The following is a 58,690-nucleotide window of genomic DNA, read 5'->3' on the forward strand; positions in this document are numbered from 1 at the left end:
ACAGTTTTGCTTTCTTTGTTCCTTTGTCTGATTCCCGCTCTTTTATCTGTATAAATAAGACTGTTTTGGCCTTGCATGGCCGCTCACATATTCTGAATGTTATTGGCAGAGCGCTGTGCTAATAAAACAGAGTGGTCTGACAAATTGTGAGTCCTGATTCTAACTTTGACAAGTCGGAGGGTGAGAGTCTGCTTGCTCTTCCCTGCATCCTCAAGCATTTGGCCATAAAACTGTTCTGCTGTGAAATACCAGTAACCAAATCTCTCTTCAGACCCTGAAGCACAGACTGCTCACTTACAAAATTAGCATGGAGACAGTCCTGTCCCAACACCATTGTCTTCCCAACAAGCTGGCCAAACCCAGGCACTTGGTCATAGGGCTGTTTAAATCTCTTAACAACTTTGGCATACCTCACAAGACCGGACATACTTGGCAACGTCCTTGCCCATCCCCTCCCAGTGGAAGGACTTCCCCAACCGGTCCTTGGTTCTGTTCACCCCAGCATGGCCACTGGGATGATCATGGGCTAAGCTTAAGAGCTTACCCCGGTACTTAGTTGGAACCACCAACTGTTTTTGCGGCTGCCATTCTTCCCGGTGTCCACCAGAAAGAATTTCCTTGTATAAAAGTCCTTGGTCTATAACAAACCGGGATCGATTAGAAGAGCTGAGAGGCGGTGGGGTGCTCCGTGCCGCCGCCCAAGCTTTCTGAAGGCTGTCATCTGCTTCCTGCTCAGTCTGGAACTGTTCCCTTGAGGCTGGGGTCACCAGTTCTTCCTCAGACTGTGGACTTGGGCTTGGTCCCTCTGGAAGCGATGTAGGTGATGGGGTTGTTTCCGTTGCTGGTGAACCGCTCTCCGCTGGTGCACCTGAGGGTATTTCAGGCTCTGGCTGAGCCTTTTGGGTATGGCTGTCTGTTGCTTCTGCCAGTTGTGGCTCGCTGGCGCCCACTGGCTTTGAGTTTGAAGATGTGGTTGCACTTGCTGGTGCTGGTTGCTGTTCCAGTTCCGGGCCTGGGACTGGAGATGCTGTGGCTGTTTCAGTGGTAGGCATGGAATCCGGGTCCACTACCTCTGTCTGGGTCTCTGGTAACACAGACGGGGCCTCTGTGGACAGCTCAGGAACAGGAATGGGTCTGGAAGCTTGCCTGGTTTGGCTACGTGTAACCATTCCCACTCTCTTGGCCTGCCTCACCTGGTTGGCCAAGTCTTCCCCCAGTAGCATGGGGATAGGATAATTGTCATAGACTGCAAAAGTCCACATTCCTCACCAGCCTTTGTACTGGACAGGCAGTTGAGCTGTAGGCAAGTCTACAGCTTGTGACATGAAGGGGTAAATTGTAACTTTGGCCTTTGGGTTGATGAATTTGGGGTCAACGAAGGATTGGTGGATAGCTGACACTTGTGCCCCCGTGTCTCTCCACGCAGTAACCTTCTTTCCGCCCACTCTCAAATTTTCCCTTCGCTTCAAGGGTATTTGAGAGGCATCTGGGCCTGGGGATCTTTGGTGTGATGGTGGTGTAATGAATTGCACTCGCATGGTGTTCTTTGGACAGTTGGCCTTGATATGTCCCAGTTCATTACACTTAAAGCATCTTCCATCTGATGGGTCACTGGGCCGAGGTGAGTTACTGGAGACTGGTGAGGTGGAAGAATAGGGCGTCTGTGGCTTTACTTGGGTTGTATGAGGGGTCTTTGGCTGTCCTCGGTTGTAGGGTTTATGGTCGGTGTGCCCCCTGGGGTATTCGTTCCCCTTGACCGTAGCTTTCTTGCTTTCTGCCACTTCCATCCATTTGGCTCCAATCTCCCCCGCCTCAGCGAGATCTTTGGGTTTTCCATCTTGTATGTACCGTGTGATGTCTTCAGGAACACCATCCAAGAACTGCTCCATTTGTATGAGGAGGTGCAGTTCTTCCAAGGTTTGAACGTTGTGTCCTGTTATCCAGGCCTCATAGTTTTTTGCAACGTAGTAGGCGTGTTTGGGAAATGACACATCTGGTTTCCACTTTTGGGTTCTGAAGCGCCGACGGGCATGATCTGGGGTTATCCCCATTCTGTATCTGGCCTTGGTTTGAAAAAGTTTATAGTCATTCATTTGCTGCTTAGGCATTTCAGCTGCCACCTCTGCTAAAGGTCCACTGAGCTGTGACCTCAATTCTACCATGTACTGGTCTTCGGGGATGCTGTACCCAAGACAGGCTCTTTCAAAATTTTCCAAGAAGGCCTCGGTGTCATCACCTGGTTTGTAGGTGGGAAATTTCCTGTGCTGTGGAGCAATAATTGGTGCCGGGTTGTTAGGGTTGGCTGGCACATGCAGCCCAGCTTTTGCCAAGTCCAGTTCATGTTTTCTCTGTTTTTCCTTCTCTTCATTTTCTTTTTGTTGTTTTTCCATGTGTCGGCGGTGGGCCGCCTCTTCTTCTTCTTGCTTCCTTCTGTGGGCCACCTCTTTGGCTGCCTGTTCTCTTTGGTAGGCTGCCTCTCTTTCTCTCTCTCTTATTTCCATCTCTGTTTGTTTTATTTTCAGTTGTCGCCTGTGTTCAGCTTCTCTGAATTGTTCTTCGGCCTCAATTTTTGCCTTAGAAGTCATGGTTCCTGTTTTCTTGTGTTGGGGTGCCCTCCGGTGTTTATCTTCTGAACTGCAGGCTCTGTTGCCTCCTGGGGTCTGCCTAGCAACAGAGCCTTTAGCTAATCTTCAATGTTAAGTAAACCTGAAAAACCACTTTATTTTCATGTATATAGTGCTGGTAATGACTCTCAATGGGAGTGCTATTGTGTGACAAAAGACTCTTAATAGCACCTTAATGGTTTCTTGCTTAAGATGCAAGCTACAAACTGCCAGAGAGAGCAGAAAAAAAAATTCTCTCTGGTTCCCTTTTAAAACCAAACTGTTTGTCTCTGCTAAAAAGCCCTTAGCAGAGAAAAGAAAAATATAATATTCCTACTGGCTTCTGGATTTTGTCTATCCCACCGCTACCACCATGTCATAACTTAGTCCCAGATTTGGACCTTAGCGTCCAAAATATGGGGGTTAGCATGAAAACCTCCAAGCTTAGTTACCAGCTTGGACCTGGTACTTGCTGCCACCACCCAAAAAATTAGAGTGTTTTGGGGCACTCTGGTCCCCCTGAAAAACCTTCCCTGGGGACCCCAAGACCCAAATCCCTTGAGTCTCACAACAAAGGGAAATAATCCTTTTTCCCTTCCCCCCTCCAGGTGCTCCTGGAGAGATACACAGACACAAGCTCTGTGAATCCAAACAGAGTGACTCCCCCTCTCCGTTCCCAGTCCTGGAAACAAAAGCACTTTCCTCTTCACCCAGAGGGAATGCAAAATCAGGCTAGCAAATCCAACACACACAGATCTCCCCCTGATTTCTTCCTCCCACCAATTCCCTGGTGAGTACAGACTCAATTTCCCTGAAATTTCCCAGAAAAGAAAACTCCAACAGGTCTCAGAAAGAAAGCTTTATATAAAAAAGAAAGAAAAAATACATACAAATGGTCTCTCTGTATTAAGGTGACAAAATACAGGGTCAATTGCTTAAAAGAATATTGAATAAACAGCCTTATTCAAAAAGAATACAAATCAAAGCACTCCAGCACTTATATTCATGCAAATACCAAAGAAAAGAAACCATATAACTTACTATCTGATCTCTTTGTCCTTACACTTAGAAACAGAAGATTAGAAAGCAGAAACTACTTCTCCAAAGCTCAGAGAAAGCAGGCAGACAGACAAAAGACTCAGACACAAACTTCCCTCCACCCAGAGTTGAAAAAATCCGGTTTCCTGATTGGTCCTCTGGTCAGGTGCTTCAGGTGAAAGAGACATTAACCCTTAGCTATCTGTTTATGACAAGGCTGGACTCTGTTTTACAGACATACCACACAAATTCAAATAGTCGGAGGGTGAGAGTCTGCTTGCTCTTCCCTGCATCCTCAAGCATTTGGCCATAAAACTGTTCTGCTTTGAAATACCAGTAACCAAATCTCTCTTCAGACCCTGAAGCACAGACTGCTCACTTACAAAATTAGCATGGAGACAGTCCTGTCCCAACACCATTGTCTTCCCAACAAGCTGGCCAAACCCAGGCACTTGCTCATAGGGCTGTTTAAATCTCTTAACAACTTTTACTCCATCTGAGACGGTCTCAAAGCTATTCACACTGGATTTTTCAAAAGCAAAGTCAGTGGATTCATTTACAACAGAAAGTTTCTGGCTGTTAGGAACTGAAACTTTCTTGATTAAATCACTTTCACACCCTTTAGTTGTACCAAACTGCTTGCACCGATTACCATGAGGATTTCTTTCCTTAGCTTCTCTAAGCAGCAATTTACCTCTCACGGAAACTCTGCTCTTACCCTTTTCACTTAGGGCTTGCTCTAAATGAACACTTCCTTGAGCTACAACAGCCTGTTTCTGGGGCTTACTTACATTTATGATCACCTTTGGCCCATCAGGCAGATTTTTACACAATTTCCTTTCAAGCAAACTCATAGACTCACTAGTTAAAACTTAGAGGTACTCTCCTTCCCTCTGCAACTTTCCTTATAAGTCACTGGCAACCTGCAAGTTGTCAGGCTCAACACACACAAGTTTAGGAATGATTTTCTCCTTGTTACAAGTTGTTAAACTGTCAGTGGGTAACATAATCAAATTACTTTTCTGCTCTCCTTGTGCCCTGGCTAGGATAGCACCCTGATCAGACAGACATTCAGAAACTCCATTCACAGACACACTGCTTTCTTGCACAGATAAACAGCTATTACCCACCAGGTTAGACTTCCCCTCTCCCCAGCCATAGCAAAACTGGTCAAACACAGAAAACAGCCCAGAGTAATACCACAGATCACCATAGTTATAAACTGGATTTTCAAGAGGATACAGTTTCTGGTGTTCTTCCCTTGCTTTTTTACTTGAAGTTGGAGTCTAGCCGTCTCCTGTTGCATCTGTTGAGCTCTCTCCTCAGCACCCAGTAATTCCTTCTTTCTCTCAGCAGCTTCTTTCTCTCTTTCAGCAGCTTCTCTTTCTAATTCAGCTATTTTTTGCCTTTCCAGCAATCGAAGATCTGTTAGTTTCTGTTCATGCTCCAGTTGCAGTTTATTTGCTGCCTTTTGCATTTCAATTGCTTCTACAGTTTCTGTAGTATGAGGTAAGGGCTGTGTTCCTGCCTTCTGATCACTGGCCATTAACAGATCTCTGAAGTTCTTCATTGGTAGCTTTCTTTCTAAAGCTTATCCCCTTTTCTGAACACAAATCTTCCAGGGCTTTTTTGTCAAGACCCTCATATGCTCTTTGCTCATCCATTGCAACTGCTCTTTAACCAACCAAACTCTCAATACCAAAATTCAAATTTGGATAGCGTCGGGTTCTGACCCAAAGCTTGATTGACCTGGTTCTGTGGATCCTTGCAAGAGTACGCCACTGTGACAGTGCTGCCCGGTCACTCAGTCAGGGTGAACTGCAAACAAAACGGGGCAGACAAACCCCAAACGCTGGTGGTTATTCCAATACTTAGATTTACCAACCAGCACAAAAGAGCTTCTATAGTATCTCACTGGTCACTCAGAAGTCCAAACAACACAGTTCCCTTAAAGTGCCCAGCCTCAGGCCTCTGTCCAGACACACCTGTCAAACATATGATGATGATTCCTGAAAATCTTACTTCATCATATAAAAGAAAAGGTTCTTCCAATCCCAAAGGATCAGCCACATACTCAGGTTCAATTATAACTTAGATCTTACCCAAAATACACACTATTAGCCAATTCTTATTAACTAAGCTAACATTTATTAAAAAAGAAAAGAGGGAGAGTGTTGGTTAAAAGATTAAAACACATACAGACTTGAATTCAGTTCTTGAGGTTCAGATACATACTAGAGATGAGCTTGTAGTTGCCAAAAGTCCTTTTAGAAATAGTCCATAGGTTATAATTCAATGTCCATATTCAGGGTGACTCCAGTCAGTAACTGGGGATCTCAATCCTTGTGGCTTAAGGTTTGCCCCTCTTGAAACCCAAAGCAGATCTGAGATGAAGAAGGATCCTGTCCCAGGCTTCTTATACATTTCCAGCAGCCTTTCGGCCTGAGAAAACAATAGGCTTAACTCCTTCTCCCAAACATCCTGGCAATTAGCACAGAGTAATCTATCCATTAAACAGTTCAGATACAGGTTACCACAACCTTCAAAGAGACACATAGACAATAATACTATTTCACTCAAGTATCATCTTAAATGCTAATATTCCTTTTTTGATCTTTGAATTAAAACTATAGCAACAGACAAGACTTGTTTGCTGGCATCCCAAGACCTGAGCAAACATCTACCCTTTTACCTCTAACAATGCAGACTTGCATTTCAAAGCTCTATGCATTTACATATCTTGCTAACCAGTTCTTAAGGTTCACCCATGGGTCTGGTCAGTCGGTGAGGTGAGTTAATTAACTCTTTCTGGCCCTGTCACCTTTCAATGAGATATTATATTACATTCATAACGTCACAACCCCCCACACACATGAATACACCTGCCCACAAACATCCTCGCCGATGCCAGCGTTAGTCCCATCTGGTGCTGGGGACAATGCCAGTCCCAACAGCCCAGAAACTGGGCACCCCTTAACCACGAGCTGGGGCAGCCGGCTGAGCTGCCCCTCCGCACAGCACCCTCGCCATTGCAGTCAGAGAGATTCCCACTGGGGGCAGAGGCAGGCATCTTCGGCCAGCGGGGCTGTGATCACCCCTGGCCCGCAGACTATGGGCTCAGACCCCTGCGTAGGGACCCCTCAACTCCATCAGACCTTTGCACACTGAAAGCGTTGGCCGGATCGGGGCCAGTGCCCCCTAGAGGGGAAAGTCCCCATGTTCCCTCCCCTGCCCCCCTGAGCCAGCCAGTCCGTGCCCTGAGGGTGGATCGGAGCCTGCCCATTCCCTGCCCATCCTTGAAGCTGTCCCAGACTGGCACAATCACCCTGTTTTTGGAAGAGACAATGCCAGAGACGCCAGCCCAGCCCAGTTCCCTGGGTGGCTCCAGGAGGCCTTCAGCAGCTGTTCTGTATAAGGGTCTCCTGCCCTCCCCGAACTCCCCAGACCCCGCCAAACAGCTGGGGCAGTGGGGAGTGACTGGCCATGCCCAGGACTCACTCACCAGGCCCAGGGTGGCGCTGAGCAGCACTAGGGTTAGCGGGAAACGGCCCAGCATCCTTTCAGTATAGCCAGCCCTGGAGGAGCAGGTGGCAGTGGGAGCCCAGGGCCAGGTCTGTCCCACCCCTACAGACCCTGCATTAATGCAGCTACTGCCTGCTATTAGCCCTGCTGGCCTGATGGCCAGGAAGCCAATCAAACTGCACCACAGCCATAAATCCCTTGTATCATTAACTTGGGGGCAGGCCGTCTGGGCCAACAGGAGCTGCTGTTACACATATTCTAACCGGGATTTTTTGGAGGAGGGGGAGTGTCTTTAAAATAAACAAACTGAAAACTAGAAATCTCAGCATGTAGGGTCATGTTGACACCCCTCTGGGTCAACAGCCAAGCTGCACCCTTCAGATCTCTGCCACCTGAGCTACTGCAGGAAGTGACAGCAGTAGTAGGTTGTCATCCTCTGCATGGACCAGCACTAGCAGTGGACGGGACAAACACTCTGCCAGTGGGGTTCACGTTTTTTTGCTGACAGCAGAGGAAGGGTGAGACTCAGGACTCTTGGGTTCCATGCCAGGCTCTGGAGGGGAGCGTCTGTAGTGGGCACAGACATTTCTGCCCATTTCTCCCAGATCAGATTTGACCCTCACTGCCCCACCTCCTCCAACTTGTCCTCAGCCCAGTCCTGTCTCCCCCGCCCCGCCCCACCCCGCCCGGCTCCACGTCCCAGCTCCAGTCTTCCCCGTCCATCCAGCCACTCTCATAGGGGGAAGCCCCACAGTCACATCATACTGACCAGCACAAGGGCTCCTTGGGCAGCAATTGTCCTCTGCGTTTCACGGTCTCCACATAGGTTTGAGAATAAGGCCATGCTGCCTCCTTTCCAGCCAGCTGCATCATTGAAAATCCCCCCCTCTCCCCCCCGGCGCCCCTTGCAAAACTTGCTCTGGGGATCCCTCCGCTCACCCACCCCAGCTGTCCTGCCCCAACACAAGTTGGCTTTGGCTGCTCATCTTGCCGACCCCAGGGATCTCTTTGGAGATACTGCAGGTTTGGGTGATGAGTTTCGCATTAGTTTTTTTTTTGTTTGTTTGTTTTTTCTCTTTAAACAAAAGTTTAATTCCTTCATTGAGGTTTTAGTTTAACACAAATGCTGCTGAAAATCCTCACACCGTTTTGATGTCCTTGCTCTTGGCTGTTGATCACAATGTATTGGCAGTGAACCTGTGCGTGAGGTGCAGCTAATGTGCAGCAATCGCAGGGAGTGTGCCAGTTCCTAGGCAGAAAGCCTCTTCGTTAGCGCCCTGCCTCACTGCGCCCCTCCCATCCCAGACTCCTTGTCCCAATCTGCACAGGAGAGCCAGGCTCCTGGCCTGCCCTCACGCTGGCCACTACCCAGGGCCGGCTCCAGGCACCAGCTGAGCAAGCTCATGCCTGGGGCGGCAGATTCTACGGGGCGGCTTCTGCCCAATCCTAGGACGGCACGGCTGCTTTTTTGTTTTGTTTTGTTCACCGATCCAGCTGCTCTGTAGGGGGCGGCAGCACGGAGCAGGGCAGCGTCTTGCTGGAAGTGGGCTGCATGCTCCATCTGCCCCAGCCGGTGCCAGGTCCGTAGCAAGCCTGGCAGGGCAGCTCACGTCCTTCCCTCCCTGCTGACCGGATCGGTGCAGAGCCTGCCTGGCAGGTGGCACGGCGGTCAGGGCTGTGTGGCAAGCGCCCCACTGAAGCCCTGGCTGCCCCCCTTCTCTCTCTCCCCCTCGCTCCCGCCCCCTCCCATGTCTGCAGCGCAGGGAGTTCCCCTGCACCCTGGCTCCGGCTGCCCCACAGGTTGTTGTTTTTTTTTCCTGCTTTGCTGCTCTGGCCGCGCCGCAGGTTTATTTATTTATTTATTTTTGCTTGGGGCGGCAAAAAAGCCAGAGCCGGCCCTGCCACTACCCCAGTCCCCAGAGGATCGATTGCAGGGCACGTCCTGCTCAGCTCCTGCAGCCCTGGGACGGAGCACGCTCAGTCATTACGCGGGGACAGAGCATGCTCAGTGCATTCAGAATCATCAGAAGTTAGCAGCCAAACTCTAACAAGTCTGTACGGGGCACTTGCTGCAAAGATTTTTCAAAGACTCGTAACTTGGCCAAATGTGGGTGTATTTTCAGGAGAGCAGCAAAAGGCCCCTCCCGGCCACTGGGGCAACCCCATGCTCCAAAGCTTGGAGTTGCTAGAGCTTCTCACCCAAAGGTTATAAGTGGGGGTTTTTTTAACATGGGCAAAACAATGTATTTTTCCGCCGATCTCCTTGGAAACATCTGGGCTGAAACTTTTCTGAACATGCAGCTCAAGGCAGATGCTCAGCTGGAAAATTTCCACCCAAAAGCCCATCTTGAGCCAAAGCAGCTGCAAACAGGATTGTGCGTTGGGAGGCGCCAGGCGACTTTGAGGAGAGATGCTGCTACCGGCTCTGCCTGTGATAAAGAAGGGTGTGAGCCCGGTGCGGCTCAGTCTGATTCACCACAGTGCATCTGCCCCAGGTGGAACTGAGCAGCACACGTACCCTTGCACGTCGGCAATAAAAGCCGTCGAGATAAAGACTATCACAGAGAAATTAGATCAGGGTTCGAGGGCAATGCAAAATGTTTCCCTGAACAGAGCAGGAACTCCCCTCCCCCGCCAAGTGCCAAGTCAGTGGGTTCTAAGTGGGGAAGGGGCCTGGTCCGTGGCTGAAGGGGTAGGTGGGTGGGGGAGGGCAGTGGCTTTGAGCATGGGCTGGTGGGTGGCTGGTGGGCTGGGGTCGGTGTGTGATGTGGATGTGTGGTTGGGTGGCTAGGGGATAGGTGAGGAGTTGGCACGTGGGGGTGGGGTGGCTGGTTGTGGTGGCAGGGGTAGGGGTAGGGGTAAGTGTGTGATGTGGGCCTGGAGATGTCTGCTTGTAGTGGTTGGCAGCAGGTGTGAGTAGTGGCTGGGGCTGGGGTGGCTGGTTGTGGTGGCTGGTAGTAGGTGAGGGAGTTGGGGGGGTGGGGCTTGATGTGTAGTTGGGGTGTGAGTGGCTGGGGGTGGAGTGGCTGGTTGTGGGGGCTGGGAGTAGGTCTGGGGCTGGGGGTGTGCAGTGTGGGGGTGGGGTGTGTGGTTGTGGTGGCTGGGGATAGGTGTGGGGCTGGGGGTGTGCAGTGTGGGGGTGGGGTGGGGGTGGTTGTGGTGGCTGGTGGTAGGTGTGAGGCTGGGGGTGCGCAGTGTGGGGGTGGGGGGGGTGGTTGTGGTGGCTGGTGGTAGGTGTGGGGCTGGGTGTGCGCAGGGTGGGGGTGGGTGGTTGTGGTGGCTGGGGTTAGGTGTGGGGCTGGGGGTGCACAGTGTGGGGGTGGGGGTGTGGTTGTGGTGGCTGCGGGTAGGTGTGGGGCTGGGGGTGCGCAGTGTGGGGGTGGGGTGTGTGGTTGTGGTGGCTGCGGGTAGGTGTGGGGCTGAGGGTGCGCAGTGTGGAGGTGGGGTGTGTGGTTGTAGTGGCTGGTGGTAGGTGTGGGGCTGGGGGTGTGCAGTGTGGGGGTGGGGTGTGTGGTTGTGGTGGCTGGTGGTAGGTGTGGGGCTGGGGGTGCGCAGGGTGGCGGTGGGGTGTGTGGTTGTGGGGGCTGGGGGTGCGCAGGGTGGGGGTGGGGTGTGTGATTGTGGTGGCTGGGGGTAGGTGTGGGGCTGGGGGTGCGCAGGGTGGGGGTGGGGATGTGGTTGTGGTGTCTGGGAATAGGTGTGGGGCTGGGAGTGTGCAGTGTGGGGGTGGAGGGTGTGGTTGTGGGGGCTGGGGGTAGGTGTGGGGCCAGGCATGTGCACTGTGTATGGGGGGGTGAGTGGCTGGGGGTGAGGTGTCTGGTTGTAGTGGCTGCGGGGGGGCGTTGGTGTACGGCTGGCAGCTCCCCACACTGCTGAGGGATTCAGCGGCTGAGTCCCCGGGCGCTTCTCCCCTCTGGTGTCTGTGCAGAGCCCCAGCCTGGCGTCCCGTGGAGTCCCCTGCACATGCACGGCATGTGAGCCACCTGACCTGATCGCACAGAGCACATGAGCCCCTGTGCTGGAGCCGCCAGGGTCCCTTTTCGACCAAGTGTTCCAGTCAAAAACTGGACACCTGGCAACCCTAGATCCCCATCCAACATGGAGCCCCCTGCCCCACATTCCCAACAGGGTTTGCAGCTTTGGGGGGTCCATATAATGCGTTCACAATGCCCCCATACAGGTGTGGGGCTGGGGGGATGGTTTGTTGTACGGCGTATGCGGCTATGGAGGGTTGGTTTGTTGTATGGTGGGTGGGTGTGGGGCTGTGGTGGGACCATGTTGGAGGGTGGGGGCTGGTTGCCCCTCTTGCCCAGGGCTGGTGCTGGTCTATGGTTCATGCCCCTCCTTGGGCGTGATGCACTGGGCCTACCCATGTCAGCAGGGCCAAAATAGGACATTCTGAGGCCCTAAACTATGTCAAGTGTAAGAAGGCCCATACTGTTAAAAAAATCATAATAATTTATTATATTCACAGAAAGGACATCGACTATATAAACACGAAGGCTTTATAGTAGCATATATACAAAGGCAAAGTTGTAAAAATAGAATAATAATCAAACTAAAACACGTCCTGCAATATTCCTGTTTGCATTATAAAATAGTTTCAAATTAACGTATTTTCATCTATGATTTCTTAATTAGTAGATATGAAAACTTTATAGCTACAGCAACACAAAAGCAGTTACAGTTACACAGACCAGCTTACTTAAAAAAGGCAGGACAACCTGCAGTATGTCTGTTTGCACATCACATTCATTTTAATACTCACTGTCACGGAGTCCCTGGACGATGCTCTGGAACTGCTCCCCACAAAGCCAGTCAGGACTTTGGGGATCCTCCTCTCCCTCAGAGCAGACTCTTCAGGGCAAGAAGCTCACACATCTTCACCTCCTGGGTCTCTCCTTGGAGCATTCAGCATATGCCCCTACATGCGCTTCCCACAGCGAGTCCGCCCAGGCGGGGTCCTGAGGAAGCCAGAGGGTCCTGCACCCCCACTTCGCAGTCAGACATAACTCTCAGCCAGCCAGTAAAACGGAGATTTATTAGATGAGAGGAACACGGTCTAAAACAGAGCTTGTAGGTACAGAGAACGGGATCCCTCAGCCAGGTCCATTCTGGGGCCCAGCGAGCCAGACAACCCCATCTGCACTCACTCCCCATCCCCAGTCAGATCCAAACTGAAACCCCTCCAGCCCCTCCTTTCTGGCCTTTGTCTCTTTCCTGGGCCAGGAGGTCACCTGATCTCTTTGTTCACCTTTAACCATCCCCTTGCAGGGGGGAAGGGCCCTGGCCATTTGTTGCTAGGAGACAGATTGTCGGCCATTTATGCACACTGGAGACTTCAGAAATGCTTAAGGGAAACTGAGGCACCCACACAGAATTCAGAGGAAACATTTAAGAACAGTCCCACTTTGTCACATCTCTCCCCTCTTCGAGACTGAACTGAGCAAGGTCACTTCAAACAGTGACCTGGGGAAGTTTGAACCCACCAATGTTCCCATGGATGCTCCAGCACCTCTCCCATTCCTTGGTGGGAGTTACACCAGGCCCTTCCAGTTTCACACCCTCCTGTGGATCTGTTTTGCTTGATGGCACTTGCAGGTTGCATGTGGGAAGGTTTATGTGGCCCATGCCCTTTTGCCACCCCAATACCCCTGGAGTTTAAACTGGGATTGGGTCTTTTCCTAGTGCTCCAGTTTGGAGGGCTGCAATTCGGGCTCTCTTGGTTAAAAGCCTCCATCTGGGCCTTGGCCACCCTCTGAACAGGTTTCTCTGTCCCCAGCCTCAGCCCATTGCCACCACGTCGGGGGAGAGTGGTCAGTATACGTAGTAAAAGGCCGCCCCAAATGATACAGCTGCAGCTTTCTAAGGGCCTGCACCATGGCCAGGCATTTTTTCTCTGAGGCTGCATAGTTCTGCTCTCGGGGCAGCAGTTTCTTGCTCAGGTACCCGATGGGGTGTCTCCACCCCTCAGCATCGGCTTGCATCAGCACCGTGCCCAGCCCTGTGTTTGAGGCATTGGTGAACACTGCAAAAGGCTTGGCAAAGTCTGGGTTTACCAGATTTACTGGGCCCTAGATTAGAGCCCCCTTAAATATACAGAGAGCCCTCTGGCACTGCTCGGTCCAGACCACCTCGTCTGGCTTACCCCTCTCACCTAGCTCAGAGATGGGGGCAGCTAGGAGCCTAACCTGGGGTACAAACCTCCGGTAGCCCCCCACCATCTTGATAAAGGCCTGGACTTGTTTCTTGGTCTGGGGAATAGGCCAATTTCTGATCATGTCCACCTTGCACTTTTCGGCTTTTACAGTCAGTCCTGCCTCCTTGAGGCAGCCCAGCACCCTCTTCACCTGGGACACATGTTCCTCCCAGGTCTGGCTAAAGACACACCTGTCATCAATGTACGCCAGGGTCAAGGTCCCCATCCCCCTCAGCTTGTCTAGAATCTCCCCAGGCCTAGGCATGGGGTGGACATCACACACGGTGATGGCTTTAAGCTTCCAATAGTCCCCACAGAACCAGATCATCCTGTCTTCCTTGGGGACCAGCCCCACGGGTGAGGCCCGTGGGCTGTTGAATGGGTGGATCACATCTAAAGCCAGCATGTCCTTGACCTCTCTCTCCAGGGTTTGGGCTGCTTTCCCAGTAACTCTGAATAGTGAACACCTGATGGGGAGATTGGCTCCCATCTCAGGGAAGAGATCCACCAGGGAGTCTTTCCCCTTCTCCTCCCAATCCTCCCCTTCCAGGTCCAGGGGTCCCCTCACTCTCCTCCCATATAGCAGCTCGAATGGGAAGAACCCTGTGGATTCCTGGGGCACCATCACCTGCCTCCCAATTCCCCCTAGTTTTACTTCCCCTTGGGGAGCCCATTCCAGGTACGGGAATCCCTTCTCCCGCAGGACTCTGTCCCTACAGCCTTCCCCAAAGGGGTTTTCAGCACTGTGGCCAGCAAGTTCCCTTTGCTTTTCCAAGGAGGGATCCTTCCACAGCTCAGTCTGGAATTCAGCTGCTGGGGAAGGGAGTGGGACCTGTTCCCTCTTGCTGGCTGGGCCTGGGGTCACAGCCCCCCTCAGCCCTGTCCCTGGTAGCCCCTTCCTGCCATGGGATCACTTCCCAGCAGCACGTCTGGACCAGGCAAACGTGGTTGGCAGCAGACCTGCCCTGCTTGTGCGTCCCCTCACTCAGCTGGTGTCTCAGCTCCCACCGTGCTCAGCGCTGCCCTGGCTGTCCCCGTGGGGGCAGGCAGGGAGGTCTCTGCTCTGGTCACAGCATCAGAGCCAGTGAGCCCCCTATCTGGTGTGCAGGGGGACGGGGAGCATCTCTCCATCCCACTCAGCCCCAGGGGTCTAGTTACAGGTAGGCAGGTATCCTGAGCCCAGCAGCCCCTCCCTCCTGTCAGCCAGGTCATTTGCATTTTCACTGACCATTTCCATCTTAGCCAGTTGGTTCCCTGAATTCATTCCTGATATATTTCAGTTGCAAAAATGACCTTTCTCCTGAGCAGTTTGTTACTATTGGACTAAAAAAAGCTGCAAAATCGCTTCCAAAAAACAGTAAAAAAATTAATTTTACATTATAAAAATTGAGATTTATATATCTATACAACAAATAATATCTTTATTAATATATCTGTATCTATCTATCTATATATGCCCAACACCTGTTGTTTTACCAAAATATTTTTGTGAAAGTTAGTGCTATTTTGTCTATGTTCTCACAGGAAAACAAGAGAGGATATCTCTTTTTTTTTTACACCATGAATAAGGAAAATTATCCCTCTTTTAATATGAATAAATTTTAAAAAATGATTAATTTTATTACAAAGTTTATCCAGACTCTCTATAAAATATATTTACAAATGTTTATTCTGATTTTCGCTATGAAACAATGAATTGTTGGGATTTTTCTTTTGCCATACTATAAAAATACAAGGTATTATGCATATGATATGTGATTTATAAGTCTATATATGAATTTTTACATAACATACTACCTATAATAAAATACTATCTTGTGTGCTCCAACCCTGCTGAGCAGAATATCCCAGTCTTTTTTCTAGGCAGACATCTCTCTTCTCCCCCAGGACCACTAATTAATCTTGAGTAAACACCTCAGACACACAAGAGTGACAACGAGCTATATGCGCGAAAGAGAAAGAATTTACCAGAAAAAAGACTGGTAATCTCTAGCCAGGCACTGAGAAAGTGAGGAAAAACTAGCCTCTATTCAAGCAAATATAATGAATATTTAATAGCCTGTAAATCATATATACACACAGTTTGAAATAACTTGCTCAGAATATTTTGATTTATATGTATATCTGCCTTCATTTCTCTCAAAACCCTCTATTTATCCTTTCATCGGCACTCGCTGATATTTATTGGGAAAGTTCCAGAAACTGATGGAGGGAAGCCAACACAAATTTATCCTCCTCGAGATCCACTTGACCATAGTCCATAAGATGATCACCTGCAAACTCAGTCATGTGAAGCCTGGATAGCACATGGAGCAGAAAGCGGCATGCACACTAAAACACACAATGGTCTGTATGTACAGACCAGAAGAGGAACAAAACACACTAATATTTAAGAAAATGAAGAAAAACAGGAGTGAAGACACTGTATGACTGAGCGTGCAGGACCATAAACAAAAGATGGCGGCCTTCTGGCTATCACCAGCCAAGGGGGACGCTATATGTGACGTCACTCCTAGGACAAGTCCCATACGAGTATGAACTTAGCAGGATTGCTACACGACACTGCTGTCTCCGACCTCACGTTTTTCCCTGATTTTATCAGCGGTGAGATTATTTATTTATTTAAACAAGTTCTGAAAGCACAGTCAGAATTTCACCTGTAGCAGCTGGCCCACAAAATGCTGCCTTAGGAGACTGATAGCAGACTTACTTATAGAAATACTAATTTTACACGTGCAGTTATGGCTTTTTTTCTCAGTCCTGGCCTCCTGGCTGTCAGTAATGAACAATTAATGAAGGGTGAGGGTAAGGTAAGGGTATTTATGCCAGATATGTAAATTTGTGTCATATTTGCATGAAAATGTCTGTATTTAGAGAGAATCTTCTTTCCTCCGTATCTCCTTTAGTTATCAACCGATTTTGAGGAAATTGGAAATGGAGTCAGGTTTTTCTTGTTTCGAGGTCCCAAGCTTAGTTAGTTTATGCGTTAATCTGGCGCTGCGTGTCAGGGACTGTGGGTGCCCTCTGCCCCATCCTGTTATCACCCGGCTATCACCCAGCTAACCGACGCCTACGGCCTTGGATCACAGTCCCAGGCCCCAATAAGGCTGATGCAGCAGCAGATATGGGGAGCCTGGTCGATGTACCAAGGACACCTGCTTGCTCTGTCAGGCAGCCTATGAATGTACAGGCGAGGGCCCTGGGCAACCCTGACCCCGCCCTCCCGTCCCCCAGGTAACGGGACCTCACCCTGCTATTCCCCAGGCAACCCTGACTCCACCCTCCCGATCCCAAGGTAACAGGACCCCATCCTCCTGTCCTCCAAGTAACAGGACCCCACCCTCCCGTCCCCCAGGTGACTCCAACCCCACCTTCATGCCCCCAGCACACTTACCCCCTCTCCCCCACGAGACCCATTGCTGTCTGGGATCTACCAGCCACCCCAAGCTGCAATATGGACTCAGAAACCCCCATAGATCACCCGAGCCCTGGTGTCTGGGGCCGTTAAGCCCTGCCTAGCGCTTGCAGCAGAGTGCCCCCAGCCTGAGCCCTGGGTCACATGGGGCTGAGCCAGGCCACGAAGCCAGCACACCCCTGGCACAGGCAGGGACTTTCCCTTGGCAGGGAGGGGGCCCCGGAGGATGCTCATAGTTGGTGAGAAGCATCAGAGGGGTAGCCGTGTTAGTCTGGATCTGTAAAAAGCAACCAAGAGTCCTGTGGCACCTTATAGACTAACAGACATTGGAGCATGAGCTTTCGGGGGTGAATACCCATTTCCTGTGACGCACGGCAGTTGGTGAGCTGGCTCCTCCCCCCATGGACACCCCCAGGACAGGGCAGGGTGGGGCCCACTTCTAGGCAGCAGAGCTCTCGCTTTCTAGGCTGCAGTTGTACTGGCCATCCCAGGGAAACACCCTGGCCACAGAACCCCCAGCAAGACAGTGCCTTCACCTCGACCCCCAGCCCGGGGCCTGCTTAGAACATAGGGCGCCTGCAGGGATCCCAGACGGGTGCCCCCAGCCTCTCCGTCTAAACCAGGAGAGTGAAAATAACTTGGCAATGTGGCCCTGGGGCATTAGCCCACCCTATGCCCACGGGCCCTGTAGGCCTGGATTGATGCAGTGACTGGGGCCCTGTCAGAGTGGGTGGGGACAGGCAGCAATAATTTCCCTGAGAGCAGCATGGCTGGGGGCACAGAGAAAGGCCAGGCAGGGCAGATGGAGTATCCCATCTAAATTCCACAGAACACTCCCCAGTCTCTGTAACCGTTCGAGGTACCCGCCTGTCCCGGGGGAGCATGGGACGCGCATTTTCAATGCAATAGGAACAGCAGCCCCCTGTACAAGCCAGAGAACTGAAAGGTTCAATGCCCTGATTGCCCCAAGAAATCCAGCTCAGCTCTAGCTCCCCCAGGTCTGCTGGCCTGCTGCACAGGTGAGGAGAGTCTGGCTTGTTCCTTCAATCCCAGTTCTTGTTCCATGGCAAGCAGGGAAGGGGAAGAACAATGTAATCAGTGGGCCCGCACCCCGGGCACTGAGCAGAGGGGCCAGTTTTCTCATGAACTGATGGCTGTATTGGGGGTGATGGCACTGACCGGCCCAGGGGAGATACAAGCACCTGATGCGTTTCTGACTTTGAAAGGAGAACAGAACTTGCTTTAAAAGGTGGCGGGGAGGCAACCTCTGGGGCCACACAGAAAAACAATCCTTGGCTGTAACTAAACATGGAATCCTCCCTATGGCTCAAGGCTGCCTCCTGCTGGAGGCTGCCACAAGCAGCCAAGGACCTGAAAGCCCTGAGCCCAGGGGCTGAGCTTTGGCTCCTTTGCCACCCCGACACCAGGGCATGAAACCCAAGGCCACCGTGCAAAGTGGGTTTGCCAAAGCCCCCAGTGACGTGTGCTGCTGGACACTGCCACAGCAGTGTCCCCTGGAGGGGCCAGCATGCGCATGGGGTTTGAACTGAGCCAGGCTCCAGGCACGTCCCCCAGGTTAGAGTCCAAGCGAGCGGCCGGAGAGCCTTGCACCGTAACTGGGACCCAGACACGGTTCCACTCCTTATAGCAGCTCGTGGGATGAGCATTGGCACTCACAGCTAGGCAGAGGGGCCAGCACTGCACCAGGCCTGGCTAGACACCCCCCTAACATTCACATCCAGCCTGCACTCCTCCAGCCCAGCATCCAACCCAGAGCAGGTCGGGGGTGAGAGGATGGTGCAGTTCCCCCTCCTCCAGGCTGCTCAGAGCAACCCCAAGCTGTGCCCTGGCCAGTGCCTCCATGGGAGCAGGGGTCAGCCGATCCCCAGAAGAGAGACCCCCAGCCGTGTGGAGCCAGCACTGAGCTTTATTGGGGTCAGATGCCGTCTACAACCCTTTGGCCACAGCCCCCCTTCCCACAGCCACACACAGGCTCCCGAGGCCTCACACTGGGGCATGGCTGACGGCAGCAGCAGGAGATGCCCACACCCAGCCACAGGTGCCCCATAGGACCCCTGCTCAGAGAGCGGAGCCAGGCCGGGGCAGCAGGGCACAGCATTTGTCTCCTCTTGGCCCAGGGGGGGAAATCAGCCCCAGCCATACTGAACATTGTCCATTCTGAGTCCAGCCAGGTGTTGTCGCTGACAGGGGCCCATGGCTCAGGACGTCTTCCCTTCGCTAGCTGGGCGCCGAGGTCTCCTCCTCATGTACTGGAAGCTCCGCAGAGGGTTGTGCCCCCCCGGGGCCTTGGAGAGAAGCAGAGGGGGTTAGGGGCAGCAGCTGGGAGTCATGGGGGGCTCCACCTCCCTCCCCTCGCAGGTTGCCTCTCCTGCATTGGGGCCCCATTCCCAGGCAATGCAGTGGGGGCTGGCTGCTCAGTGACCCCTGCCGGCCAGATGCAGCTCTGCATCCCCGGATCAAGAACATGGGCTGTTGCGACCCACTCGCTCCCAGAATCTCCTGCTGTCTTGAGTCCACCCGTACTTCCCCACCCCCTACAATGTGGGTCTGACCTCCAGCCCGCCCAGCACATGGTGGTGCCAGCTACTGAGCCCCTAGGATAAGGCCCCCTGGGGCTGGGTGGGCACCATGACAGCCCCTCCCCTTCCCAGGCCCTCTGCCTTGGCCTCAGCTCCATGCTGGGGACCGGACGCTTTATGGAGACCGCCCCCCTCCAGCCATCAGTGCTCTGAGGCTTGGGGAGGAGCCCAGCCCAGACACCCACCTGGAAGCCCCCCCTGGGGCGGCTGCTGCTGGGTGCCAAGTGTTTCCGTTGCTTGCGCTTGTTGAGCAGGGGCTGGGCAATGGCGCGCAGGGTGGGGGGCACTGCCGGGGGGGAGAAGACAGGTCAGGAGCTGTGGCTGGGCCCTGAACCTGGGACTCCCTGCCCCACCCAGCGAGGCCAGGACAGAGCTGGGGAAACCTTACACCCTAGATATCCCTGCTGCAGGGCCAGGCCCTCCCAATCCTGCCCCAAACTGGCAGGAGACTGTGCCCTGGGGCTAACAGTCCCTGCGCCCCACCCCAGATGTGCTGCGACTTGGTGACTGGTCCCTGTATAACCAGCTCCCATGACCCACTCCAGAGGAGCCGGGTCTCAGTGCCGGGTAAGGGGTCACTGTATAACGAGCCCCTGGAGCCTGCCCCACAGGAGCGCATCATAGTGCCGGACAAGGGGGCCCTATAAAGGGTCTGGAGGATCTTTGGGATCATGCTGGGTGAAAGGTGCTAGAGAGGCAACAAGGGACCCCAGAAGTGCCCCTGTCCCTGTTCCCCTCCACCGCACAGCTGGAAACCTGCAAGCCCAGCCCTGGTGGGTGGCACTGACCCAGGTACTCAGGCACATTGCGCAGGTGTGGTTTGACGATGGCCGGATGCAGGGGCCGGTCGTGGCGCAGCAGCCGCAGGTCGTGGGGATTGTCCTCGAAGTACGTCTGGGGGGAGGGAGAGGGTTGAGCCCAGACCCAGCTGCAGAGAGACAGGGCCCCTTTGAACTGCCCTCCCCCCTGCCCCAACCAGCCTGCCCCGTGGTTCAGTGCCCCCCTGCCCAGAGCCCATCATGGGAGTCAGTGCTCCCCCAACCCCAAGGGTTCCATGCCCCCCTGCAGCTCACCCCGCCCCTGGGGTTCCGTGACCCAGCCCCCACGAGCCCCCAATGCCTGCTCCCATCAGCAGGAGTCAGGCTCTGGCGCCCACCCCCTAGGCCAGAGACAAGGCCATGCCTAGGCACGCCCCACTGCAGCCAGCCCGTCTGTGCGCACTGGGGAGCCAATCCCCCAGGGCAGTAGGGTTCACTCCCTGCAGAGGGAGGGGCCGCACTCGGCTTCGTTCAAAGCCCCCTCACTGCTGCCCCCCACCTTTAGCTTCTCCGAGTTGAGTAGCTCCTCTTTGATCTCTCTCAGCCGCGCCTCCTTGATGGCCTGCTTGGTGACGGAGCGCATGGCGTCCTGGGAGGTGGCAGGGGGAAGATCAGAGCCCCCAGCACAGACAGGGCCAGAACCTGGCCCCCCAGGCTCCAGCACGTCCCTCCCCCACAGCCCTGGCCCTCCGGTGGGACTTCAGCCCCATAGGCCCTGGTAACTCCCCCAAACCCCCAGGGCCTGACACCAGCTCCAAGCCCCCCAGCTCTGGCCAAGCTGCCCTGGGCCCCACTGTCCCTTCCCCAGCACTGTATGGGGAGGGTCCCCCAGATGCGGGGGACCCAGGGGGAGGGAAAGGGATGTTTCCCACCCGGCCCCTGGCTACTTGGCAGGCTGGGCGTTGTTTTGGGTTGGTGGCTCTGCCCACGCCCATCTCTCGCCCACCCCCCTCCACTGACCCGGCATCTGTAGCGGAGCCCCTCGACTTCCTCCATCCGGAACTGGTAGGGGCGCAGCACAGGCTCGGTGTTCTCTGTGAGGACAGAAGGGGCCTGTCAGGGCCAGGGACCTCGGCACCACGGCCCAGGAGGGGACCTGCAGCCCCCAACATCCTGAGGAGTGGGGGCAGTGCTGGGGCAGGACACAACCTGTGTGGGAGATACACAGAAACCCCTCCCCCCCCACACCCAGCCCCCACCAGACTGGATCTACCCTTCCCCAAGAATGGCTCAAACTCTTTCCCAGCCAGGCAGCCAGTCAAGCCACGTGCCCAGATCTCCCCACACCCATAGGACCCCGACCCCAGCCCTCACTGACCTCCTGCGAGAGCCTCCTCAATCTCGGCCAGCAGGGGGCACTCTGGGTGTGTCACGAAAGTCAGGGCTGTGCCGGGGTTGTCAGCACGGGCCGTCCTGCAGGGGGCAGAGGAGAGAGCATTGAGGGGTTCTCCTGCCATGCCTGGGATCCAGCAGCTTCCACCTGCCCTGCTGCGCAGAGGGGCCCTACCGCCCTGCCCCCTAGACCCATGGGTGGGCAATTGGCCCTAGGGGCTGGGACCCAGCCGTGGAAGGTACTGAGGCCAGGCCAGGGCTGTGCCCTCCCCATAGCACTGTCCCGGATTGGGCCTGATTAGCCCGGTGTCCCGGTCGCCAATGGGATGGGGCAGGGCCTTGGTCCCAGGGGACAGCCCCAGGGACTTCAAGAGGCCTTAGCGCTGGCTCCCAGCTCCATGGGCCCCCGATGTCCCCCCAGCCCCACCTGACCTGAGAGCCTAGAGACAGAACCCCCTGACTTGGGGGCTGCTGCTGGCACAGCCCCAGTGAGCTCAGTGCCAGCCAGGTGCCCTACACACACAGGCACTGCAGGGAGAGCCAGAGGAGCCCAGCCTGGTGCCTCTGGCTGGAGGCCCAGCCATGGGGCAGTGCCCCTTGGAGACACCCTGGGGCTCCACCCTGGGGCCAGCTGGATGCTACCAGCCCATATGGACCAGAGCAGAACGTCCCATCCCCCCCTGCAGCCCGAGCCCCTACCTGCCGGCCCGGTGGATGTAGGACTCGACCGAGGGGGGCGGGTCGAAGTTGATGATGGTGGCGACGTTCTGGAAGTCGATGCCCCGCGCCACGCCATACTCTGGGTCTTTGCCCCTGCAAGGGAAGGGGAAAGGGCACCTCAGGGCACAGCCAAACCCACCAGCCCAACCAGAGACCCAGGAGACTAGCCAGCACTGCCAGTGCAGGACAGCTCCCTAGAGTTCTTCCTCCAAGGCAGGGCTGGGATTGCAGGGAGCGAAGGGTCCCAGCAGTGCTGAGGGGCTGGCAGCAAAGGGCCCCAGCAGAGCTGAGGGGCAGTGCTCAGAATAAGGCAGGGGCAGTATGGAGAAGTCAGGTGCTCCCTGCTGGTGACAGAGGCTGGCGCTGCCGGGCCTGGCTACTGCAGACACAGACCAAGTGCCTGGTCTCTGTTGCCAGCGCCAGCCAGCCTGGGGGTCCCAACGGGTCCTTACTTCTCTGCCTTGGCACCCTTCCTCCTCTTGACCCGCACCGCGGGCTCCGCCAGCGCCTGCTCGTCGGTGGCGACGATGTAGTCGTAGAAGCCTCGGTTGAACTGGCTGATGATATGGCACCTGGAGTCCAAGCAGAGGCGCCGATGAGAGCCACAGGGACCCGCCCTGGAGGGCAACAGGCACTGCCCTCACTTCTTGGGGGCTCGCCCAGAGCTATTGGGCTCCCTGTGGGTCCAGCAGCAGCTCAGGGCTGGCGAGCGCTAACCCTCAGTCAGGGCCTGTCGGCGTGGCAGTGCTAGGGCCGGGCACTGCACGGTGTATGCGGTTCCTCTGGGGATGAGGGAGGGCAGAGTGCCTGTCCCCTCCGCACGGACTGCAGGGACCACCCCCCAATGGGCCATCCCTCCCCACTCCCCAGGGTCATTCCCAACCCCCCAGGACTCCTCCCCCTCCCAGACTGCATGGACCCCTCCCCCGATCTCTCCTGCCCCAGTGGGTCACCCCTCCCCACTCCCAGGACTCCTCCCCCTCCCAGACTGCATGGACCCCCGCCCCGATCTCTTCTGCCCCAATAGGTCACCCCTCCCCACCCCCAGGGTTTGTTCCTGGGCTCACCGGGACTGCACGGGCAGCTCGGAGTTGAGCACGCAGGCTGGGATGCTGAACTGCTCCAGGAAGAGCTTCAGGCGGTAGCCGCGTTCCACGGTATTGACGAAGAGGATGGCCTTGCCTGGCACCAGCCCCAGCTTGAGCAGCGCATAGAGCAGCAGGAACTTGTCCTCCTCGCCCGCGCAGCGGATCTGGTACTGGCACAGCTGGGCCGCCTCCGGCAACTGGGACTCCTGCAGCTTCAGGGTCACCTGCGGGCAGGGCAGGGCTTAGCACTCAGTCCAAACCCCGCCCCTTGGGGAGGGAGCCCAGCCCCCACACAGCAGTGGGGCTAGAGGATCTCATTTTCCCCTCCAATCCCAGGGACCCCCAGGATAACAGGCCAGGATGGTTCACTGAGGAGCCCGCCCCAAGGCCGCAGAGCAGAGCTGCCCAGAGCCATGGGGGAAGACGCCGAACCCACTGAGCTGCACCCAGGTCCCCCCTTACCGGGTTGTGCAGCACCAGCTCCTTCAGCGCCTGCACCTCCTCGTTGAAGGTGGCCGACATCAGGAAGCTCTGGTAGATCTTGGGGAAGTGGCTGCCAAGGAAACAGAGACCAGCTCAGAGCCTCCCCCCGGCCCCGGAGCGACACCCCCCAAGGGCTCCAGGAGAGGCTGGCCACCCTGCTGCCGAGGACTCTGTCCACAGCCCACACACAAGGGATACGATCCTCCCCACAACAGCAGTTGCTGTCTCCCAGCCTTGAGCCTTAGCCAGGACAGGGGAGCCCTGTCTGGACCTTATAGGCAGTATGGACCCTCGGACGACAGACAGAAAAGCAAATCTTCCCTCCCCACAGCCCCCTCCCCAATCAAGCCCACTCATCGGGTCCCTGCCCCCAGATCACACCCTGTCCCCAGGGACCCCCCACCTCCCAGATCACACCCACTCCCCAGGGCCCCCTTCCTCAGGCTGGGGGCAGGGCTGACCAGCCCCAGCAGCTCACCACAGCAGGTTCTTCAGATCCTCCTCGAAGCCAAAGGAGAAGAGTAGGTCGGCCTCATCCAGGACCAGCACCTCCAGGGAGTGGCGCAGGCTCAGGCTGTGGCCCTGCAGGTGAGCCAGGACCCGTGACGGCGTCCCCACCACCACATCCGGCTTCTCCATCAGGATGGGCCTGCCAGGGGCACAGAGCGGCGTGAGGGGCTGGGCCACACGGGGACAGGGAAGGGAATGTCAGCACCAGGCCAGGTACACAGTGATCGCCAACACCTCCTACGCAGTGGGAGGGACCAGAACTATCCATGGCCGCACAGCAAGTCAGGGACAGCCAGGAAGAGAACCCAGGAGTCCTGCTCCTTGTCCCCTACCCCAAACACTAGACCTTGCTGCCTGCCTGAAGGGTTCTAATATACCAGCATTCCCCAGAATGCAGCCAAGAGCCAGTCAGGGCACACACGCCCTCCCCCGCGCGCACAGGCCCCCAGGCACACATGCGCCCCCCGGCCCTAGCTCTTAAGGTTGCAAAGAAAACCTTGCAGCCCAGGATTCCACTGCAACTGGGACAGCAGCTGCCTGGGTTTGCAGGGACCCAGACCTGTCCTGCTCCTTTCCCCAAGGACGACACAGCTCTCAGGGCCTGGCTGCTCCCCATAGCTGGCCAGAGAGCAGGAGGGGCTGGAGCAGAAGCAGCTCCAGGCACTGGCAGCCTCTACCAATTGGGGGAGGAGGGGACATGGGGTAATTGCCCCAGGGGCTCAGCTCGCAGGAGCTGCTGGCCAGTGATCCTCATTGAGCAGAGAGGCTGTGCCCCCAGCCCCCCTCGAATGGAGCTAGTCCATAGCCTGGGCTGGCCCAGCCAGATCCATGCTGGTCCCAGTAGCCAGCCTGGCTTGGATCACAGCCAGGCTTAGCTAGTCACCGCACTGCAGAACCCCTACCCCCAACCAGGGAGGTGTCCCCGAAACTCCTTCATGGGGAGTTTGTGAGCCTGCAGAGCTCCCAGGGCTCCTGCCTCAGGGGGAAGGGAAGGGCAGCACCTCCATCAGGGCAGGAAAGGCCGATCCACATGGACAGCTTCAGCCAGAGAGCAACTGCACCCAGTGGGTGCCCTGCCTGCCGCATTGCCACTGGCTCACAGGCTCTCTGGTTTCTCCGGGGCAGCAGAGCCCTTGGGGTTGGGAGGGGCCAATAGCTCCCTGTCGTGTATCCCCAGACATGCTCCAAGCCAGCCGGCCCTTTGGCTCCATGGTGCACCAGGGTGCATCAGGTCCCACGAGCGGCTGGCACTCGGGGCACAGGCTGCTCCCAGGGAGCAGGCAGCTTTGATCACTGACTATGAGTGGGCACCAGGCCCCCAAAGTCCCTATCTTCCCCCTCCCCAGCTCCTAGCCCACTCCCCCTCCTGTCTGCCCCAGCCCGCCCCTTCTCCCTGGGGCTCTCACCTCTGTGCAGACATGTCCACCTGCCCAGAGACATCAGCAACACGGACATCGCGGGTGCAGTACGCTGTCAGCTGCTGGATCATCTGCAGCACCTGCTGGCCCAGCTCCTTGGTGGGCACCAGGACCAGCCCACGCACGGCCTGCTCCATCACCAAGGGGGACTGGAGGATAATGGTCAGGGTCAGACACCAGCTGGGCACCCACGGCCTGCCATGCGCTCAGTGGGATGTCCTGGGGTATCTCGCTGGAGCGGATACAACGCCTGTGCTCCAGAAATGGACACTGCCTTGAGCCGGACACTGCCTCCATTCCAGGGCAGCCCCTCCCACCCCACCCCAGGAGCTACCATCTCCTGTTACACAGCAATGGCCTTGGGGCTCAAGAGGGCACCAAGCTGCTGGAGAACCAGGTTCTGATCCAATGCACTAGGGTCCCCACGCTGCCCGCAGCAGAGACAGTCCCCATCCCTCCACCCAGGGCACCTTGGCATGAGCAGCAAAAGGGGCCCATGCGGGCTGAGGGGCAGAAGGACCCCAGCTGCTCTGCCCAAGCCAATGGGGCCCCTAACAGGATCAGGCCTGGACCCAGTGCAGTGAGGGGCTCTCCCACAAAGGGAGCCCTGCCCGAGTCATTAGTTGTGCCCCTGGGTGCAGACGTACCATCTTCACTTGAAGCAAGTGCTGGATGAGGGGGATGGCATAGGCGGCCGTCTTCCCAGAGCCAGTCCTAGCCCGGGCCAGCAGGTCCTTGCCCTCCAGGGCCAGTGGAATGGCCTTCTCCTGGATCAACGTTGGCTTGGCCCAGCCGAGCTCAGCGATGGCCTGCGGGGAGGGATGGAGGGAACCTGGTAGAAACCCCAGAGAGCAGCCAAAGCATCTGGGGCACAAGTGGGAGGGGGGAGTGGCGCTGCAGGGCCCTTCCAGCCCCTCGGTCGGCTGAGACTAGAGCACTCAGTGCCCTGGGCTCTTCCCACTGGGGGGGGGGGGGGGGGGCACACAAGCAGCCAGGCTCTATGCCCAAGTCTTGAGGTCCCCACCACAACCAGCAGCTGGCAGCGGAGATCTCACGGAGCTTTGCCAAGGGGATGAATTTCACCCCGGCCCCATCACGCCATGCCACAGAGCGGGGGACGTGACCCCAGCTCCACACACCTGGGTGGCAGGGCCAGGAACAGAAGCCCAGCACCCTGACAGGCAGGCCAGTGCTCTAGCCACTAGGCCATGCTCCCCACAGCACAGCTGGGGGGATGCCAAGAGGAGCGGGGGGGTCACATCATCACCCCCCCCCAAACACACACCCAGGGCAGCAGCTGGGTATTGCCAGGGGACCCAGGCACCGAGGGGGATGTGACTGGTGGGACGCGCCTGGTCCCTCGCTGAGACACCCCCCACGGACACAGGGAGGGCGGGGCGGGGGTCTCCTGAGGCCTCTGCAGGGAGAAGGGCCTCCCGGCTTCGTGCCTCCCACCCTGCCCTGGCTGTACCCCATGGTCCTCTCCCGGCTCGGCGAGGGATCGGTGGGGGCAGGACTCCTGGGTTCCCGCCCCACCCAGGGGCAGGGGAATCTAGTGGTTAGAGCTGGGGGGAGCCAGGAGCCAGGGCTCCTGGGTCCCCGCCCGGCCCAGGGGCCGGTACCTGCAGCAGCCGCCCGTCCAGCCCCATGTGCGCGAAGCTCGGCTGCGGCTCCATCTCCAGCCTGCGCTACCCGCCTGTCCGCCCCCGGCTCAGGGCGCATGCGCCACTTGCAGCGCGGAAGCATCATAAAGGCGCAACCACGCGACTAGAGCGTCCCCCCCACACACCCCCCACTTCCGGCTGCTGCCCCCCTGGGCAGGAGGAGAGTCTTGCACCCCGCGGGGAGGAGCCCCACCCCCACGGCGGGAGGGGGCAGGAGCAGAGCCCTGGCGAGAGCCCATTGGCCAGGGAGGGGGAGCCCCCTGCTCTGACCCCTGGCCCCCACTCCCCTCCCAGAGCCAAGGACAGAACCCAGGAGTCCTGGCTCCCAGTCCCATCCCGTCCCCCCGCTCTAACCAGTAACGTCTAGACACCCCCCCCCTTCCCGAGCTGGGATAGTGGGGCTTGGCCCTTCTTGGCCTCAGTCCCCAGAGCAGGGCTCAGGAGACAAAAGGGCCATTAATGACCCTTTGGCTCAGGCTTTGACATCCAGGGGTGCTGGGTTCCACCCACCCACCTAGCTAGCCAGGGCAGCATCAAAGGCATTGCTGCAAGCCAGGGGCCACGCAGGGAGAAACCACAGGATGTTCACTGGTTCTGACACCTGGCTCCACCCCAGCCACTCCCCGGTGCCAGTTCTGACCCAGCTGTCCCTCCCCCACCAGGCCAGTTCCAATGCCCAGCTGCAGCACAGCCACTCCTCACTCCAGTGTTGCCAACTCTCAGCAGTCTGGTGATACCTGTTTAGTAAAGCACCTGCTCCTGGAGTCAGGTGATTGTGTAAGTTTCTACCAGTCATGTTGGTAGAGAAAAGCTGGGAAATGCCTTGCCTAACAGCTCAGAGACATAAAGGCAAAGAAAAAGAACCAATGTAGAGCCTTTTGGTTAAGCTGGGGCCAGATTCATGGTGTTTAGGCTCACTCCACATGGATCCAGGCCATTTTACAACAAGTTTACTTGTATTGTGGCAGCACCCAATGCCATTACAGATTAGGGCCCCCACTATTTTATAGATTTCAAGGCTAGATGGAACCAATGTGAGCAGCTATGCTGACCCCTTCATAACCCAGGCCCTAAAATTTCCCTGAATTAATTCCTGTTTGAAGTAGAGCAGATCTTGTAGAAACACATCCAGTCTGGATTTAAACATTGCTGGTGATGGAGACTGCACCACGAGCCTTGGGAAATTGTCCTAGTGGTCACTTACCCTCCCTGTTAAAAACGTGCATCTTATTTCCAGTCTGAATTTGTCTACCTTCAGCTTCCAGCCATTGCACTGCTACATCTTTACTTGCTAGATTGACAAGCCCCACTGAATTTGTTCCCCATGTAGGTGCTTATAGACTATGATCCAATCACCCCTTAGCCTTCTGTCATAAACAGATAGTTAAGGGTTAATGTCTCTTTTACTTGTAAAGGGTTAAGAAGCTCAGTAAACCTGGCTGACACCTGACCAGAGGACCAATAGGGGGACAAGATACTTTCAAATCTTGGTGGAGGGAAGTCTTTGTTTGTGCTCTTTGTTTTGGGGGTTGTTCGCTCTTGGGACTAAGAGGGACCAGACGTCAATCCAGGCTCTCCAAATCTTTCTAAACCAGTCTCTCACGTTTCAAAATGGTAAGTAACAGCCAGGCAAGGCGGATTAGTTTTATTTTTGTTTTCTCAACTTGTATATGTCCTTTTTTTGCTGAGAGGATTTTACCTCTGCTGTAACTTTGAACCTAAGGCTAGAGGGGGTTCCTCTAGGCTATACGAATTTGATTAACCTGTAAAGTATTTTCCATCCTGATTTTACAGAGATGACTTTTACCTTTCTTCTTTAATTAAAAGCTTTCTTTTTAAGAACCGGATTGATTTTTCCTTGTTTTAAGATCCAAGGGGATTGGATCTGGACTCACCAGGGATTGGTGGGGGAAAGGAGGGGGGATGGTTAATTTCTCCTTGTTTTAAGATCCAAGGGGTTTGGATCTGTGTTCACCAGGGAATTGGTGAAGTCCCTCAAGGCCACTCAGGGAGGGGAGAGTTTTGGGGGGACAGGAAATGCTCCAGACACTGACTTCTGGATGGTGGCAGTGTACCAGATCTAAGCTAGTAATTAAGCTTAAAAGTGTCCATGTAGGTCCCCACATTTGTACCCTAAAGTTCAGAGTGGGGAAGGAACCTTGACACCTTCTCTTTGTTGAGCTAAATAGACTGAGCTCCTTGACTCTCTCATTACGAAGCAGGTTTTCTAATCCTTTAATCATTGTCTTGGCTTTTCTCTGCCCCTGCTCCAATTAATCACCATCCTTCTTGAACTGCGGGCACCAGAACTGGGCACTGGATTCCAGCTGCACTCGCACCTGCGCCAGATACAGAGATAAAATAACCTCTGTGCTCCAGATAATGTTTATGCATCCCAGGTTCACATTCGCTCTTTTGGCCCCAGTGTGTAACTAAGAGCTCATGTTCAGCTGACGCCTCCACAAGTCCTTTTCAGTCACTGCTTCCCAGGATGAAGTCCCCTGTCATGTAAGTATGGCCTGCATTCTTTGTTGCTAGATGTAGAACTTTATATTCACTCATATTAAAATGTGTATTGCTTGCGCCCAGCTTACCAAGCAATCCAGCTGGCTCTGTATCAGTGACCTGTCCTCTTTGTTACTTACCACTCCCCCACCATTTGGGGCACCTGCAAACTTCATCAGTGATTTTATTCTTTTCCAGGTCATTGATAAAAATATGAAACAGACCTACGCCAAGAACTGATCCCTGCAGGACCCCACAGGAAACACCAGAGTGTGATTCTCCCAGGGGGAGGAGGTACTCTAGCATATACCTCATCACATACCCCTTTTGCTGTTCTTACTGCGTGTCAGTTGTGAGCGATTCACTCGGGGTCACTGTGGCTGTGATTGTATCTACACTTTGGGGTCATGTCCATAGGTGAACACAGGCATCTCCCTGCTCTTCCCACATGCTTTGTGGGTTAGCTGTTGAGCTCAGAACAGCTCCTGTTGTGACCCAAGACCTTCAGAATGGCACTGACAAGGGGCTTACAGGTATATCCCAACTGATCTGTACATGCTGGTTCACCACTGGATGTCAGGTGAGGTTTCATATGAAAGCCAGGGTCACGCTGCTCCTTAGCATTGGTGTGAAATGTACACCTGGATAGCCTGTAACAAGTTACGTACATAGACTGAAAATATGTTGTCAGAGTCTGCAGCAAAGTACGAGACACTGGCAGAGGTGAAAAGCAGGTTTTTTGTCAGACAAGAGAGATTTATTCCGCTCGATGGCTGCCCAGCTAAACGCACTCAAATGTTAACAAAGAGATGTGAAGTCAACAGGAATGGAGCATGCAAGCCTGGAGGCAAGGAGGGGGGGGGGTTATCCTGTCCATAAGCAAAGACAACTAACTTGGGGGGAGGATTTCTAGCAGGCAGAGAACACCCTCCACCCGTGAAGTAAACAGACTGTGCGGTTGCATTCATGAAAACTGGCTCAGCCAACCTTGGCTGAAATGCTGCAGAGGGCTTTGGGTGAGATACACTTCTCTAAAGTGGAAGTTAATCTGGTGGGAGGCTCGAGAAAGCAGGTTATGATTGTGGTGTGTGTATAACCATTTGTTCACTGTCACCTCAATCTCACGTTTTTGATAAACTTCAATTTAGCATGAAAACAAGACCATCTTTACAAAACCTAAATCCGTTTTTTCACAGCATGTTGGGGTGGGACTCAGTGCTAGGCACTGTACATACGGGCCTCCCCAAAGAATTTACTGGGGTTGTTTTTCTAGGGTCTCCCCTATTTCCCCAGCAGTAGAAACAGCCAGACAGAGAGCTCAGAAACTGGCCCCAGTCCAATAACCATCCCCCAGCACACAAGTTACCAGAAGAGGTTTTATTTCACTCCAAAATCGTAACAAAGAACGTCTGTTATGAATTCTCCCTGCAGCATGGGGGCTGGGCCCAGACAGAACCAACCCAATTCGGTAGTACCGTAGGGGAAGGAGAAAACATCAAACTGCATTTCAGATTTACTGCATCTTAACTATACCAGGGCAGCCCCACACCCATCTGCCTTCACCACCATAAATACCAAAAGGGAGGGGAGTGTCCACTGACACTGGCCGCTTCCTCCAGCCACGCAACAAAGCTGGGAATTAACTCCAGGGGAAAGCATCCACTGCAATATACTTAACCTCCCTCGAGCAGACCCAGCGCCAACCCAGCTGAGGGAGGGTGCAAGGAGCCTGGGATCTCAGACGAAACTGAACAAGTCACGTGCCGGGGGTGAGACAGGCCGATACAGCGTGGCATGGGGCCAGCCCTAGAGGGCTAAATTCAGCTCTCCCTTCCTGAGCGCTCCTGGCCACAGTCAGAGCATCTCTAGTCTCTTATGGGGGACTGGAGCAGATGACCTGGGAAAGAGGAAATGGAGTCTGGCCTCCCCTGCAGGTAAGGGGCAGGGCACCAGGGGAAAGAAGAGGCCGTGCCACTGTTCTGGGCTGCAGTTATCAAAATAGATTCTGGTATAAAATAGCGGCTGCCCCTCACCTCTCCTTGCACCCAAGGGCTGAAATACACACACCGGGTGCGAAGCTGCCAACCAAACGCACTCCACTCCCTAATGCCTCAGCTATCAACCACAGGCGGGATGAACCAGAGCAAAACAGGTGCCAGTAGGGTAAAGGACAGGGCATCAGGGCCCTAGCAACTGGAGGGAGAGCAGCACGGATGGCACCCCTGTGCGAGGACAGAGCGACCTCTGCCCAGGCTGGCATACCCCGATGCCCTGCCAGTAGAAAGGCAGATCAGTGCCAAGCCCCCAGGAGGAGCTGCTAGCCCCTGCTGGCAAAGACAGCCAGGATCTGGCCTCCTGCTGCCAACATAGCAAGATGCCTGGTGGCCAGGCTGGCTAATCATGGCCCCCAAGGGGCTTGGGAGCATGGTGCTGCGACAGCCAGCAGGTACCAATGCTTCCCAGCTCCAGTGCGATTCAGTGCCTACTTATGCTGAGGGGGCGGGGTGGGGCACAGCGATGGGCATGCCAGCGTGGGAGGGGGCAGGGGGAGTGGAGGGGGGAGGGCGCTGCAGTGGCAATTGGGGAGGCCAGGGATTAAACCAGTTTCTTGGCCTCGAAGAAGCTCTTGAGGTGTCTCATCTGCCAGATGCCGGTGAGGATGAGGATGATGGTCTGGGCAATGGACCACCACAGCACCCGCTGGTTGGTGCTCTCGCTGGTCATGCGGAACCGCTCCTCCCGGTACTGTGGGGGGAACACATGGGAAGAGGAGTCAGAATGGGTGGGGAACCCTCCCCAATCCCTGCCCCCCAGGCACAACGCCACCCCTGCTCGGTAGGCCCCTCTCCATCTCGCCCCAAAGGGGATCACTGCCCCTGCTACTGCGCAGCCAGCATACGGTGCCCTCTTCACATGCACAAGCAGGCACCCCCCACACTTACTGCCCCCCACCAATGGCTTCCAAACCGGGCAGGTCTCCCACATGCACACTTACATCCCCTGCCAACAGCTTCCAGATTAGGCAGGCACCAACCCACTCAGTCCCCAATGGTCCCAGGTGTGACACTGCCATCCTATGCCCAGCTGCCTCATGTCACCCTCACTCCTCATGAATCCCACCTCACCCAGCCACAAGCCGAAGCACATCTTGTATTGCCCCTTTGGCAGACCATGAGGCCAAGTGTGTGTTTTCAGCCTGTATGTCCCCCTAATGAGCCCTCTCTGCCGTGGCCACTGGGCTGGCTTTCCTGCCACGGTTCCCTGTCCCAGCCCCATGCAGATTCCAAGAACGCCAACCAGCACTGTGTGAGCAGATGTTACAACCCTGTACTCTCTGAGGCGAGTTGTAGGGGGGGTTGGACAGTCACCTCAGTAACCCTCAAGAGCCCCACACCCACATACCCCGGGGCCCCTTACCCTTTGGTAGTTCTGCTCCTTCTGGATCTGCTCCACTTGGTCTAGCAGCTGCCGGGCTCGGAGCTGCAACTCTGTCAGCTTGTCCTTGGCTGCAATCTCGGGGTAGTTGTTGGTGTGTTCTCCGACCTGGATGTCCAGGTGCACACGCTGCACATGGCACACGTGGGGTCAGAGGCACAGGGCTTCCAGCAACATGGCACATGCAGTTACAGGTTACAGCCCCAGGGAATCTGTCCTTCAGCTTCCACACCCCCTCTGACTCCCTCCCTTCAGCATCTGAGAGCACTTTATACATATGAGAGAGACCCACTTTCTCTTCCCACAAGCAGTAGGTATTACCCCTATGCTACAGCTGGAGAAACTGAGGCACAGAGAAGGCAGGCAATGGCCTACGGTGATCATCCTGGGAGAGAGTGGCAAAGCCAGGACTGGAGCCCAGTCAGGCAAGTTAGGCAGACAGCCCTTCCCCATTGCCAACATGCAGTGTCTCAACTGCTGTCCCTCAAGAAACGGACAACCTCCACCCTGAGTCCTCCACCCCGCCGGGTTCAGAGGCAGAGCCGGGGTGAAGCACTAATGGGATTCTCTTACCAGCTTGCCGCCTGCGAAGAGTGCCATGCGCGTAGAGTTGGAGTGCAGGCAGATCTGGTGCTCGCCCGGGGTGTGCGAGGTGAAGGTGAAGCGGCCCTCTGAGCCATACTGCCGGGACAGAACCACCTGGAACCGCCAGTGACAGAGTCATGAGTGCAGAGCAAGCCCCACCATCCCACCCCACCCCACAGCGTGCTGCTGATGGTACTTTCCTAGGGCAAGAGAAGCCTTGGGCCAGTGAAGCCCGGAGCCCCTGAGATCTGGCCCCAAAGGGCAGAAGAGGCCTTACCAAAGGGAGGCACCAGGATCTGGGCAGCAGGAAGGAAGAGGGCACACAAAGGTGCCCCTGTGCAGGATAACTGGGCTCTGCCTGAAGCAGCAGGGCAAGTCCAGGCAGAAGGCACAGCCACCCCCAGCATTACCTTTCCATCAGGGTCCTTCACTTCCACATGCATGCCCAGCCCCGGCGTGGAGGGCAGGAATGACTCTGACTGCTTGTCCCACAGCTGGGTGCGGTAATTCCCTGCATGACAGAGACGGGGATCAGGGCAGGGCCTGCCCTCATACCCCCAGATAGCCCTGCCCCCTACTCCATTACCCTCCACTGCCCTGGACTACTCCACTCCCCACATCACTCTCCACTGACCTGTCACCCCAACACCCCCGCCCCTGCTGCCCATCCCCCCAAACACCCTGCCCCACATCAAACCCAGCCCACTCGCCCCCATCCCCATGCCACTCCCCTCGTGTCAACTCCCCCCGTCCCCTTTACCCCATGTCAGCTCCCACCACACCCCTCGTGTCAGCCCCCCCATACCTTCACCGGTTGGTCTCGCCCATCTCCCCCCCACCTCCCCGCTCCGGTTGGTCTCGCCCCCCCCTCACCGATCACCATGGTCTCGTCTGGGATCTCCTCGATGAAGCAGCGCTTCTCGGTCTCCCCGATGTGAAAGTAGAGCGCATGCGCCCCCCGGCCCGCCAGCTGCGCCAGCAGCACCAAGGCCGCCACTGTCCGCAGCATCCCGGGCAGCCGCTCCCCACCGCCGCCGGCCATGGACAGCCCCGCTCCCTCTCCCGGCCTACCGCGCATGCCTCATCACGGCTCCCCGGGGATTAAGGACGATGCGCATGCGCAACCAATCGGACGCCTGGCCCTGGAGGAGAACTGCGCAAGCGCCACAGCTGGGAGCAGGGCTCTGAGCATGCGCAGCGTACAACCACCACTCACGCAGCCACACGCCACAGGTACGGGTACGCTCGGGGATGCGGAGCGTCCTCCAGCCCCGCCCCTAAACCTGTTGCGGGAGGGGATTGCGCATGCGTAGCATCTGTGAGCGCCTGAGTGTAGTGAGCATGCGCTCCGCTTGGCTGGTTGATTCAGTGGCTATAGCCCAGTGCTTGCAATGGGGGAGCTAGAGGTTTGAGATTGGTGCTATCGGCCAGGGCGGCTGGGTCCTGTTTGCAACTGGAACAGGGCTCCTAGGTCCCATCCAGTCTCTGCTGTTGCTCCGTAACCGGCTATCAGAGGGGTGGTTTGTGGGGAGGGCAGAGTTAAGGTGTTTCTGTTCTGGAGAGGTGCTTGCTGCTCACTCATTTCCCTGCTGTTTTCATATCCTGCCAGAGTCCAACCAATATTCCTGAGCGCTTGGAGCCAAACGAGAAGGGGGGTGGGGGCTCCATTTTGGAAGTTCTTCCCAAGGTTTTATTGACTCAGACAAAGCCGCTTGGCTGAGAAACTCTGATTTTGATCTTCCTGGCGAGTGACGTAGACAAGGACTCGGGGAGGGTGTGTGGCCCAGTTAAAGTCCACAGGGGCTGGTGCAGACTTTTTGAAATACACGTGGCCCAGGAGAGGCTCTGCTATAAATTCTGCATGGCTCAAATGCAGGTGGGTGGAATTAACACAGGACCAGCCTGGAAGGAACCAGAAGAAAACTAGCTTATAGGAGGCGCAGGGTTGGAACTGTACAGGCAGGAAATTGTCACGTGGAGGTTGGGAGATTTCTGGAAAGGAATTGGTCCAATCCAGCATGGGTCCTGCATGGCTAACAGTCCACTAGGATCCCTGAGTGAGCTGGAAGATGTAGTTCATGAGAGGCAATGGGGTGTCCAGTGCCTGACCTTACAGCACTCAAATGAATCTTCAACTTTGGATGACCACAAGGTGCTGTTGTCATAGGTTTTAGATATGTGGACACATGTGGCTACATGTCTCAAACACTGGATCTCCTATGTCCTAGGGAGCAAATTAATTCTCCCTGTCAGTGGATGATGAGGCCAAGATGACAGGCACAGTCACAAATAGCTCATAAAAATCTTAGAGAAAATTCCCATTTCTGTCACACAGGGACAAGTCAATCAGGCTTGTTCTGGGTGATGCTGGGACAGGTCAGGCAGTATCAGTCCAACCCCCTTCTCAAAGCAGGACCAATCCCCAGACAGATTTTTTCCCCAGATCCCTAAATGGCCCCCATAAGGATTGGGCTCACAATCCTGGGTTTAGTAGGTGACTGCTCAAACCACTGAGCTATCCCTCCCCTCAGCATCTGTCTCCTGTCTTAACCCAAAACACCTGCCCTGGCCTCAGGGCCAAACCCTAACAGCACTTTAGTGGCCAGCCTGAGTTGAACATTCATTTGAGTGCAATATCCTTTGTCCTGGTGCATTTCCCATTGGTCCTATTGTCTTTCCTGCAGCAACGGCTCTCTCCATGGTCCTCTGGGCAGCTCAAACCATGGTGAGAATGGCCAGATGGGGTGATGGGAGTGTTCTGTGACACAGAAGCTGTAAACATTGGGTATCCCTACCTGGGTACAGTCATAGGGCAAGTGCAGTAAATATTGGCACTGGTTTCGCAGGCCATGGTGATTCTGGTGTGGGTAACCAAGCCAGAGGACCTAGCTGCTACTGGCTTCCTGAAGCTGGCCAGCCCTTATGCTGCTTATCTGTTTGCTGCAGTGGCATGGGCCCAGCACGTCACAGAGTATCATGGGAAATCCTCCTATGGTGGGGGAAGAAACAAGACTGCCTTCCCTAGCAGAGAGGGTCATGGAGGATCACCATGCAAGCTTCTTGGAGATCTCTCAAGATGACCCAAGAGACACCCCTGTTCAGACGAACAAAGCGCTCCACATGGCACCCTGTGTCTGACTCAACAAGCCAAAGACCTGAAAAACAGATGGGGACCCTACCCGAACACAGGACTCTGTGCTGATGTGGGCTGTATAATCAGGCTGCCATCCTGCCCTTTCTGAATGTATTCCCTAGCATTTCATGAGACCTGTAAAGCAATCCAAACTCAACAACACTGTGACAAATGAACGGGGTTGGGGAGCTCCCTTTTATGGACCCAGCCAGGCAGTAGCTATAAAATCCCTCTTAGTAGCTGTTCTCTAATTACCTTTACCTCTAAAGGGTTAAAAAGACTCACTGCTCTGCATGGGTCAAAGCAGGTGAGTGGGCCCCTGGCCAAAAGAGCCAATAGGAAGGCTGGAACTTTTTAAAATTGAAACAAGACTCCCCTTTGATCCGTCTGTTGGTGTTTTCCCAGGGAGAGGCGGCCAGAGCAGAGCCACGCTGTAAGAAACTTGGACCAGGTATGAAAAAATAATCAGTATCATAACTAAAAACTACTCATTTAAAACCCCAAATACGTGAGTAGATCAGGAAATGTCTCAGAAGATGCAATTAGGTGTCAAAGCAGCAAAGAATCCTGTGGCACCTTATAGACTAACAGACGTTTTGGAGCATGAGCTTTCGTGGGTGAATACCCACTTCATCAGATGCATGTAGTGGAAATTTCCAGGGGCAGGTATATACATGCAGGCAAGCTAGAGATAATGAGGTAGTTCAATCAAGGAGGATGAGGCCCTGTTCTAGTAGTTGAGGTGTGAAAACCAAGGGAGGAGAAACTGGTTTTGTAATTGGCAAGCCATTCACAGTCTTTGTTTAATCCTGAGCTGATGGTGTCAAATTTGCAGATGAACTGAAGCTCAGCAGTTTCTCTTTGAAGTCTGGTCTTGAAGTTTTTTTGCTGCAGGATGGCCACCTTAAGGACTGCTATAGTGTGGCCAGGGAGGTTGAAGTGTTCTCCTACAGGTTTTTGTATATTGCCATTCCTAATATCTGATTTGTGTCTGTTTATCCTTTTCCGTAGCGACTGTCCAGTTTGGCCGATGTACATAGCAGAGGGGCATTGCTGGCATGTGATGGTGTATATTACATTGGTGGACGTGCAGGTGAATGAGCCGGTGATGGTGTGGCTGGTCTGGTTAGGTCCTGTGATGGTGTCGCTGGTGTAAATATGTGGGCAGAGTTGGCATCGAGGTTTGTTGCATGGACTGGTTCCTGAGCTAGAGTTACTATGGTGCGGTGTGCAGTTACTGGTGAGAATATGTTTCAGGTTGGCAGGTTGCCTGTGGGCGAGGACTGGCCTGCCACCCAAGGCCTGTGAAAGTGTGGGATCATTGTCCAGGATGGGTTGTAGATCCCTGATGATGCGTTGGAGAGGTTTTAGCTGGGGACTGTATGTGATGACCAGTGGAGTCCTGTTGGTTTCTTTCTTGGGTTTGTCGTGCAGTAGGAGGCTTCTGGGTACACGTCTGGCTCTGTTGATCTGTTTCCTTATTTCCTTGTGCGGGTATTGTAGTTTTGAGAATGCTTGGTGGAGATTTTGTAGGTGTTGGTCTCTGTCTGAGGGGTTGGAGCAGATGCGGTTGTACCTTAGTGCTTGGCTGTAGACAATGGATCATGTGATGTGCCTGGGATGGAAGCTGGAGGCATGAAGGTAGGCATAGCGGTCGGTAGGTTTTCGGTATAGGGTAGTGGTAATGTGACCATCACTTATGTGCACTGTGGTGTCTAGGAAGTGGACCTCGTGTGTAGATTGGTCCAGGCTGAGGTTGATGGTGGGGTGGAAGCTGTTGAAATCGTGGTGCAATTTTCCAGAGACTCTTTCCCATGGGTCCAGATGATGAAGATGTCATCAATGTAGTGTAGGTAGAGAAGGGGTGTGAGTGGACGAGAGCTGAGGAAGCGTTGTTCCAGGTCAGCCATAAAAATATTGGCATATTGTGGGGCCATGCGGGTGCCCATAGCAGTGCCACTGATCTGGAGATATATATTGTCCTCAAATTTGAAATAGCTGTGTGTGAGGATAAAGGCACAGAGCTCAGCAGCCAGTTGTGCTGTGGCATCATCAGGGATACTGTTCCTGACAGCTTGTATTCCATCTGTGTGTGGGATGTTCGTGTAGAGAGCCTCTACATCCATGGTGGCTAGGATGGTGTTTTAGCAATGCCCCTCTGCTATGTACATCGGCCAAACTGGACAGTCGCTACGGAAAAGGATAAACAGACACAAATCAGATATTAGGAATGGCAATATACAAAAACCTGTAGGAGAACACTTCAACCTCCCTGGCCACACTATAGCAGACCTTAATGTGGCCATCCTGCAGCAAAAAAACTTCAGGACCAGACTTCAAAGAGAAACTGCTGAGCTTCAGTTCATCTGCAAATTTGACACCATCAGCTCAGGATTAAACAAAGACTGTGAATGGCTTGCCAATTACAAAACCAGTTTCTCCTCCCTTGGTTTTCACACCTCAACTACTAGAACAGGGCCTCATCCTCCCTGATTGAACCACCTCATTATCTCTAGCTTGCCTGCACATATATACTTGCCCCTGGAAATTTCCACTACATGCATCTGACGAAGTGGGTATTCACCCACGAAAGCTCATGCTCCAAAACGTCTGTTAGTCCATAAGGTGCCACAGGACTCATTGCTGCTTTTACAGATCCAGACTAACACGGCTACCCCTCTGATAATTAGGTGTCAAGTATCAGAGGGGTAGCTGTGTTAGCCTGGATCTGTAAAAGCAGCAAAGAGTCCTGTGGCACCTTATGGACTAACAGACGTTTTGGAGCATGAGCTTTCGTGGGTGAATACCCACTTCGTCAGATGCACCCTCCTGAACCCCAAATCCTTCATCCCTGTCCCCATACCAGAATCCACATGCCCATCTGGAGCCCTCACTCCCCCCTAAGGCCCCAACCCTTGAACCAGCCCTGATCACCCTCCCACCCTCTGAACCCCTTGGTCCCAGCCCGGAGCACCTTCCTGCACCCCAAATCCCTCATCCCCAGAGTCTGCATCCCCAGGCAGAACCCTCACACCGCCACACACACCTCAACCCCCTGCCCCCTCCCACACCCTGAACCCCTCATTTTTGGCCCCATCCTGGAACCCACACCCCCAGCCTTGAGCCCATACCCCCTCCCATACTCCAACCCCCTGCATCAGCCCAGAGCCCCCTCCCATACTCTAAACCCCTCATCTCAACCCCCTAGTCCGGAGCCCCCTCCTGTACCTCAAACCCCTCATCCCTGACCCCACCCCAGGGCCCACACCCCCTCTCACACCCCAACCCACTGCCTCAGCCCAGAGCCCCCTCCTGTAATCTGAACTCCTTATTTCTGGTCCCACCTTGGAGCCCGCACCCTCAGCCGGAGCCCTCACCCCTCCTGCACCCCTGCCCTGTGAGTCAGCCCGGTGAAAATGAGCAAGTGAGTGAGAGTGGGGAGAGCAAGCGACAGAGGAAAGTGGGGGTGGAGTGAGCGGGGGCGAGGCCTTGGAGAAGGGGTAGGGCAGGGTGAGGCTTCAGGGGCGTGGCAAGAGTGTTCGATTTTGTGCAAGTAGAAAGTTGGCAACCCCATTCGTAACTGATGTCAGGTGTCCTTTCTAGGCAGATCTTGGAGGACTACATTCACTGCTCTTTTCCGTCCAAAGGACATCTCCGTAGGGCAGGGGGTGCCAAAGCAGCAGGGCCTCCCACGGGGGCTAGCCAGCACCTGCTCCACCCTGTCGCAATGTCAGCTGGGCCCTCACAGCTTGTGTGATCCACCCGCGTCCCAGGGTGGTTTGCAAGACTCACTGAGGTTGCTGCCGGGCAGGTCACCATGCAGCACACCAGGGCCGGGCTCTGTCACGGAATGAGCCTGAAACATTTATTAGAAATGAAGGGAATTCCCTGGCCCACAACTCCACTCCTCCTGCGTTATGACTGGCCAGAGCTAGTCGTCACCTGTAGAGAGGGGACTGAGATGGGGGCTGTGTAAAATGAAAGCTAAAACTTTGCAGATCTAGAAGACTGACATTAAGGTTCCTAGTTACACAACCCCCGAACCCAAGGCGAGCTGGGAATGCCCCGTTTGGGCCTGCAACACAAAGTCTGGATCCCGATCTGGTGTTTCCTAGTCTTTACTAGCTCACCCTGCCTCTTATTGAGAAGGATACACTTCAACCTAGCTGGAAATAACCTCCGACCAGCGGCGAAATCGGATATTGCTCCTACTGCCCGGAGAGTTGTTTAAGAAATCGAAAACTGTTTCGCCCCAGAAATGGCTTCACTCAGGAAACACCCTGAGGGCAGTCTCCTAGGGGAGAAATTGATTTGCACGCTCGCTGTAGTCCGGACAGTCGGCAAGCTTCATGGGTGATGCTGTGCTTTGCAACACAATAAAACCTCAGTCCTTTCTGCCTGGAAATCAACAACGTTCCCCAGGCCTCCAATGTCTGGGGCACAGTGACAGTCACGCCCCCGTGGCCTCGTGCAGGGCCTGGCGAGACATTTCTCATAGGAAGTGACCGGCAGATGCAGCAGTGACTGCTGTGGCAATTTCAGTTCCTGTGGGACCAGGCCAGCTCTTCCCCTTTGGGCAGGAGCAGCAGAGGCGGCTCTGCCTAAATAGGACGTTCCTTTTGCATCTGCGTTGCTGGGGAACCGAGGGTTGGCTGGTAGTTTCCCTGCTGCTCTCTTGGGAACATGGCACATTTCTAGATCTCGAGTGATTTATTCATGAGTCAAGGCGTCATTCTGAAATCGAGACAGAGTTTTGGACTGGGTCATCTCCCCCTTCCCCTGTCTCGCCCCCACTCTGGCTGCTTTTGATTCATCCCCCACTGTCTCTTTTCAGCCCTGCCTTGAATCATGGCCTCAAGCCCATTTCCTTCCTCTGTGTCCAGATGCAGCTGTGCCCCTCCCCAGGTCTGATTCACAGCCCCCACTCCTGCTTGTGGCAGGGGGCCGCTCCTGTCCAAAGGAGTCTTCCGCGCGCCCGGAAGGAGATTGCTCAGGCAGAGAGGAAGAACAGATGTGGCATGGAGGGCCCGATCTTGCATTCATGGATGTCAGTGGGAGCTTTGATGCTGACAAGTTGGATCTCTGAAATTCCCAGGCCCCTTGTGCCCCTCGCCCCTCTGGCAGATGGGCATCAGACAGAATCACAGCTGTGTTCATGTGGAGGACATCTAGCTTTGCTGATATGACCACTATTATCTGTATTGGGGTAGCACCTAGTCACGGACCAGGCCCCCATGTGCTAGGCACTGTACATTCTTGGTAGTCCATCAATCCGATGATGACAAATCTGAGTAAATCATCTATTGTTGGTCTCATAGTGTGCCCTCTGATGTCTATACAAGCCAATTCTAGAGGTGCACATTTGGCTGCACATGGTGCATGGGAAGTTCGCAGTCAGTGGGTTGTGCACTGCTGGTGCTCTGTGACGTCGTTCGTGTGCCTCTTGTGGACGCCGACAGTGGTCTTCCTCAAAGGTGATGCAGGTATTTCTGACTGTTGCACGCCACTGTGTTCTGTCGATGGCAGTGTCCTCAAGGTCCCTGGGTTTGATACTGCTATACTGCAGATTGGCTTTGATGGTGTCCTTGTAACTGTACATTATTAGGTGTATGACAGTAGTGCCTAGGTGCCCCAGGCACGGACCAGGCCCCGAGGTGCTGCACAGATGCTGAACACAGAGATGGTCCCTAAACCCCGAAGGCTTACAATCTAAGCAGACACATTTTCCTTCTGCCTTGTGATGAAGAGCCCCAGCCCTTACCCTGCTTTACTCTTGCACTCCCAGAGGCAGCGTGCCCTAATGGATAAAGTACTAGCTGGGGATTCAGGAGACCTGGGTTCTATTCCTGGCTCTGGCCTGCTGGGGGGACCTTGGGCCAGCCACTGTCACCCCACCCCCTGTTTACCTGGAAGCTTTCTGGGGCAGGGCCTGTCTCTTGCTTGCTCTCTGTGCACTGCCCAGTGCAGCAGGACCCTGATTTCAGCTGGCACTAATATAATAGGAATGGCAGTGTGTCTGCAGGGCAGATATTTGCAACCACAGGTCTCATCTCATGATCCTCAAGTTTGTCTCTTTCATCACATTCAGCCAGCGCAAAGGGGTGTGATCGATGACAACTGTGACTTTGTTCCCCAAGAGGTAATACTGTAGGCTCTCTAGGGCCACCCAGCAGCCAAGCATTCCTTCCCTATCACTGAGTGTGCCCTCTCATGAGGAAAGAGTGCCCTGCTGATGGACGCAACTGGGCGTTATTCTCCATCTAGCTCCTGGGAAAGGACCGTCCATCCCTACCACCGAGGTACCTGTCTGCAATACGAATTCCCTCTTCAAGTTCAGACTGCACCATGCTGGGGGTTTGCAGCATATGTCCTTGAGCTCTTGAAAGGCCCTGTCATGGGTGGGCATCCGGCATCCATGAGACCCGCCTTGCAGCAGTGTCCTTGGTTAGTTTGTCAGTGGGGTTGCTATAGTGGTGAATGTGGTATGAACCAGTCATAGTAGGCGGCTAGGCCTAGGAAGACCCAAACTTCTGTGTCCTCCGCTGACCATGTATCCCAGATAATGGGATTCCTGTTTTCCCTATCACAAACTCGCAGGGGAACTCAGTGATCAGAGAACTATTCAACATTGGTGAGGCCTCATCTGGAGTACTGTGTCCAGTTTTGGGCCCCACACTACAAGAAGGATGTGGAAAAATTGGAAAGAGTCCAGCGGAGGGCAACAAAAATGATTAGGGGGCTGTAGCACATGACTTACAAGGAGAGGCTGAGGGAACTGGGATTGTTTAGTCTGCAGAAGAGAAGAATGAGGGGGGATTTGATAGCTGCTTCCAACTACCTGAAGGGGGGTCCCAAAGAGGATGGATCTAGACTGTTCTCAGTGGTACCAGATGACAGAACAAGGAGTAATGATCTCGAGTTGCAGTGAGGGAGGTTTAGGTTGGATATTAGGAAAAAAATTTTCACTAGGAGGGTGATGAAGCACTGGAATGGGTTACCTAGGGAGGTTGAGGAATCTCCTTCCTTAGAGGTTTTTAAGGTCAGGCTTGACAAAGCCCTGGCTGGGATGATTTAGATGGGAATTGGTCCTGCTTTGAGCAGGGGGTTGAACTAGATACCTCCTGAGGTCCCTTCCAACCCTGATATTCTATTCTAATGGCAGCTATTTGTCAAGACAGGAATCACAATCCTTGCTGGAGATGACTACATCGTCCAAGTGTGCGGCCGCATGTTGATTATGCAGTTGGAGTAATTGGTCCATCAAATGTTGAAAAGGGGGCCACTGCCCCATGTAAACCGAAGAGCATCGTCTTAAAATGAATTAGGCCAAGTGGTGTAGGGGAAGCCGTCTTCCTCCAAGAGTCCGGTGATAAGTGGATGTGTCAGTATCCCTTTGTAAAATCCAGAGTGGTGATGCACTGGGCTTCTCCCAGCTGGCTTAAGAGTTCATCCAACCACAGCATGGAGTAGGAGCAAAGTCCACCCAGTAACACAGAGTTCCGTCCAGCTTTGCAACCAGCACAATAAGACTCCTCCACTTGCTCAGGGATTCCTCTGTTACCCCAAGATCTAACATGGTCTTGACAGTCCCCCTCAATTTGTCGGGAATTGGTCAGAGTCTGTCCTGTATTACTTTACCAGGTTCTATATTAACGTGATGCTGGGCCATGGACAAGCTGAGAATACCTTTGGAAAAGCAGCTACCAGCTGAAGCGTCTGTTCCTTTTGCTTCTCTCTGAGGGGCTCTGAGCTTCCTTGCGGGCAGCTGTTAATTTGGAGTTCCAGTTCCAGTTCCTCAGGATGCGGCAGGATGAAGACGACTTCCCTAGCATTCCAGAGCTTCAGTAAATGTATGTGCTAAAGTTGTTGTTCCTTTTTTCCCCTGGTGGTTTAATTAAATAGTTCCTGGTTCCTTCCTTCTTCACTACCTCAGAAGGACCTTGCCGCTTGGCCATTATCTTTGATTCAGAGCTTGGGAGAAGCAGCAGAACTTGGCTGAAAGGCGCATAGTCATTCTTCAGCTTCTTTGAGGTTTTCTCTTTTAGTGTAGGCCCCCATCGCCTCCCGTCTCTCTCGTGACTTTGAGATGGATTGTACAAGGTTTTCAGCTCTTGGAACCTAGCCTTCCCATGTCTCCCACACCAGGTCTGCTATGTCACCCATATGGCAGTGAAAACCTTGTGGAAGTTTGCAGTGCTTCCCTAGGGGTGAAGAGCAGGGCTGGGGTTAGTTGGTCCCAGTGTCAAGAGTCATGGGTAATTAAGTTCTTGAGCGTTCTCTTTGCTGTCTGATTAAATCTTTCCACTGGGCCATCCGTCTGTGGGTGGTACATGGATTTGAGTAATGCTTTTCGATAGGCCACAGACCTCGCTCATCAGCCAGGGCGTGAAACTTGTCTCTTTGGGGATCCCATGAGAAGGTCTTCAGCAGCTCGTCAGCAGTGGTCTTTATTGTACTTAAAGTACTGCACAGGATTTTTTCAGCGGGAATAAGGCAAAGCGCCACATTTATTGGTAATACATGTATCAATCAACACTGTATCATATGCATATGATATATGTGTTACACTCACACATTTACACACACACACACACACACAGGTACACTCCGTCTTGTTGTTGTTACCAATTAGTTGCTCCCCTTAACCTCACTGGCCAAGTGAGTTAGATGGGGGAGGGGTGGAGCCAAGCTTCCTCCGATCTGGATCAGTGCTCCCATGTTGACAAGACGAGACCCGGGGTCCTCTGCAAGACATCTCACATTTATAGCAGCTTCCCTCTCATGCAAATCTGTACCTGATTCAAAATCTGTGTCTGTGTCCATTGGTCCTTTGTGCTGCTTCCTTCTGGGTGCTGTCCCAATGCTGTTCAAAGGGGGTGTTTTCAAAAGAAGGTGCTCGCTTCTAACCCCCAAGGCCCTTAATATGTCTGCTCTTCTTTAGTGAGCCCACTTGACAAGTTTTATTGTTTTTGGGTCTGGCTTCCATCCCCTCTCCAACTGTTGCAGCTGTCTGGAGGTGCTGCCTTCCCCGCCTTGCTCATTCACACCTCGTTCATTCAACAGGGCAACTGATTAAAGAAGGGGGAGATCTTATTCTACTCCTAGCAAAAAGACATTTTTTTAACATTACACCAAGGTTCAGTACAAAGTTTTCTATATAAGGATCTGATACAAAGTTGTACGAAAACAGAGGCATAATACAAAGTCATATGAAAGTTATGTGAAGATGTTTAATGCAGAGATTTTTCTACATTTTTGGCTTTGGTGGACTGGGCTGGTATGGGCTCCAGGTATCGGGTGGCATAGTCCACAATAACAAGTATAGGCTGGTGTCTGGGGGTGCTCTTCTGTGGGGGGGCTATAAGATCAATGCAAAGGGGATGTCCACCAAGGGGAGAGGTACTTGGAGAGCCTGTGGGACCCCCTTAGGGGCCACTGGTTGGTATGTGTGATATGATGCACGGAAATTCTCAGCTACTTTAAGGACACTGGCCAAAAGTGTCCGACCAGGATCCTTGACTGTGTCGTATCCTTCCCGAGGTGTCCTGCACATGTGCTGCGTGTAGGAGCTTGCGACAATACTCCCAGGACACTAGTAATTGTGTCCGTATCTCCTGCATCTGCTTGTCCTGCTCTGTGCAATACAAGTCCGTCGTAAGGGCAAAATGAGGGGACTGCTATGCCCTCCGGGGTGCCCCCTCCTCGTCATCTCTCACTGCTCCTTCTTTGAAGGCCCGGCTCAAAGTCATGTCCTTTCTTTGCTCCAGGCATAAATCCAAGAGGCCTGTTAAACTCTCCAGGTCTAGTCTGGGTCCATGGAAGGCCCTTCCCCGATGTCTTCAGCCTTGTCCACATTGACTAGAGTCAGTGTTCTACCTGACGCCTGTGACGAACTGGGAATGTTCTTAATGTTTTCTCTGAATACTGTGTTGGTGCCTGTGACGTTATTGGTATAATCTGGGATGATATAGAACATGGTTGCAACCAAGGTCCTGTAGTGGCACCAAATCTTACGTAAAGGAGGTCATATAAGGTGTCTAAGACCAGGTTGTGGGTTGCTGGTTATGATTATGCTGTCTATATATATGTATCATTTTGTATTTGAAGTTATGAGTATTGGCTCTATACTGTCTGTATTTCAAATTTGTGCTATGCTTCTGGGAAACATCCCAGACAAGTTGGTGTTAGCTCTGCCTAGCCTGCTTGATGGCCCATTAAGGACCATCAGCTACACAATTGACCCATAGAGAGAAGGCAGATACGCCTTGTAACTCAGCAAAGTATGCAGGGACTTGCCCATGTGACTCCAGACTCCATTTTGCTGTAATTTTCCACAGTAAGAACAAAGAAGTGTTCTTACATCTGGAAAAAGCCTATAAAAGGCTGATGCCTCATCTCCATCTTGTCTTCAGTTCTGCTTCTTACCTCTGGAGGAACTTTGCTACGAACTGAAGCTCTGAACAAAGGACTGAATGACCCATCCCAACTGTGGATGTATGTGATGAAGTGGGGGGAGTTTCTTGGGGTTTTCTGTTTTTCAGTGATTTGCATGCACAGGGGGTGAGACTCAGTGTCCCCGGGTGTTACTGGTTTAACAAGGTGAGAGGAGAGGGAGTTTGTTGTTACAGAGGACCAGAGAGGGAACTTGGAACCCCCGCCGATGGCCTGGAGAATGGAGACCCCAGCGACTGGTGACCTGGTGACCCAGAGACCCAGCTCAGGACTCACAGCCAGTTCTGGCCAGTGGGAGGACGATGGGCTGTAAAGAGAGGACCCCGGTGCTCTGACCAGCCGGTTTCAGCCAGAGGGACCAGAGGAGGGCTGAGAGGAAAGGAAACCCAGGCCTTCCTGTTTACGATCCTGTTTACCTGGAGAGAAGACAATGGACAGAGGTGAGGCTTGGGGATATCGGAGGCCCAGCTGGGAAGCAGGGGGGCTCTGGGCTGGAGAGGGGGAGCAGACAGAGCCCACCAGCCTGCAGGGAGACTGGGATGTGCTGTGCTGAGGGAGGCCAGGCCTGAGGCCCTGAGAGTTTCCTGTGCTTTGTTCAACTCTCAATAAACCCTCCAGTTTGATGCTGGCTGAGAGTCACTCCAGTCTAGAGAACAGGGTTGCATCAACCCCTTTGGGGGTGAGGAGGCCCGGGGGGTCCAGAGCGCGTGGACTCCCTGAGGGGGCCCACGGCAGAGACAGACGTGCTGAGGCTCAGAGAGATGCGGCTTCAGGAGGTGGACGGGCCTGACCCCGAGAGAGAGTGGACCCCTGAGAAGGGCTGTCTCACTGAAAGGGGCACCCCCCACGGACCGCACGGTGCCACGAGTCGGCACGATCTGTGAATCCGTGACAATGTATTCCAGAGACTTGATTTGAATCTGCAGTTTATTCCATCACTGCTACAAGCCTGAACCAAGAACTTGGCCATTACTGTATAGAATTGATTCCATTTAACCAATTCTAGCTCTCATCTATATCTTTTTCCCCTTATGAATAAACCTTTAGATTTTAGATTCTAAAGGATTGGCAACAGCATGATTTGTCGGTAAGATATGATTTGTATATTGACCTGGGTCTGGGGTTTGATTCTTTGGGATCGAGAGGACCGTTTTCTTTTATTGGGGTGTTGGTTTTCATAACCATTCATCCCCAGGACGAGTGGGACTGGTGGTGATACTGGGAAACTGGAGTGTCTAAGGGAATTGCTTGTGTGACTTGTGGTTAGCCAGTGGGGAGAAACCGAAGTCCTCTTTGGCTGGCTGGTTTGGTTTGCCTAAGATGTGGAAAACCCCCAGCCTAGGGCTGTAACTGCCCTGTTTAAGCAATTTGTCCTGAATTGGCACTCTCAGTTGAGTCCCGCCAGAACCGTGTCATCACAGTGCCTCAGGTTCCCCCATGCAGTTCTCGAGTGTCTGGGTGGTGTGATAAAGGGGTATGGTTGCTGCAGAGCAAAGGGCCAGTGTACCGAAATGCCTGACACTCTGTCTCCTAGCAACTGATGACTTGGGCCCCTCCTCTGCAAAGGTGCCAATTGAAGGTGTTGGAGACAAAGAGGTCAGGTAACTGCCTGGCCCAGGGAAAGAGACAAAGCCCAGAGAGGAGGGGCTGGAGGGAGTTTTCAGTTTTGAAGCTGGCTGGGAAATGGAGAGGGATGCCCCAATGGGGCTTGGGTTTCCCAGCAGGGCTGTGGCCTCCCTGGGGGCCCTAGATGGACCTAACTAAAGGGGATCCTGTTGTCTGTACTGGCAAGACCTGTTTGGGACTGTGTTCCTGTCATCTAAATAAACCTCTGTTTTACTGGCTGACTGAGAGTCACGTCTGACTGCATAGTGGGGGTGCAGGACCCTGTGGTCTCCCCAGGACCCCACCTGGGCGGACTCGCTGTGGGAAGCGCATGGAGGGGCATATGCTAGGAGAGACCCAGGAGGTGAAGCCGTGTGAGCTTCTTGCCCTGAAGACAGTCTGCTCCGAGGGAGAGGAGGCTCCCCAAAGTCCTGACTGGCTTTGTGGGGAGCAGTTCCAGAGCATGACCATGCCTACGGAGCAGGCGGCCTATCTCCGCTCTTTCCTTCTAGGCCAGGAGGTGAGTAGGTTGGAAGAAATGTTCCTGTCCGAGGAATCTTCCTTGGGCTCCTGCCCTACAGGAAGTTTCTGTAAGAGTTTGTCCAGTCTCGGCCTGTCTAGCTGGAGGGAGATCTGGAAACGCATGTGCTTTCATCCGGTCTTGGTTCCCGTCAACCGTCACTGTCGTTCTGGGATACCGTAGAATATCGCCATGGGTGCATTTAATGGGGATTCCCCCCTCGCTTCCCTGCTTTTCCCAGTATCTGCTCCCAGACAAAATGTCTGGTCACGTCTCGAGTCTACGAGGGCCAGTGTCCCCATTGTCAGCGAGAGTGACAGACTATCGAGTCTGCAGCCTCGTCCTCTTTCCAAGCTCCGCTGGGCCCTTCTTCCTGTGCAGGCATGGGGCACGGGGCGGGCGTGGGCCGTGTGAAGTGGGAGTCTTAGCCATGGACCCAGAGAGGGGCACCTGTCACCCACCCTGCCCAACAATCAGTCAGGTGTCTGGGGTTTCTTGGGGTTTGCCCAGGATGGGCCACTCAGTCTCTTTCCTTCTCTAGTGTGTAGGGAGTGAACACTTCAGCAGCACAGGGCCCCCAGACAGCTTGAGCGGCCAAGTAGCCCTCCGTGAGGTGGGCGGCCTCCGCATGGATCTGCAAACCCAGCTTCAGCCTGCTGGTAGGAGAATCCAGACAGGCTGCTCCATAGCTGGGAGACCTGTTCTCCGGGATCCCGTCTGAGAGGCTGGCTTTCACCACCACCAGCAGACATCCTTTAGCCTTTGGGCGATCGTCCGCCCCAACTGTAGGTTTCTTCATGTAGACCTAGCCGGCCCAATATGGCAGCCTTCACCTAGTCACGTCCCCGGCATGCTGCCTGGGCTTCCCCAGCAAGGAGTGGGGCCAGCCGGACTGCCCCCGGGGCCAGGGCCATCGAGAGGCTGTGGCTTCCCTTTCGGGAGTTACCAGGAATGACTCTGTTGTCTGTCGTCAGGGTCGGAGTGGTGCCCGGACATGCCGGGGTCACGCTCTGCATGGCGGCGGGTCCCCAAGGAGCAGCACTTGGTCCCAAGCCCGCCAGCCATTGGGACGACTGTTGCTGGTGCAATGCCATCTGCGCCTGTTGTTGTGCTGGCGAGTCAGCTGGCTGATGTAGGAGCCAGTTCACCCATCGCTCTTTGCACTGAAGCAACGGTTACATCCACCCCACTTCTGGGACTGCCTCGTCAGCTGCTCTTGGGGCCGTCTCCTAACTATCTCCCTCTAGCCACCTCCAACTGGCCCAGCCCTAAAATGGGTCAATCGGCCCTTAAACTCCAGGGCGTCTGTTGTCTCCCCATCAGTTCCTTAGAAGCAGCCTGGCCCAGTTGTTGCCCTCCACTATCCCAGGCCTTCCTGCCTCCCCTTCTTGCTCAGTCCTCCCTCCTTTGTAGCTGTGGCTGCCTGCGGGCCTCTGTGACTGTCAGCCTGATGCCTCTCTCCCTGGGCTCCACCTGGGCTTTGTGAGCCCCGTCACAGGCGATCAGGGCCGTGCCGAGTGGGGGGCTGTGACGGAGTGCTGCGTACATTGCCTTCCGGCCCCAGTGCCATGACAGCCGGCCCCAGTGTGCCGACCTGGGAGATTCTGGCAATGACTTTTCCCCGAGTTGGCAGCTCTAGCTTCCCACTCAGCACGGTTTGCATGTGGAGCTGAGTGTGCTCGAATACCAGCCAGTCCCTCCCGCCTGGCGCAGCATTGTGCAACAACAGCTGTCTGCCAAGCCAGCCCTCCCAGGTGTGACCACACCTCCCCTTGCTCCAACCAGTATAAATAGCCAGGCGACGCTTGGCTAGAAATCAGGAGGCAGGCAAAGAATGGGCGACCCGGAGCAGCAGGCAGGTCTGGGTACTGTATTGCCATCAGCAAGCTACAGCTGCGAAGGGTTCTCTCTTCTGCGACTGCTCTGCTGGGTCTTGCGGCTCTATGGGGCTTTTTTCCTTCCTCTTTTGCCGAGAGTGCATTTATCTCCTTGTAGCTGGAGCCGGGAGGCAGGCCACCCCGCTGGCACAGGCTGGGACGCAGCTCTGAGACAGGACAGAAGTTCGCAGCACGACGACCGTATTTTAAAGCCAGAAAATGGGCTGATGTATAGAGATTTCGGTGTGGGGCAAGCAAGCGGCACTGCACAGAGCCAACCCACGGCCCATCAGGGTCATTTTGATTTTCTTTGACTAAGTGACAGTTTAGTTGTAACAAGGTGAACCCCCAGCTCATTTCTAAACAAATCCCCCTCCAGCTCTAACTTTAGCTGCGTTTCTCTGACTGTAGTTTCCATTCCCTCTGAGGTGACACACAGGAAGCCAAAGGTCACCGCAGTGCGGAAGTTGCAGCGCAGCTGGTTACGACACAGGCTGCAAGGCGCGTGCAGGTTGAAAATTACGCTGGTGGAAATTTTGATGCCACAGAATGAGTTACGCTTTAGAGTGATGATGTACATTACGGGCATGCGGGAGCATGTGACGGCCTCTATAAAGAGACCCGTGCTGGCCCAATGGCAGAGTAGATCCACAGAGCGGGGTCAGCCGGTGCAGGATGGGTTGTCCAGTGTGTTGGCTCAGTTACCTGATAGTACTTTTTCTCTTTCACTGTTCAGAGGCCCGTCCGTCCAGTATTCATGAAAAGCCAGCCACCCAGATGAAAGTCCCCAAGTACCGGTAAGTGATTTCTGTGTCCTGGCAGCGCAGGGCTGCAGAGTTCAGATCCATGGCCAAGCAATTGTGAGGATTTTCACACGGTGGGACTGGCTCCCTGTGGTGTTTGTTGTTCTCTGTATTGTGGTAGGCCTCGGAGCCCCAGTCATGGAGCAGGGCCGCGTTGTGCGAGGTGCTGACAGCAGCAACGGGGCAACCGCGAGAGCAGACTCCAGCTTACTGCCAGCTGAGCGTGGCCTGCAGGAGGCACATGGCTGGGGCTGGGGCTGGTGGGTCCGTGGGGCTGTCGGCCTGTGGCGTCGTGTGGCACTGCTGAGTCCAGGGGCACTAAAGGCTGTGTGGAGAGAAGCTGGCATGGCTCTGCATGGATGCTTGCATTTGAGCTTGGAGCAGCTTATGTCTGTTTAGTTTAGATCAGTTGGGAATCGGCACTGGGAGGGTTGAAGGGACAGTGGGGGTTTGGAGAGGCAGGGCAGGGTGCTGGGCATTGGAGGTGAGGGGTGGGGCGGTGGGGGTTTGGAGGGGAGGGGCAGGATGCTGGGGGTTCAGTGCTGGGGCGGGGTACTGGGGTTTGGAGGGGTGGGGCGCTGGGGGGGTTGGAGGGGTGCTGGGGGTTTGGAGGGGCAGGGCAGGGTGATGGGCATTGGAGGGGAGGGGCAGGATGCTGGGGGGTTCAGTGTTGGGTGGGGCGCTGGGGGGGGTTGGAGGGGTGGGGCGCTGGGGGGGGTTGGAGGGGCGGTGGGGGTTTAGAGGGGCAAGGCAGGGTTCTGGGCATCGGAGGGAAGGGGCTGGGTGTTGAGGGGCTCAGTGCTGGAGGTGGGGCGCTGGGGGGGTTGGAGGGGTGGGGCGCTGGGGGGGTTGGAGGGGTGGGGCACTGGGGTTCAGTGCTGGGGCTGGATCTATTTGCCGCTCATTGGCTCACACTCGCTACCTTTCAGCCTTTGGGACGTGGCCCAGAAGTCTCTCTACCTGCGGAACAATCAGCTGGTCGCCGGCTACTTGCAAGGCCCCAACTCTGCCCTGGAAGGTGAGTCACACTCGCTGCCCCCCTGCTGCCCCTGCCCTGGGCAGGCCAGGGCCTGGGAGCCTCCTGGGCAGATCCTGTGCTGGGCACCGTGCCACCACCCTCACCTGGCAGCCAGAGCTTCCGGCTGTGCCCGCCCTGCCCTGGGTGCCTCAGCACAGCTCCATCTCCCTGGCGCTTTCACTTGGCTCCCCTGAGCTCCACGCAGCTTGCAGCCACTGAGCAGCGATGCTAGAGCTCTGGGCCGCACCCCCTGCTGGAACGCCAGCCCCCTGGAACCCCAGGGCTGGCGGCATGGAACCTCCAGGGACCCCAGGGCCAGCAGCGCGGACCCCTCATGGCCCCAGGGCCAGCAGCGCGGACCCTCCGTGGCCCCAGCGCCGGCAGCGCGGACCCCCCCTCCCGCTAATCAGGCCAGTCTAGTTTTATTCCCAGTAGGCCCAATCCGGCCCCTTTGGCAGGCCGGGGGCTCTGGTTCTAGGTCACGTGGGTAGTCTGAGAGCCAGCCGGGCTCTCCCACCCTGGGACTCGCCGGGGACTCTGCCAGGATGGTATTTTCAGCCGATGGGCGAGGGGGCGGCTCAGCCCTGGCCCTGCTCTGGGGACAGGTGGATCTGTCCTAGGGCTCACCCCCCCTTTCTCCCCACAGAGAAGATTTACTGTGTCACCAACCGCTTCTTCGAGCCAGAGAAGTTCCCCATCATCCTGGGCATCCAGGAGGGGCGCCGCAGCCTGGCGTGTGGGACGGGCGACCTGCCCGTGCTGCAGCTGGAGGTGAGTGGAGACCCCCCTCAGATCTCCATGTCCTACGTCCCCTTCCCCCCTTCCTGGGGCTCCATTCCCCCGGCCCAGGCCTAGCTGCAGCGCAGGCTGGTTGTGGGTGCTCCCAGACCCCCCTGCTCCACTGGAGACCAGATCTCTGCCCTTCACCAGTCCGAGCCCCTCCCCTCCCCACTCAGTACAGATCAGCCCCAGGCCCTGGCTGGCCCCCGCAGGAGAGTCTCCATCCCTCACCAGCCTCTCCCCTCCTGCGCAGGACGTGAACATCACGGAGCTGTCCCGGGGTGGCGCAGAAACCTCCCGCTTCACCTTCTTCCGCTCCTACAAGGACGGCATGTGGCGCTTCGAGTCGGCCGCCAACCCGGGCTGGCTGCTCTGCACCTCGGCCCAATCCAACGAGCCCCTGGGCCTCACCCTCCGCCCGGACGCAGCCCACATCGTCGACTTCTACTTCCAGCTGTTCTGAGCCCAGCCGCCCGGGAGGTGTGCCCCGGCCCCTGGCTGCTGCCAGCCCAGCCTCGCCCCTGGCTGTGTAGGAGACCAGCTGGGTCGGGAAGGGCTGCACGACCTCTCCCCGACCCAGCCGCAACCAGCCAGGGTTGTGTTCGTAGGATTCCTGGGTTCCAGCAGGAGGGCCCCGGAGCCTGATCCTGCCGGGGAAGTGAGCGCCCGCCCGGTGGGAGTGTTTCAGGGCACCCAGCCCCTTGTAGAGCCAGGCCGTGCACTTCAGCCAACGTGCCCCAAAGAAGGCCCCAATCCTGGGGGCCCGTCTCCAGTGCTGTGGGGCCTGGCTTGGCTGTCCTGGACACCCAGCCTTTTCCAAAGGGGCCTGTGGGCATCCAGCAGCAGGATGGCCCAGCAGTTAGAGCACTAGCGGCGACTTGGGAAACCCTGCTCTGCCGACTCCCTTGGGCAAGTCCCGGAGCCGCTCTGTGCCTCAGTTTTCCCCTCTGTACAATGGGGCCAGCAGCCCGGCCCTGTATCCCGGGGCATGTGAGGGTAAATCCATTAGCCAACTGTCCATGGACGAATCCCAAAGCATGGGGATATCTGCTCACGTGCCACGTCAGCACCATTCTGGCTGGGCTCGGTGTCTCCCGGCGGTTCTGCTCTGCACGTCTACGGAAGGGCCGGGTGCCCCGGGAGGGGATCTGGGTGCGCCCCCTTGCTGTGTGAATAGTTTGTCCCACCAGAGAGCTCTGGACCTCTCCAGCCCCAGCCTGGCTTTGAATAAACGTGGAAATTAGCAACCCATGCCTGAGCGACACTGTTGAGTTGAGATGCACCAGCCCCACTCTGGGCCCAATTCCCATCAAACGCCCTGGCTGGGCCATGCTGGAGCCGTAATGCCAGGCTCCCCGTTCCCCAGAGCCCGGGGCTGCCACCCCCCTCCCCCAGCCTGCTCCCCATGGCTTCCAGGCTGGATAAACACAGGGCTGGCTCGCCACAGGGCTTAGCTGGAGTAAGGAAACGGAAGAGCCAATGTGGGTTCCAGTCCCTGCAAGCAGGACTCCTGGGTTCCATTCCCTGCTCAGCCACCCACTCACTTCCCCACTCCGTGCCTCAGTTTCCACACCAGTCACATGAGACTAGTGCTCCAGGTCTATGGCCAGGCCCTCAGCTGGTGTCAATGGGTGCCGCTCCATCGGAGTCAAGGGGGCAGCGCAGTCACAACTCCCACGCATACAGTGCTCGCTCTGTGTTACCGTCCTACCGGGGGATCGCATGTTCCAGCTTTCCTCGCTCCCTGGGCCTGTGCGGGGAAAGTGCCCCGAGCACTCTCCCCTCCCAGCGTTAAGGGGGGAAATGGGAGCAGGGCCGGCTCTGGCTTTTTTGCCGCCCCAAGCGAAAAAAAAACAAACAACCTGCGCAGCGGCCAGAGCAGCAAAGTGGTGGGGGGGACCAACCTGCCGCCTGTCTGGAGCAGCAAAGTGAGAAGGCGGGAAACGAACCTGCCGCCCGGCTGGAGCAGCAAAGGGGAGGGGGTGGGAATTCCGGGAAACCTGCCTGCTGGTCGGAGCGACGAAGGGGAGGGGGGCGTGAAACAAACCTGCCGGGCGGAGCAGTGAAGGAGGGAGGGGCGCGGAACACACCTGCCTGCCGGCCGGCCGGAACAACAAAGGGAAGAAAAAACAAAAAAAAACAAAAAGAAAAAAAATACCTGCGGGGCGACGGGCGCGCGGGTGCAGGGGGACTGCCAGCCCTGCAGACCTCGGGCAGTGGAGTGCACACCGCAGCTAGTAGGGAGAGAGAAGGGGGTGGCCAGGGCTTCCTTAAGCGGGGCACTCGCCATGCGGCCCCTCCTGCCATGCTGCCTGCTGGGAGGGCTCCACGCGCTCCGGTGGGCGGGCTGCCATGCTGGGCTTGCTGCAGACCTGGCACCGCTCCCAGCAGCTCCCCTCCTCTGCGCCGCCGCCCGCTACAGGGCAGCAGGAGCAGCAAACCAAAAAGAACAAAACCTGCAGGGGCGGCAGAAGCGGCGAAGTGCAAAAAAATAAAAAAAAAAAGGATTGGACAGAATGCCGCCCCTTGGAATCTGCCGCCCCAAGCACCAGCTTCCTCGGCTGGTGCTTGGAGCCGGCCCTGAATGGGAGCAGTATGGAATAAGCCTGGTGAACACGGGGCTAGTGCATGTGGGGGAGGGGGAGGCAGAGGAGCTGCCCCAGGGAACGGGACTGGCCAGGTACTGAAACCAGGGGAAGGGATTTTATACAATGTCCCTCCAGCCTGGGGAACTCACTGCTGCATGGTGTCATGGAGGCCAAGAGCTTAGTGAGGTTCCACCAAGGACCCGTTTCTCCCAAGTGAGGCCGTCCAGAGCTACAGGAGAGGGGGTAACGCAGCAGCTGGGAGCTGAGCCCCTTGCCCCTGGCTCTGATAGGGTCGGGAAGAAACAGCTCCCAGGGCGGGTGGGTCTGGAATGGCCCCTCGCGGGGGTTCTCTGGAGCAGCTGGGAACGGCCCTACGGCAGACAGGCTACGGGGGGGAGCTTGGCATGGGTGCGACGTCTGTGCCCATTGAGGATGGAGTCTGGGAAGGCGCATGGCACAGACACCACTGCCGATAAACCAGTCAGGCCAGTTTGCAGGCAAGGGACTGGGGCAAGAGAGGGGAGCGTGTGTGCTGCACCCAGCCCCAGGCAGCCTCCTGGCATCAGTGGGAGCGCTGGTTACGTGAGGAACATGGGGAGTAGCACCCCCAGTGAGCCATGGGGACCGCCTGGGGAGCTGTGGCTTCCCAGGCCTCCTCAGGACACACGTCCTTCCTTGTGGGTTTATTCCCCTCGTGGGCTGCTGCTCCAGCCCCCCATCAGCGAGGAACCAGCGAGCCTGCCCCAGCCTTTGGAACGAAAGGCCAATGGCTCAGAGAAAACCAGGAGCCTTTCCCAGCCAGCTCTGCCCACGGCCCGGGCGCCATCCTGGGAACCAGGGTGCAGCTGAAATCCAGAGGGGGCTGGGGACACTCGATGCACCCAGCTGGAGGTGGGAGAACCAGCTCATTTGAGGAGGGGCCTCTGCTCGCGCTGTGCGTGGAGGCCCAGCCCCACAGCAGCTGGGGCATTTCACCCATCATTGCGCCCTGATCCCCCTGAGGCAATGCCGCCCACGGCTCTGGCATCACGCCAAGACCAAGCTGCACCCGCAGCCCGCTTGGCAGGTTCCCTTAATTCCACTCACTGACATGGGAGCAGCAAGATTTCAACATCCCCCCAGCTTCCGCAGCTGCCTCCTCCTGGCCTGAGGTGGGGACCAGCCCAACATGAGCCAGCTGCACATGCAGGGTCCCTCGCCATGCCTGGGGCTCCATACTGGACTCCCCAGCTCTGCATGCTTCTGACACCCCAAGTACCCCTCCCCACGGATCAGCGATAACACCAGCCGCAACGGGGGGCAGCTGGCCGGGGACGGCTGGGTTCATGACGCAGGCGCTGGGCTGCAGCTGAGCTGACTGGGTTCTGTGTCAATCTGTCTGGGCCTCAGTTTCCTCATCTCGGTTGGGGTCTGCACAGCCCCCAGCACGACTGGAACCTGATCTCAGGGGGGGTCTGGGCAGCTGTGATGCAGTAGGGACTGTCTGTGTGGGGGATGGGAGAGCTGGGGATGACTTTAGGTGAGGGACAGGACCTAAGCCTGTAACCTGAGCCAGGTAGGGGGGAGGTGGTCAGCACCTTTGCCCAGGAAGCCGGACAAAGGAAGGGGGCGGCTGGAGGGAGTTAGTTCAGTTTCAGTTTTGGGCTGGGTGGTTGGAATTCAGGGAATCCCAAGCTGGGGACTAAGCTTCCTGAACCCCCTGAAGGACTCAATTGAGGGGTCCTGGCTGTACCTACAAGCTCTGCTGTAGCCTGCGTCCCTGTTGTCCAATAAACCTTCTGTTTTACTGGCTGGCTGAGAGTCACTGTGAGTCCCAGGAAGAGGGGTGCAGGACTGGACTCCCCCATACTCCGTGACAGCAGCACCTAGCACAATGGGCCCTGATCTCAGCCGGGGTCTGACGGGCACTGATCTCGGGCGGGGTTTGGGCAGCATGCGGCATGACGGGGTCTCAGGTCTCTATCTGAAGATTCCTGCCT

At 55.4% G+C, this 58,690-nt stretch overlaps 3 protein-coding genes across 14 annotated transcripts; 1 reads left to right on the plus strand and 2 right to left on the minus strand.

Moving 5' to 3' along the window:
* Positions 1-18,688: 18,688 nt before the first annotated feature.
* DDX56 (DEAD-box helicase 56) lies at positions 18,689-27,492 on the minus strand. Of its 5 annotated transcripts, XM_050937473.1 has the most exons (14): positions 27,369-27,491; positions 26,394-26,555; positions 25,735-25,895; positions 24,297-24,467; positions 23,798-23,888; positions 23,315-23,559; positions 22,700-22,819; positions 22,227-22,340; positions 21,514-21,608; positions 21,156-21,229; positions 20,695-20,784; positions 20,166-20,271; positions 19,563-19,663; positions 18,689-19,083 (listed from the first exon to the last, which is right to left on the minus strand). In XM_050937473.1, the coding sequence occupies exons 1-14, from the start codon at positions 27,420-27,422 to the stop codon at positions 18,997-18,999; spliced, it is 1,671 nt and encodes a 556-aa protein (XP_050793430.1). In that variant the 5' UTR covers positions 27,423-27,491; the 3' UTR covers positions 18,689-18,996. The 5 variants fall into 5 exon arrangements, with proteins under 5 accessions (XP_050793430.1, XP_050793431.1, XP_050793432.1 ...); XM_050937474.1 differs by lacking the exon at positions 20,695-20,784 and having other exon boundaries at positions 27,369-27,492; XM_050937475.1 differs by lacking the exon at positions 19,563-19,663 and having other exon boundaries at positions 27,369-27,492.
* Positions 27,493-31,277: 3,785 nt separating this feature from the next.
* Positions 31,278-35,026, minus strand: TMED4 (transmembrane p24 trafficking protein 4). The gene is made up of 5 exons (XM_050937589.1): positions 34,809-35,026; positions 34,346-34,446; positions 33,924-34,049; positions 33,333-33,479; positions 31,278-32,660 (listed from the first exon to the last, which is right to left on the minus strand). Exons 1-5 carry the CDS (start codon positions 35,011-35,013, stop codon positions 32,511-32,513), a joined length of 729 nt encoding a protein of 242 aa, XP_050793546.1. The 5' UTR covers positions 35,014-35,026; the 3' UTR covers positions 31,278-32,510.
* A 126-nt stretch (positions 35,027-35,152) lies between these two features.
* Positions 35,153-55,368, plus strand: LOC127043613 (interleukin-1 receptor antagonist protein-like). 8 transcript variants are annotated; one of them, XM_050937606.1, is made up of 5 exons: positions 35,153-35,168; positions 52,259-52,319; positions 53,255-53,343; positions 53,990-54,114; positions 54,377-55,368. In XM_050937606.1, exons 2-5 carry the CDS (start codon positions 52,300-52,302, stop codon positions 54,584-54,586), a joined length of 444 nt encoding a protein of 147 aa, XP_050793563.1. In that variant the 5' UTR covers positions 35,153-35,168; positions 52,259-52,299; the 3' UTR covers positions 54,587-55,368. The 8 variants fall into 8 exon arrangements, with proteins under 8 accessions (XP_050793563.1, XP_050793559.1, XP_050793558.1 ...); XM_050937602.1 differs by lacking the exon at positions 35,153-35,168 and adding an exon at positions 47,936-47,960; XM_050937601.1 differs by lacking the exon at positions 35,153-35,168 and adding an exon at positions 51,438-51,504.
* The last annotated feature ends 3,322 nt before the right edge of the window (positions 55,369-58,690 follow it).

Source organism: Gopherus flavomarginatus, chromosome 2, assembly GCF_025201925.1.
Source record: "Gopherus flavomarginatus isolate rGopFla2 chromosome 2, rGopFla2.mat.asm, whole genome shotgun sequence".
Classification (NCBI taxonomy): Eukaryota; Metazoa; Chordata; order Testudines; family Testudinidae; genus Gopherus; species Gopherus flavomarginatus.

What these genes read in the sequence shown, in the direction of transcription:
- DDX56 (XM_050937473.1), bottom strand. Translation starts at nt 27,422, where the DNA reads ATGGAGCCGCAGCCGAGCTTCGCGCACATGGGGCTGGACGGGCGGCTG. An exon ending in AAGGGTGCCAAGGCAGAGAA is followed by an intron (nt 22,341 to 22,699) that starts GTAAGGACCCGT and finishes CTTCCCTTGCAG; the next exon opens with GGGCAAAGACCCAGAGTATG. An exon ending in GGCTCCGCTACAGATGCCGG is followed by an intron (nt 20,785 to 21,155) that starts GTCAGTGGAGGG and finishes GCCACCTCCCAG; the next exon opens with GACGCCATGCGCTCCGTCAC.
- TMED4 (XM_050937589.1), bottom strand. Translation starts at nt 35,013, where the DNA reads ATGCGCGGTAGGCCGGGAGAGGGAGCGGGGCTGTCCATGGCCGGCGGC. An exon ending in AGACGAGACCATGGTGATCG is followed by an intron (nt 34,447 to 34,808) that starts GTGAGGGGGGGG and finishes TCTGTCATGCAG; the next exon opens with GGAATTACCGCACCCAGCTG. An exon ending in TCTTCGCAGGCGGCAAGCTG is followed by an intron (nt 33,480 to 33,923) that starts GTAAGAGAATCC and finishes TGCCATGTGCAG; the next exon opens with CGTGTGCACCTGGACATCCA.
- LOC127043613 (XM_050937599.1), top strand. Translation starts at nt 52,198, where the DNA reads ATGGGTTGTCCAGTGTGTTGGCTCAGTTACCTGATAGTACTTTTTCTC. An exon ending in ATGAAAGTCCCCAAGTACCG is followed by an intron (nt 52,320 to 53,254) that starts GTAAGTGATTTC and finishes GCTACCTTTCAG; the next exon opens with CCTTTGGGACGTGGCCCAGA. An exon ending in TGCCCGTGCTGCAGCTGGAG is followed by an intron (nt 54,115 to 54,376) that starts GTGAGTGGAGAC and finishes CCTCCTGCGCAG; the next exon opens with GACGTGAACATCACGGAGCT.